Raw genomic sequence first — 72089 nt, forward strand, 5'->3', positions numbered from 1 at the left:
CTCGTGGTCCGAAGTTTTTCCTTTGGCATCGATCATAGCAGTGCCTAGGTTATCTTCTGACCACACACTAATTTTGTTGAGTACTAAAAAAGTCTCTAATGGGCCTGTACCTTTTAGGTTGGAGATTGGGTGGCTACAAGACAGAGAAATTTATGACCTCATAAACAGTACTTGTGAAAATACTATCATTATAGGGTCTTTGGATTTCAGTTATATAAGAAGTTGCTAAATGTGAGGCATAAGTTGATTGTGTGGAAGAGGAATAATATAGCTTCTATTAGGGGCAAAATTGAGGAGATCCTTTACAATATTTAGGAGGTCGATGGTATGATTGAAAGTTCTAATGCTTTCTCAGATGACCTATTGCTTCAACGGTCTCAATGTATAAAGGAGCTAGAGGAACTTAGGAGGCTGGAAGAAATTTATTGGAAACAACGTTCGTAGGTTAAGTGGCTTAAAGAAGGTGACTTGAATACAAAATTCTTCCATTCTATGGCCAATGCCCGAACTCGCCAAAATGACATTTCAGGCTTGGTTATTTATGGTATTTACCCCGAAAATAATGAGGAGATGACTAAGGCTATTATTAGTCATTTTCAGAAGGCTTTCACTTCGGAGATTTGCTTTACTCCTCGGCTTGATAGGGTGGGTTTCAAAGTTCTTCCTCCAAATCTGGTTACGCTGTTGGAGAGGAATGTTTCTATGAAAGAACACAAAAATGCGGTGTTCTCTTTGCATGGGAATAAGGCCCTAAGGCCATATGGTTTCCATTGGTGTTCTTCCATACCTTTTGGAATTTGGTTTCTGGTGAACTATTGGAGATGGTGAGAGGTTTTTTTAGGAATGGGAAGATCTTTAAAGGTATCAACTCAACCTTTATAGCTCTGATTCCTAAAAAATCTAGCATTGAAAGCTTGGGGGATATTAGACCTATTAGTTTGCTTTATAGTTTGTATAAAATAATAGCTAAGGTGTTGGTTAAGAGGCTTAAGATGGTGTTGCCTTTCATTGTCTCGGGTCCTCAGTCAGCATTCATTCAAGACAGTCTTATAACTGATAGTGTCATGGTGGCTCAGGAATGTAAACATTCTTGAGTGTTTGAATGAATTCCAAGTTTAGTCATTAAACTGGATATGGAAAAGGCCTATGATAGGGTGATATGGAGTGTGCCTATGGAAATTATGAAGAATGTGGGGTTTGGGGAGAAATGGAGAAGTTGGATTTATGGATGTCTGTCATCTGCCCATTTTTTATATTACTTAGTGGCTGTCCAGCTGGTTTCTTTAGAGCTTCATAGGGCATTTGGCAAGGTGATCATCTCTCGCCTTTTCTCTTAACCATTTATGCTGGATGCTTCAGTTTACTTATCAATAATGTTGCGACATCTGGCCATTTTGAAGGATTTCAGTTGCTTAATAATAGACCTTGTGTTACCAACCTTCAGTATGCTGATAATACGCTCTTATTTTGTCAAGCACGAGGGGATAATGTCTCTAATATTGTTGTATTTCTTAAATGTTGTGAAGTGGCTTTGAGGCTTAAGGTTAATTTTCAGAAAACAAGGGTTGTTGGTATTAATTGTGATGATAGTACTGTGCAGAATTTGGCGGATATTCTTGAGGCTAAAGTAGATGATTTCCCAATGACTTACCTAGGGTTGCCTATTTCAGATGGACGGCTTCCTGTTGCGATATGGGATAAGGTCATCCAGAGAATTCAAACTAAATTGGATTTGTGGAAATTTAAATATTTATCTTTGGGGGGTAGAATTAATTTGATTAAAGCATGCTTATCTAATCTACAAATTTATCAAATGTCTATCCTATAGGTTCCAGCTGCGGTTGCCAAGAAAATAAAGAATCTTATGTGTAACTTTCTATGGGGTTCTTTGGGTGAGTCCAAAAAATTCCATCTGTTACGATGGGATAAGGTTTGTACACCTAAAAAAGTGGGTGGTTTGGGTATCAAGAATATTAGACTTGTCAATCAATCGCTGCTTTGCAAATGGTGGTGAAGGAGCTTAAGGTTCAAAAGATCACCTTTGGTACAAAGTGGTTGCGGCAAAATATGGGGAAGATTGTTTCCATATGTGGGTTGGTGAGCGTGGTAGGAGTAAAGGTTTGTCTCCCAATTGGAAAGCCATCATTTTTTGTAAAGCATTGATTCAGAGGGATATCCGTTGGATGCTTGGTAATGGGCGAAATATCTCTTTCTGGCACCATAAGTGGATTGGCAATGTTCCTTTGAAAATTATATTCCCTTTAGTTTTCCATCGTATGGAAAACAAAAATGCATCTATTTTCTATCTTCTAATCACTAGGGGGGAAAAAAGATTGGGAGATTAATTTCATATATGATAGGGTCTCGATATCTACTCTATCTCAATTTTCAGAGCTACGGGAGCTGTTGAAAGATGTATATATCCCTTGCGATGGTGAGGTCGAGGATGAGGTTATTTGGGATCTTGTTAAAGATGGTCAGTTTTCGATTAAATTGATGTATGACATTCTATTTCATGATAGATGGCAGTGGTCTATGCTGGAGTTAGCACGTGTTTGGAAATAGCCTGTACCTTCTAAAATCCAAGCTTTCCTTTGGTTGGTTATGCAAGATAAGGTTCTCACGACTGATAATCTTATTAATAGAGGTAAGATCTTGCCCAATGTATGTCTTCTATGTACGAATGATGCAAAAACTGGTCCCCATCTGTTCCTACACTAAATATGGTCCTGGTTCTTGCGGCATTTAGGTTCCACTTGGATTATGCCTGGGGATGTGCTGGGTGTTTTATTTGCTCTTGCAATTCCATCTTTGCCCAAGACTGGTACTATCATTTGGGAAATAGCACGAGGGGTTATTCTTTGCGAAATATGGAAGGAACTCAAACGAAGAGTTTTTGAAGGAGATTCCTTGCCTTGGGAAAGAATTCTGGAGAAGATCCTACAGTCAGTATGGATGTACTTGTCAGTTCACAAGACGAGGAAAGACATTGTTGAGATTGATGTTAGATACAATTTATCTACCCTTTTCCAGCTAGGCTGCCGTAAGGTGAGACCCGTTGGTAGATGGTCTTCGCCAAGTTTTGGAGTGTTCATACAGGATTTTGATGGGAGTTCTCTTGGAAACCCAAGGATTGAAGGCTATGGAGGTATTGTTAGGGATTGGGAATGTCATGTTATGTATTCTTATGCTGGGCCTTTAGGGGTAAAGACCTCGAACTTTGCTGAATTTTATACTCTTCTTCAAGGTCTTCAGATTTTTAGAGATAAAAATATTGGGTCGAGATGCATTGTAGAAGGAGGTTCTTTTAATGTTATTAGCTGGTGCAAAAAGGAGAAGAGAGTCCCTTGGGATCTTAGATCTTTATTGCTGGAAACTTTGGATATTTCAAGGTGTTTATCCCTTTCTTTTGTCCACATCTTTAGGGAGGCGAATGATATGGCAAACTCCCTTGCTAAAAAGGGTTCTTCTTTTGACGATTTGAGGGTTTTTGATGTTCTCCTTTCCTAATTTGTTGCATCTCTTTTGTAATTGAATAAAGTTATTGAATTTTCATCAAAAGAAAAATAGATGGAACACCTACTTGCATCCATCTTTACCATGAATACTGTACATTTTCATATGTAGAAATGCATTTCAGCCCGCATGAAACAATTTTTCGGGTTACAATGGCAAGTATTTAGAATGACTTAAAATATGTTTCAAATTCTAAATCCATATTTGATATAGATTTTTGGAAGTTCTTCTTCTGTACTTAAGAAAAATTCGTATAGGCCTTGGTCTTGTCAGAAAAAGTAAAGTCACACATTAGATCTCACAAATATTGCAGTTCCAATGTTTGAGCATTATGGATATAAAAGAAAAAAATAGACAATTTAAAGCTCCAAAAATAATGTATCCTATCATATCATATGGACAGTGAAATTTTAAGTACTCACAGATCAATCAGATTTGCAACATTTTTTTAGTTTCGAATTTCATGATCAAGGGCAAAAATAAAATTTTAAATCAAGGTAAGCATGTTTGGCTGCATTTACTAGAGTTTTAATATCAGACTTTACTTTTTCTCGTAAGGTCTAGGCCTCATGTAAGCCTAGGCAAGGGGTGGCAAAGGGTTGGGCCAACCTTGGCCCAATCCCTATAGGGCCCGCCTGAGCCCGACCAACCCTATTAGGCATTGGTCAGGCTCAACCTAGCCGTGTTAAGGCTAGACCAATCCTGGCTAGGCCATAAAATAAAAGTAAACCAAAGAAAAACAATAAGGAAAACCAGGTTGGGCCCTATCCTGTCGTGGACCTTGCCGAGTCTTCGGGCCACATTTTGTGGCCCAGACCTTTACATTTTATGGTTGGGCTGGCTGGACTGGGCTGAGCCAACCAAGCTATCACCAGCCCTATCGTGGGCATTATTTAGACTACGTCCTTTTCCTTTTGTGGGGTGGGTTTGGTTTAATTCAACCTCTCTCTCTCTCTCTCTCTCTCTCTCTCTCTCTCTCTCTCTCTATATATATATATATATATATATATATATATATATATAGAGAGAGAGAGAGAGAGGCTAGTGAGATTAGAGCTCTTCCCTCCCCCCGAAACAAGAGAGGTTTGAACTTATTGACGAACTCTAATGGTGTTTTAAAAACCAAATCTGCTGGATGAATTAGCCTTTTGTTGAACCGATCTGGATTGATTAGTGTTTTAAAAACCAAATCGGCTAGATGAATCAGCCTCTTGTTGAACCGATTTGGATTGGTGACCTAGATCAATTCCATCAACAAAAAATTGGGAAAACTACTAATGCAAAAACAATTGTGTGATTTTAGGAGGCCATAAAACTCAATTGCCCACCCACCAGATCTAATCAACGATTTCTGATTCAGCTCCGCATTTTAATAACCCCAGGCTCTAGCAAGGTTTAAAAACGCTTGCTAGCACCAACAAATAACTAATATTGTTTTGACTATAACAACCTAAAGCCTGTTATAAAGGGTTCCAAATTTCCAAATTTAAAGCAATAGTGATAAATGAGTATAATGGAATGAATTTGGTTTTTATGAGGACTAGGTCTTAGAAAAGAAAAAAGAAAAAATAAAGCTTCATTTCAGAACCTCGTCAAAAAAATATTTCCAATATGTGAAATCCCCGTGACGGTTCTAAAATCTATTTCCATGTTTTTTATTACACTTGAAGCTCTTAGAAGGTACAGATCCTTCGGGTCTATAAATACTTGAAAACATACAGTTTAGATATTGCATAACAAAATATTGCATTTAAAGCTTAATTTTTTTTTTCCACATCCATAATGGTCAAGATTCAGATAATCAAGTTGATAATTTTTCAACGAGAGAACTACAATTTCCGATGAGATTTGATTGGCAGCTTTACCTTTTCTCACTGTAAGCCTTCTTTTAACCTTTATCCTAACAGAATACAACAACCATGGGGAGAAAAAGAAAAGTGAATATTTATTTGAAATATTTTCTTCTCCATTTTTTCTCTTTTCTCCTTTATTGTTTCCAGCTTTTCCGTTTTTCCTATTTTTTCTGTAAAACATTATTCTTTGCTCCACAGCTAGTCACCTTAACCCTAGAACCATAGAAAAATGGCATAGAAGGTCAGCATTGGATTGGAAACCAAACTCCACTATAAACTGGACCACATTATCTACAAATTCATTCCCTTTAGCCCTGCGTTTTCATTTGTCAAAGGAAAGACCTTAGAGCCCCTTAAGTCTACCCCTTTATTCAATTTTGACTCCTTTTGTCCATGTGCTTGTGGGCCTTAATTTTGACCATGCTTAAAAATTAGAGCCCACCAAACGTGGGATAACAAATTTTTAGTGCATTTCAACCATAAGAACAAAAGAGAAAGGAGAAAGGACATCGAAAATTAAGCTTTTTATTTACTTTCAATATCATTCCTTGTGCATGGAATGGCACCTTTTGAACAGGTCCTTGCTTTGAATTGAACATTTATGTCTCTTTGTTTGGCATGCTTCTTATTCATTTCTTGACACAGCCCATACCCAAGCATAGGCTCAGCCGAGTAGTGGCCTTTATAAGAGCAGAAGATAAGAGGGACCACAGAGTCGCATACATGGCACAGTGCTGTCCGAATTGGATCAGCTATCGAAACGGCGATGAGTCTATTCTTGTTGAATTGGTCAGGTCGTTACCCTAGGCCGTTAGGATTTTTGAAGGGGGAAATGCCAATTAAATGGTCAAACGACACCAGTAAATTAGCCTCTCTTGAGGGTTGGAACCCTGGATAAGCTAGGAGATTTCAATAACTTGGTTCCACATAGATTATCTAAGCTAAATGTCAAATAATATCCCGAGTTGTTCAAGGTTAGCAACATGGTTATCAACTTTTTATTTTTTACCTTTGTTCCATGTCGCTAAAATTGAATAGCTAGGGGTATTATTATTGTTTGGCTCGACCATCTATAGGGCCCCAGATTTTTTTAAAAAAATTCTGTTTGTTCAAGGTTCCAATCATAAATAGGGGCAATTTGATCTTTTTTATTTAGGTTTTGAGAACATGCGCAAGTGAAATGAAACTTAAAAGAATAAGCATCATAATTTTACACTATTTTAATGGTTTTTGCAAAAGGTAGCTTGACCATTTAATTGAAATTTTTTAAAAAAAATAAAAAATAAAGAAAATAATATAGAAGTATGTAATATATTACAAAACCTTTGTTTTACCTTGTTTAGCTCATATACCTTGTCAAAATCAATTGATCATACCCATCAAAATTAATCAAATATTGTTTTGGGCAGGTTTTTTATTATCTAATTTTTGCTTTGGACAAAACTAGTCAAGACGCTAATTAGCAATTTGATAAGTGGGAACAGCCTATCTAGTTCGCTTTTGATAACATACAATGGTTGCAGCCCGTATTATTCTTTTTCTTTTTTTTTCGGTCTGTTTTTGCTAAGCAACATATATGATTCTTGTTTGTTGCAGGCTACCAATTATAGCAAATTTTAAGGAGATCTCAAACATTTTGCGAGTTAGAAGCGCCTTTCAACTGAATCAACCATAATACTTTAGGATTTTATTAATTATTTGCTTTTTAAAAAGCAGATCGGTGACCCGAATCGGGCACCTCAAAAACCGATCCGGATTGGCGATTTGGATCGGGAATCGGCTGAATTGGTCGGATTAAAGCTTCAAAAAAATCCAAAAAAATTATTAAAATTCATTATAAATGTTGTTTTTTAGGAATCTAATAAAAAATGAGGGTACTACATTATTAACTTTCATTTTTTTTATCAATTTGTGAATATTGAGAAGCTCTTTTCCTGTATAAACTTATTTTAACTATTAAATTTACATCACATAAAAGATAAATCATAGAATTATCATGAATAAAATATATAATTATATATGGACTATTATAAAGAGTAGACTAATCAATGAAAGAATGGCCATTAAAATCTCATTTTGGCTAAAAACCCTAATCCGCTAAAAAAACCCAAACTATTACAGCGTAACTAACTATAATCCAAAATTATTACAACCTCACTAATTATAATATTATATACTGAAATTATAATTATTAGTTTATATTTTATAATTATTTTATTAGACAAATAATAACAAATTAAAAATATTTTATAATATTATCTAATTTAAAATGTATTATTGACGACTGTAAGAAAAATAGTACATTACATGATTTATAATGTAAAAATTCATAAATAAAATAAAAGATTTGGTTATCAATGTAAAAATTAATAAAATGCGTACAAATTTTGGAAATAACACTTCAATTTTTTAAAAATTTATTTTTTTAGGTTTCTATAATGAATTTAGTAAAAGAGATTGTTAGTAGAAAGATGGAGATTTCAAATAGAATAAACTTTTTTTTTTTATTTTTTTTATACCTTTCATATTATTTACAAAAATAATTATACTACTATATACAACAAAAATTAACTGTTATATAAAAAATTAAATTTTTTTATTTTTCATTTTTTTATGCCTTTTATATTATTTACAAAAATATTTATATTTATACCAACCACTATATACACAACAAAAATATTTATATTTATACCAACCACTATATACACAGCAAAAATGCAACACATGCCCAAGGGATTCGAATGCAACACATGCCCAAGGGGATTCGACCTTGGGAGGTTAAGTAAAAAAACAAAAGTCATAACCACCAAGCCATTTAACTACATGTGATTGTAAATTGCTGATTAATAGACTATATTTACATTTCGTTTTCATTTAATGATGTTTGGGAATTATCCAACATCGAAAGATGGGTATTCAATTTTGGTATATAAATACCTATGTAATATGAACTATAACATGTGTACAAATATATTAGGGTAACCTCACACGTGCGTTTGGATACACGTGTGCCCACGTGAGTGTACGTGGGACATGCTCGCACGTGCGCTTGGACACACGTGTGCACGTGTGCTTGGACACACGTGTGCACGTGTGAGTGTGCGTGGGGCACGCTCGCATGTGCGCTTGGACACACGTGTGCACGTGTGAGTGTGCGTGGGGCACGCTCGCACGTGTGTGTCATGTATTACGTGTGTGAACCGGGTTGAACCGGATGGGAACGTAGTTTAGAAGTTGTAATAATTCTTCTTTTATTAGACAAATAAACTTATTGAGAGAGAGAGTGAGAGATGTTTACGTATTCTGAAAGGGGTGGCAATGGCCCGGGAGGGTGGCCCAGCCCTAAAAGAACTATGGCTTGGGCCACAAAATGCCTGAGGGCCGGGCCTAGGCCAAGGCAAGAGAGATCCATCTCGGCCCAACCCAGCCCGACCCTTATTTTATATATATTTTCCTTTTGTTTCTTCTTTTTGTTCTACCTGGCGAGGCCCAGCCTAGCCCGACCCTGATGGGCCAGGGCCGGTCCTCAAGGGAACAAGGCCAGCCCCCAAGGAAACAGGGCCTAACTAGGGCCAAGGCTGGCCCGTTGCCAGCCGTACTTATTCATATTGGTGGGAAAAGATAATGCATGGGGTCGCAATCTTCATTTTAAGCAGGAAGAAGATCCTTGCTGCAACTTATTTGTGTTGGCAAGTGGATGATAGAATCTTTTCCATAGGTGCTTCTATATGCAGTATCGAAGTAACCGTCCTCCACCATTAAGTGTCGTTTGGCGACTGAAAGTTTGACCTAGAAGTGGGAGTTTTCATTTCTAAAATCTAGCAGCTGGAAATTTGACTATATAGTAATGAAAACTGTTACATTTGGTTAAATTGTATGGAATTATGTGACTATATAGTAATGAAAAATGCTGTCTTCATTGAAGTTTTTATCGATGATAGAGTGATATTTTGTCAATTGAATAAGATTTCGAAATCCTAGGTTATCCATGGTTGACCCAACAAAATGGACGGGCCAGATCACATAAAAACACTGTGATTTACTAGTAAAACACAAAAAGATTGAGTATGACAATGTTGTTTTTTATTATGTATAAATAGATCTTTTATTTTTGGTACAAGGAGTTCACAATCACTTTTGTCCATTAAATTTTAAATTAGATGGTTGTAAGAGCATCATTGACTAGACTTACAGTTCAATTTTTTTTTCTCAAACTTCATAACGTACCTCAAACCATCGAATTTGAGACTAGAAATAATTATGACTTTCTTGTAACAAAGATAAATAATCTTCTAGTATACAATCCCTCTTACTATACATTGTATAGAGCTAAAATTGTGGTCATTTATACTTATCACTCTCATGCACTTGTAGAAGCTGAAAAAAATATACTTCCAAAAAATCGACAAAAGAGTCAAGTATGGAAAGAAAGAAATAGGAGAGTTTTTGAAAAGATGTCTTTGCCCGTGTTAAAGGTCGCTGGGTTCCGTTCGTGGTGGGGGCCTACAAACTTAAGTTTAACGGTAGTTCGGGGAATTCTAGGTTTGGTGGCGAAATCAGGAAGGGGCTGTTATGTTCTCATATGCCGGACCGTTGGGTGTGATGAGTACGAATAAGGCGGAATTCTTGGCTCTTCTTCATGGCCTAAAGTTTTTTGCATCAAGGAATTTAAAGATCTGTTGTGCAATATATAAGGGGACTCCTTGATGTTATAAAATTATGCAAAGGAGAACAAAAGCTACAACTGTTGTTGCATGTGCTGGATTTGGCTCGATCTTTAGCTGCGTTTTTTTTATACGTCTACAGGACTTTACTGTTGCAGGTGCTGGATTTGGCTCGATCTTTAGCTGCGTCTTTTTTAGACATCTACAGGGAAGCCAATGATTTGGCTGCTGCCTTGGCAAAGGGAGAGCTCTTTTACCGAAGACCATGGTATGAGACGATGTAACTTCATTCTAGTAGATTTTAATAAAATTTTATAACAGTTATCCAAAAAAGAAAAAAACCTGAACTCTATAAAACTTGAGGAGTATTTCAGCCATTTTATTTTATCTGATTTTATTTTATTTTTGCTTCTAATAGATGCACCCAATGAGGTGCACACATCTTCCAAAGATCGATGAAGACATGGCAATTTTATCAAAATGAAACGTTCCATTTTGACTAGATGGTTGAAAACATAAATTTCAATTTTATGTTTTTCTATGTATTAGATTGGGCTAAAATTTTGGATGGTCTATACTTTTCACTTTTACACATTCGTAAAAAATAAGAGAAATTAAAAAATAAAATAATCAAAATACCCTTTAAAAAAAAGCTTATAGATAATATTTTGCTTACTTTATTTTATTCAAATTATTTTTTGTATTTTTTACGCTTACAACTCAGTAAGGTGCATACCCTTAAAACTTGTAGAGAGTATTTTGCTTAGTTTCATCTCAATATGATTTTGGAAAAGGAAAAATGAAGATAATGCCAACATTCTCAAAATGACAAAATAGTACATAAAGAGAACTCCACTCTTCGCTTTTTTTGTAGATTTGTTGCTCCATGGGAGAAGTGGAGGGTAGAATTCCACAATTTTCAAAAATGAAAATTGCTGATTTCCAATTTTGAGTTTTCACTCTTGCGATCCTCATCCCAAACTACAAATTGCTACATGGGGTATTTGAGAACTGGAAGTTGGAACTCTCATTGGAATTTCCAATTCTAATATTTGGATGACGGAGACTTTGGTATCCGGTAATGAAAAAGTTATTTTATTTGGCAACTTGTCTTGAAATTTTTATTTGGTTAAACTTGGAATTTTTAAACCTGAAGATCTAGAATTTAGTCAGCTTTAACTATTCGTTGTAGTTTTTATTGATGAGAGGATGATATATGTTAAATGAAGTAAATCCCTATCGACTAAAACATTAAATCTTGATTGGATAGTTTGGTGCGTGTATAGAGATTTTAACTTTGTTTGTTTTTATATTGATTGAATTGTGCTAAAATTTTGGCCATACATATATCTCTCATCCTCACACAATAGTAAAAAATATTAAAAATGTACTTCTAAAAATAAAATAACTGAAAAACCCTTGAAACTTTTAGAAGGATTTTGGCCATTATGTTATTTTTGGATTATTTTTATATTTGTAATAGATGTGCACAATTTCAAGTTTGGGCTTCAAGTTAATGTAATCTAGTTGTTTACAGCATAAAATCAGAAAAATCTTCAAGTGAAGATCCATTGGATCTGACAACACAAACTTGTTATTTTAGAATGATAGAGAAATGTGATCAATCAAATTATGATCTAAAGGTTGATTTATTCAAAAGTTGATAAATCCCTCTTTAGATTTTCGGCAGAACCAGCATTGGTCTTTGCACAAAATACTTGAACAAAAGGCTAAACTAATTTAAATCTAAAGCAAAAAAACTAAAAGAGATAGAAATAGAGACTTACCTAGCCGGACTAGTTGGCCCCGGACATTTGAAGCTGTAGAGCTTCGTTGTATCAAGACCGCGGCTGAGTTTACACCGTTCATCCTCATTTTCCTCTTCAGAACTGACAAAACTTATAGCTTGGTTAAAATGGGGGTTATGAGTTACTTACCTAAAAGTTGAAGGTTGTTTTTAGGGTTTCTCAAATGCGTGATCCTTGAAACCTAAGGATTTATTTACACTCAAAGACTTGATTGACTAACTCTAAAGACGTCGGATTCAGGTCTTTTATAAACCTCTAAGGGGTTGAAATCAGTTTCCAATGCTTATCTAGTCGTTTAGGGTTCAAAATCTGAAAATCTAATGGTTAAAGCTTAGGCAACACAAATTGTGTCTCTCTGACCAGTCGACACACATTGTGCCACATGAGCAAATAATGACCAAATTCATTGATCTGACACAAGATAGCCTGGCGACACGCGGTGTGCTGCATGAGCAAATTCAATGAATCGACACAAAGTGGCTTGTCGCGCTCATCAAAGTGTCACTGATTTGTGGAATTTTGATTCTCAACAACTCTCACGTGTTGTTGTATACTTATCATCTTGTTTTTGAAACTAAATGTGATATTTATCCTATTTTTAGATCATTTTCAAAGGATAAGAGACCATGGTGTTGTGTCGCCCAAAGGTGCTCTGGAACAGTGTGGTTCTAAAGGTTGTCTAAGTGTTTCTAGTATTGGAAAAATAATAAAATTTGTCAAATTCAAAATGGGGTGCCTACGATACTAAAACTTTTTATTTATGTTGCTCATTTGAAAATTTCGAGTTTTGGCAACTAAAATTATAGTCGTCGAACTCCTAAGATTTTTGGGTTTGTCGAGTAACCTCCTCTCTCCATAAGGTCGAATCTGCTCCAAGAATAAATCACAAGAGTGCATGACATATTTGGCACTAAAAAGCAAGGGCATGAGCCACAAAATCGGCCATGACAGTAATTGATTTTTTTCAAATGATAAATTGCCAGGCCTAGGCCAAGGCTTTTTCGGCCTCGTCCGAGCTTGTTTGCGTCCTACAAGGACCCCGCTTAGGCTGGACCGGCCCAGGCTTGACCCATGGCTAGCCCCAGACGGAAACTACAATATCAAGTGCAGTATTTCCCATCAAGCAAATGGAATGTGTCACACCAAAGAATTCACTTTCTCCAAAGTCCAAACCAAACAATAAACAAGTCTACCAGTACCTCCTGTATTAAACCAACAGTAACTTACTGGAAGGCAAGTAAATAATAATAAAAGTAGGGCATTCCACATGGTGACCTCAGGAGAGGCCATGCCCAGGCACATGAAGCCCCAATTATATGAAAAAATAGAGATGCCACCGACCAAGTGTGAGGTGCTAGGCATGGGTAAGCTCAATTCCACGCAAAACTCACAACGAGGTACCAGCCCATTCGAACTTTATCAGAAACTTCAACTAAGCTATCGTTCCAAAGATACAATCAATCTCTCTCTCATTTTTTTATTCCAACTTTAAGGTGAGTCTGACAAGTAATAGTTTTTGGTAGTGGAATTCATGGGGTTTTCCAAAAATGAATTTATTTTAACACTAAAAAATAGCTGTGTGGAAGGCTGCCTTTCCACTTTACAACTTCCACACAGTACTATCAAACATAGAAGTAGAAAATTTAACTCCCGTTTCCAAAACCTCCTACTTATCAAACACGCCCTAATAGTGAGAACGGAGGCTGGGGTTATGTTGAAAAGCATGAGCCCCTGGCCCACCAATGCCCCAACCCCATTTCATCAAAATTTATCGCTCTAAACTTTTTCAGCAACATCAACTGAGGTACCAACTTTCTCTATACAGCAACACCAACTCAAATCTCTCTCTTGAAACCATTTTTAGCAACATCAAATAAGATATCTTTCGACAACTGCAGTCTCTGTTTCTTTTAATAGTTTCAGCTACATCAACTAAAGGCAAAATTGCGTATGGATCAGAATTTTTTCCTACATATTACGATTTGATCTATATTTTACCCAAATTTGCTCTGAAACCACCCCCAGATAACCTATTTTGAAAACTACCTCCATACACCCTAATTTGGTATATCTTTTCCTTGTATACTCTCAAATTTGAGGTGTATCATGTGGCATTAACTTTTAAAAGCTTATCCTTTAACTAATGTTGTCAATTTTGCTTCGGAGTCTGGTGAGAAAAATGAAGCAATTCAATGTTTCGGCCGATCCAGAGGAAGACTTCGAGCTTTTTTTAAAAAAATTTAATACAAATAATTTAGATATAAAATTAATGAAAAACCAAAAATAAAAATTTCAAAAAAATAAAAAAATACTGTTAACGTAGTATATACTTATTTGCTTAAGCCAAAGAGGCCGAAACTTTGGCTGAATCTCCTAAATAGACCCGAATCTGACCGAAGCGGTTTAAATATGACCCAAGCGATAGCACTAAGCTTCACTTTGCTTCAGTCTAAGCCTAAAATTTGAACGCTTCTGCCGAATGGGGGTGGTTGGGGGCAGTGGCCTTAGGATTGATGAGCTGCGGATTGGGGTCCCTTCTTCATTCTCTCTCTTCTCCCTCGCTTTCTGTCACCACTTTGCTTTTTCTCTTGGGGTTTCAGTGTATTTCTCTCTTTTTTCTCACTCTTCTATTTTTGAAGTTGTGTTTCTCTTGTGTGGGTCTATGTTTTTCTCACTCTTTTGTTGTTGGGTGCTTCTTTCTCTCTCCTATGAAGCCTGGGATTTCTCTCTCCTATCTATCTTGCTTTATTATGTGGATTTTTACTTTTTCGAGTTGTTGGGTTGGGCTCTCTTTCTCTTGTGGGGTTTCAGTTGTTGGAGTCAATTCTCTCTCTCATGCTAGTTTCCAATGAATCTCCCTCCTGTTGGTTTTCAATGAATCACTATCTCTCCATCTGTCTATCCTCCCCTCTTTTTTGACCTTTGTGATCACTCTCTCTCATCGGACTTTCTATCGTTATTGCTTCTCTCTTTTATACTCTCTCAAGATAAGCCCTACTACTATGCTATGCAGTCTACATCTCTCCTCACTCTTCTCTGGTTTCATCCTCCCTTCCACCTGTCTTTGGGATTTTTCTCCCCACTCTCTCTCTCTAGCACCTTTCTGGTATATTTTTTTCTTTTGCTTTTTCTCACTACCATTCTCTTTCCAAGAAGAGAGTTAATTATTGAGCGCACTTGGCGGTGGTGGAGATCATAGGGTAGAGAGAGAAAGAGTTTAGGGGGAGAGAGTGCTTGGGAGAGAGAAGTTTTAGGGAGAGAGGGTGTGTGAGAGAGGAGTGGCGCAGAAAGAGAGTGCGTGAGAGAGGAGTGGCCCATTTGTTTGATCTAAATTTTGAAATATACGCTCTTTTCGTTCAAATGAACAATCATAAAGAAAGAAAAAATTGAAAACACTACTCAGAAAGTATTTGTTTAGCCCAATTAACATAGGCCGTTCATTCTGGTGATATGCTTAGATTTAAGCTTTTGAAAGATTTTTTTATTTCCAATTTTTTTGGATGGCTTTATTATCATTAGATGGACAATGTTAAAAAAGAAAAAAAAATGATTTTGAATTTATAAAGGTTAAGATCTTGAAATTCACAAAATGAATGGTTTAGATTCGTTTTTGAAGGAGACTCATTTTAAACATATTTAGGATTCAAATTGAACTTTTTTTTTTGGAGGATTGATTATTGAGATGAAGAGAGTGTGTGTGCAAAATTTGAGGTCATATAAATACTACAAACATGATTTTTTAGAAATGTCGTTGCATTATACTATGATACAACTGTTGCATTGGCTCAAACCTAATAGTCAAGAGGGTGGAAGATAGGTTTTCTGAAAAATTTATGCCATGAGACAGACTTCAGATTTGAAGGTCTGGAAAGTGTACCCCAAATTAGCGTGTACACAAATATTTCCCTTTTTTTCTAACATATCTTTCTCCCCATATTCCAACATAAGAAACGTGGGACATTCACCCTCCTTTTTTTCTCCCCACATTTCTAGCATACGATAGGTGGGACATTCACACTAGTGTAAGAAAAATTGAATTGGAATGGTTAACTAGACATGAGGCCAATAGCGATTACTCGGTATTAACCAGTAAACCGGCCGCAGTTCAATTGGCCTAAATGGGCAGTCTAGATGGTAAACAAAGTTTAAACAAATACAAAAAAAGTTTAAAAAACGATCAAATAAAACACATCCAAATGAAGTTAAAAATTGATGAAAAAAATATATTTTAAAGAATCGATTTGTGCCTAAGGTATTTTAAAATTTTCTAAAAAAGATGGAAAAATGTAAAAATAATAGCCAAAACAATTTCCAATCATTGTCAGAATGTTGATTTTTTATTTTTTTTACATTACAAACAAAATTCCTTATTTTTTGATTTTTTATTTTTTTGTAAATTTTTTTTAAATACCCGGTCGTTTCACCAAAACCGACCGAAACTAGAACCAGCCAGTTCCGGTCTAACCAAGTGGTTCTGATTTGAACTGCCCAACTGTTCCTACATTGATTCACCCTCCTGCTCAATATTTCCAACGTAGGATAAGTGCGAAATTTACCGTTTTTTTCTTTTAGTTTAAAAATGTTATTTTTTATTTATTTATTTTTCATCAAAAAATTATTTTGGAAATTTTAAAATGCATGATGGCAAAATATTAAAAATAATAAGAAAATTAATTTTAAAATTTTTAAAAATAAATAAATTATTTATTTATTTATTTTAATATTTTGCATCATTCTTTTTTAAAAAATAAAGAACTTTTAGAAATGAAATAGAAAAACAAAAACTAGAATTTTCTAAACTCAATAGAAAAAAAAAACAATTGAGAAATTTCCCACATGTCCCATATTGAAAATGTTGAACAAGGGGTGAATTTCTCAATACCTTAGGTTGGAAATTCAACAAGAGGGAAAAAAAAAAAAAAAAGAAAAAAAAAAAAAAAAAAAGAAAGAAAGAAAGAAAGAAAGAAAGAAAGAAAGAAAGATCCAGGGGGTGGCCTCTGTGTAAATTTGAATAAAATATGAATCCAAACCATAATATTAAAAGGGAAATCTGGTCCGTGCACAAATTTGGCTTCTGCTAAACTTTGTTTTCATGAAGCGTAAATTGGGATAATATATGGATCAAACTGTAATATTAAGAGGGAAATATGGCCAATACGTAATTTTGCCTCTCCTCTATGCACCTTGTTCTCTCATGTTAATAGATAAGGGAAAAAGTTTATATCAGGTTGAATCCTTAAAATGTAGAATTATGGATGCACTTGAAAAATCCATCGGAAAAAATTATTTTAGTGTTAAAATACCCAATAATTGATCATCTCGACAATAAGATGTAAAAATATGAAAAAGAAAAAAAAAAAAAAAGATTTAGAGTCTTGCAACACATTATCTATACCGTCAATTTTCAAGATTTTCATATTTTGTAGATCTACTTGATTTTAACCATTTTTTTAGCTCAAAATTTTATAATTATATATGAAAATAGATTTGGAGATAATCTTAAAAATTTTCATACCAAAATTATCTGTAATAATAAAATTTAGAGGTGCACCTTATCTGGATTATTTAAGATTGCAACCTTATAGAAACCATACGCATAGATAAGTGGTACAAACCCATGTACTCTTCAGGGCAGTGTAATAAGTGCTACAACCCCATGTACTCTTCGGGGCAGTGTAATAAGTGGTGGAAACCCATGTACTCTTCGGGGTAGTGTAATAAGTGGTGCAAACCCATGTACTCTTTGGGGCAGTGTAGCTCAACTCGCGAAATAACTAAAGAAGTCGTTAAAAACAAAAAATATTTCGCAATATATTTTTATATGATTTTGATGATTTTTAAAATTATCTATTTTTTTTTTTCTTTTATTCTTTTTTATTTCCTAAAATATTCATGGTATAAATCGAGTTTTTTTAATAATATATCCATCTTTAAGTTATGTTAGGGTGCTTACACAATAGAGTAATTTATTATTTTACTCATCAAATTTGGGACACTTCTGTCTTTGGTATATACATGGAGTATTTTTTTAATAAAAGTATATTTGGTTATTAGGATGGAGGTTACGTAATTCACATAGGGTATAACATTACCTACTTCCAAATAACAAAAAATAATCTTATTAAAAAAAACTACATATACAAAATAAGGGTATATAAATGTATAAGTGTCCAAATACAATGATAAATTACCCCATAGTGTGAACACCCTAACATAACCCCATCATGATCGGCATTATTGGAGTCAGCCTGTTCAGATTATTTATTTTTGGATAAATAGTTTACTCGGACTTGCTAGAGTTCGCCTCATATCAGTGGCGAGTTCTTGCCTCACGCGATACTGAAGACATTATTTTGGAAGCATGTATGTAGGCATTGCCTTCACCCTTTACCCTGACTATTTTGGACGCATCTTATAATACAAAAAGATCTATGAGCTCTCTCTCTCTCACTAGTAAAGTGATATATTTTCTCTTTTTTTTTCTTTTAATGTTGACAGGTAAAAATGAACTCAAAGACGTTTCATTGTGGCATTCTGCCCATAGGTATCAAGACTGAATTGAACCAGTGGTTGGATTACTAACCGGTACCTTAATTGATCTAATCCAAAGTAAAAATCGAGTTTGATAAAAAATTAATCAAAATCAATATTTGACCAATTAAACCGATATGTATATACTTTGCTCTTGGTTAAAGGATATACTTTTTCTTTTAATACTATGAACTGGTCTCGGTAAAAAGAATTATGAGAAGACAAAAATTATGGCAATTAATCGTTGCGATGAGTTGGTAAACAAGTGGCAAGAGTGTGGTCCTAACACATTGCCTCACATATGGTAGATTGCCTAAATCTTATGGTACCCAATTGGAAAATACTTATCATTCGTGGGACGTAATACCCGCATAAATCCCAACCTTTCTTACCTGGCTAGGCTTATCTGTTCAAGAGGCCTCAAGCCAAAATGAGAAATTTCATATGGAGTGGAAAATAAGAAATTTAATCTCAACAAATGGAATGTCATCTTTCTTTAAAAAATGGAGGGAGGCCTACGAGTTCACAAATAACAAGCTACTAATGAGTCTCTCCTAACAAAAATGGAGGTCGAGGCTAAGTAGTAAAGGTTACTCAAGAGAAGAGATTCTTCTCAAATAAGCTACTAAAAGGATCCTCCGTTTCAACCGTCTAGAAAGGGATTAAATCAGCGAGGGGCTTGTTCTTAGCTTACGTTAGAAACTCGGTAAGTGATGGTAGTAACGCTAAGTTTTGGTCTTTCAAATGAACATTAATGGTACATTTGGTTCGCGTGACATGAAAAAATTCTCTCATATGGTCGAATATGGGAATATTTTTACATCAATTAGTTTCTGACACAGTATAAAATTTATCGGCGGACAACATTGACAAAAATTAACCGCGTTGTAGAGAGAAATAAAAAAAAGAAAGGAATCACAAAAAAAAATAAAAATTAAACTTGCGGATACAAGTATTCGGGCGTGAACCAATTTCAAGAGAAAAAACAACTCTCACAAAGAGCCTCTCTTTCTCTACGATCTAAAAGATCAACTGTTTTCATTAACAAAATTCAAATCTCCCATTACAATTCGCATGCTTTTTTTATAGGAGTTTACATTCACCATCCTAAAGATACCTACTAAAATAGCATAACTAATAAAATATTATGGGTGCGGTTTGCATAGAGCCTAGGCTCTAAACAATCAAATTAGAGCCTACCTTCAAATAGTGTTGAGAAATGTGGTTTCAATACTGGAAATCTTTTTGATAGCCTTCAAATGAGTAATGACACTATAAGACCCTCCCAGACCCATGTGAGTAGGACCCTAAAGATCACCATTAAATTTTGACACAGATCTCTATAAAAGTTATCACATGCGTATGGGACTTGGGTAAATGAGTTTATTGATAACTTTTTTAGAGATCTATGTCAAAATTTAATAGTGATCCTTTGGGGTCCTACTCACATGCGTGTGGAGGGTCTCATAGTATCATTACTCCCTTCAAATATATTTTCATCTTTATTTATAAAGTTTAAAGCTTAAAAAATAGTATAGATCGAGAGATCTATGAAAATTTGAAAATTTTAAAAATTAATGGCCCAAAAATGTGCTACAAAATACACTATTTCAAAAACTTGAAGTCTATTTTTTTCTTATGTCCATGAATCTTGATGTTGAGATGATCAATTTGAGGATATTTGGGCATCAAAACCATATCTTCTTGTGAAATTTTTGAGGTAGGTTCTAATTTGATTGTTTAGAGCTTTAGATCTATATAAACTTTTCCCAAATATTATGGACTCCATTCTTACCAACGCCTTGCACGTCCTATTCCAAAAAAACATAATAAACCTTCTTAATCTAACTTTATCTTTTATTAACAACCTAATCTACTCCCATGAAATGAAGAAATAACCTCTTTATAAAAAAAAAACTACCAATTATAACCAAAATACTTATCTTACCAAAACTATACCCTTATCTCTTATTCTCACGCACTAACACATACCCACATTAATCTTAGGAAGGTAACTCTATCAACTAATCACGCACCAACAATTACCATTGTACTTGCAACTAATAACTTATCCATTCCATAAAGGATAACTCCTATTTAAAACCCATAAAAATTACTAAAGATGACCTTCCTTTCTTACACGTCCAAACCCACCAGATAACTTTGCTAAAATTTATCTAAAGATAACCATAAAAAAAGTCCTAGTAAAAATTGATCCTAATAAAATAAATAAAAAGTCTACTTAATATGTAAAAAAAAAATTAACAAAATTAACTCTAAAAATATAAATTAATAAAATTTAAATTTTGAACAACCAAATCTTGATCCGCTTTTTGATCTGCATCAGTTTCCAATTGATGTGAAAAAATGCACGACAACCAATATGAAAATATTCCCACACTTGATTGCATGAGAGGATTTTTTCATGTGAAAAAATATTTTTACGCGAACCAAACATGTCATAAAACTCCAATTTCTAGAGTTATAAAAGAGATCTACACAGGAAAACTCTTCTATTATAACATTTATATCTGTTAAAATTCTGAATCCTCCAGAAAAATCTGTGTATTGATTAATGATCAAGAATATACAGAGTCCCCTATACATATAGGACTAATCAGTTATTGATAACAATGAACTAATCTAGTCTTATCAAGAGAGTGCTAATCAGTTGTTGATAATAATGAACTAATCTAGGCTTATCAAAAGAGATATCTACATCAAATATAAGATAAACTTAAAATTTAAAAAAATTATCTTCAACTATCTATATCTCCTCGACTATCTCTACTATCTCTATCTCTACACTCCCCCGCAAACTGAGGTTGGGTGAACATCATCAGTTTGTCAACGAGATAGTCATGACGAGCACGGGTCATTGCCTTGGTAACGATATCGGCAAGTTGTTGGGAGGTAATATATGGGAGTGTAACTTCTCCGGCCAGAAACTTATCACGAATGAAATGACAATCAACCTCTATATGCTTTGTGCGGTCATGAAATACTGGATTTGACGCAATACATGTGACACTCATATTATTAGCATACAATAGTGTAGGAGTTCGATGAAGAATATTTAGGTCCTGTAAAATGCCTCTTAACCAAGTAATTTCACTGTAAGTTGAGGACATTGATCGGTATTCTGCTTCTGCAGAAGATTTAGACACAGTTTGTTTTTTTTTACATTTCCATGAGATGAGATAATCTCCAAGAAAAATACACCACCCAGTGGTTGAACGTCTAGAATTGGGGCATCCTGCCCAATCCGCATCGGCATAGGCTCGTAACTAGAGAGAAGAGTTAAAAGAGAATAAAAGACCTCTATGATATGTACCCTGTAGATAACGAATAATACGATGGACAACAGAGATGTAGATGCGACGAGGATCAACAACAAATTGGCTAACGACCTGAACAACATGAGAAATATCTAGACAAGTCACAGTGAGATAAAGTAGACTCCAACCGATTGTCTATAAAGAGTAGGATCCAGAAGTTTGTCGCCATCATCCTTTCTATATTTTACATTCAGCTCCATTGGTGTATCTACTCGTTTCTCATAAGATAAGTTGGCCAGTTTGATCAAGTCTTTGATGTACTTATTCTGATTAATTATGTATCCATTAAGAGAATAATGAATCCTCAGCCCAAAAAAATAAGTTAACGGACCCAAATATTTCATTTTGAATGATTGACTGAGAAGCTCTTTCAAGTGTCTAATATTATCCAGGTTGTCCCTTAGGATGAGAATATCATCAACATATAAGACAAAAATTGTTATTCCTGAAGAACAATGATGAGTAAATAGCGAATAGTCATGAGCACTTTGTTTCATCCCAGAATGAAGAACGACCTGTCAAAATTGTTCAAACCAAGCTCTTGGAGCTTGTTTTAAACCATATAAGGACTTTTTCAAATGATATACCATAGATTTATCATTGAAATAACCAAGAGGAGGTCGCATATATACTGTCTCTTTCTAATGTCCATGAAGAAATGCATTTTTCACATCCATTTGAGATATAATCCACTAACGAATAGCAGAGAGGGCAATTACGGTTTCTGCAGTAGTCATTTTAGCAACAGGAATAAACGTTTCATCATAGTCTATGCCATACGCCTGTTTGTAACCTTGAGAAACTAATCAGGCTTTATATCACTCGATTTGTTCATCAGATTTAAGCTTCACAGAAAAGACCCATTTACTGTCAATAATAGATGTGTGAGGACAAGAAACAAGATCCTAAGTATCGTTTGCTAACAAGGCACTGATTTTGCATCCATTGCCTCTTTCCAACAACGCATAGTCAAGGCTTGCTGATAAGAGGAATGAATATCCACCGATTCTAAAAGGGCAAATAATGATCTAGGGAGTAAACAGAGATCTATGTCTTTAAAGGGGACTTCAATCATATCAAGAGAAGTAAACAAGGCTCTAAGTTGTAGTGAAAAGTCAAAATCATCAAGGGAGAAACATGCAAGAGGTACACATGAAGAACGTCGTAATAAAAGAATCACTTACAGGTAGGGTGGATGTTTGATCTTGTTCTGGTGAGAAGGAGTGTGCGTGGATTGGTGTTGTTGTCCTTGTTGTTGAGGTACTAAAAGGTGTGATGGTTTATCAATAGAGAAATCTGGAAAGAAAGGAGCAGATTATCCTGATGATTTTGCTATTGAAGAGTAATAAAAGATGCTTTCCAAAAAGATAACATGACGAGAAATACGTATACGATGAGCTGTTGGATCATAACATGGAAACCCCTTTTGGTTGGGACAATAACTCACAAAAACACAAATGACTGCTTGAATAAAAAGTTTTGTTCGTTCATGCAGTGGAAGATGAACGAAACATACACACTCAAAAACATGCAAGAGTGAATAATCAGGATGAACATGAAATAATGAATAATATGGAGATTGTTTATACAAAACTAAGGATGTGAGGCGATTTATGAGATAAACAGCTGTTGATGCAGCTTCAACCCAAAAACTATGAGGAATACGAAAGTCATGCATAAGGGTCCTCACAACATCTAAGATATGGCGGTTTTTCCTTTCAGCCATGCCATTCTGTTGTGGAGTATATGGACAAGTTTTATGTGATTGAATACCCTATGTTTTCAAAAATTCTTGAAAATCATTTGATAAATATTCCCCCCCGGAGTCTGACCGTAAGATTTTTACTTTGATATTAAACTGAGTTGCAATCATGGATAAAAACGTTTTAAAATGGGATAACACTTCTGATTTATGGCGCATAAAGTATATCCAGGTATAGCGTGTACAATCATCAATAAACAAAACAAAATACTTATATCCCATTCTAGATAAAGTTCGAACAGTACCCCACACATCACTATGAATGAGATGAAAATGTGCAGTTGTTGTATCTACTAGAGTCTGAAAAGGCAAACTGATGCTTTTATTGAAAGAACAATTAATACAAGATTTATTGATAGAATTCAAATCAAGTGCTTTATTTGACAATGAACCAGAAAGAAACAAAGGATCTAATTTATTTACATCCGGATGACCAAGTCTCCGATGTCACATATGCCATTGTTTATTGGAAATAGAAAAATTAGAATTCGATGGAGAAAAGAAAGAAGTATCATGATTTGGTTTCTCAAACTCCAAGGCAAACAAACGACCAATTTTACGCCCCTTCCCTGTCACTCTTCTAGTGTGTTGGTCCTGTATTAGACGACCATCACGAAAAAATTGAACATTGTAACCATCATCAACTAGTTAGCCCACAGATATTAGATTAGCAGTTAATTTAGGAACGAAGAGGATATTACGTAAATGAAAAAGTATTCCACAGGAGATAGAAAGTGAAAGATTATTAGTACCAATAATATTCAGTTTCTCCCCATTAGCGGTGAGAATCTGACTATTACAGTGGTATGGTTTAGTAGATATTGGACTTGTGTGCACTCCAGTCATATGATTAGAGGCACCTGAGTTAATAAACCAAAGGGGATTTATACTAGGGGATATGTGAGAGTTCATACCAGACAAGCCCATAGCAGAGAAAGCAGAAGAGATAGCCGTAGAGACAGAGTTTTGTACCAACTGTCGAATATCATCTGATGTCTGGGACATTGTCATATTTGGGTCATAAATAGTGCTGAATGGAGGGGTCTCTACTTTTAGTCCATTGGAAGCATCATTACCAGCTTGGTATGCCATATACAAAGGTCTTCATGTATTGAATGCCCGGTTGCCTCACCGAGAAGGATTTCGACATTCCGTGATAATATGTCTAGCACATTTACAATAAGTATAAAAAAATTTCTTCTTATACTGGGATGCTATATGACCATATTCTTTACACTCATAACATTATAGCAAATAGGGATCTTTTTGTGATGGTGTTCCTCTAGCCCGTTGAGCTACAAGTACCGACTCTATATCCTTTTTTCCCTCAATGGTAGCTTGGGTCATGATTCTTGTTTTCTCACAAAGTAATTCACCGAGAATAGCATCCATATTTGCTATTTTTTTGCGATTCAAATTATTGGCTCAAGCAATTTCATAGTCTGGGGGCAACTTCATCAAAAACTACATCACTTTCCTATCACCATTTATCTCCATTAAGCTCTGAATGTAACAAGCACTAGTGATAGCCTTCAAGTTTACATATTCATATTCTGTCGATAAGTTCATTAAACCAACATAATATTCCTGAATGGTTTTCTCCCCTTGACTATAGGAAAGCATATCATACTCGATTTGGAAGCGTCTTGCAAGATTTGATAGCTGATAAACTTTTTCCAAATATTCCCACATTTCTTTCGCAGTATGGAAGCCTCTTATTGGACTTCCAATAACCAAATCTATAGAGCCGATGATCCATGAGATAATTTTTGTATTGTTGATCTTCCATTGTTAGGTATCTTTAGTATTTATTGGGTGCAACCGGTTCAGGTTCAGTACCATCAACATACTTCACAAACATTTCCCTTCAATAAAGAATTGAAAATGGAACTGCCAATCGGGATAATTTTTCCCATCAAGTTTTATAGCCAATACATCTCCTTTTTCAGAAGCCATGTGTAAGTTGTATCAGAACTCACAGACGTGATCAAGAATTTGGATCTAGTAACTAATTCATGAACATAAAAAGGAGTTTTGATATAATATGGTCCCTATGGACCACCTCCCTCTTTTTTTTTTTTAAAAGGAACCTCAAACTTGTAAATTTACGACGAACAGAAATATTAATCACAAAACAAACACAAGATCCCCAGCACAACTTAAAGTTTCCCGAAGAGTCTCAGTTATAAAAAAAATAGAAAGCTTATCCCAAAAAGTTTATCTGATTGGATTAAAAAACTAATCTCTGAAAAAACAAGAAGAAAGAGACTAAACCATCGTCTATTCGTCTTCTTGGTTGCGCAACCTCGCCAACTTGTTAGTAACTACAATGTCAAGCCGAGCAGCCCTCTCCACAATGGATTTCCTCTTCAAAGTGGACACATTGTGCCTCTTCAAAGTGGACACATTATGAGCAATCTCCGCACAGAAAGTCTTGTTATGCATCAACAGGAGGTTGAGTTCATTGGCATTGTGCACCACAAATTTCTTGAAACCATTGGGAAGGTAATGTCTTGTCTTTTTGTTTGAGTTGTATCCAATGTTCAGCATTAATGTGACTCCCTTGAACTTACTCTTGACACGAGAGTCTATACCCTTAGGCCTTCGCCAGTTTTTTTTGACAGAGATCTTGCAGTCGCTCTAGGGCCTCTTAAACTTCTTGACCCTCTTCTTCACGATTCGGGCAGCAACGGATTGCTAGCGGTAGATTAGATATCATAATGGCCGGGCAACAACGGATCGCTAGTGATAGATCAGCCAGGCTCTGATACCATGTTAAAATTCTGAATCCTCCAGAAAAATATCTATGTATTGATTAATGATCAAGAATATACAGAGTCCCCTATACATATAGGGCTAAACAGTTATTGATAACTACGAACTAATCTAGTCTTATCAAGATAGTGCTAATCAGTTGTTGATAATAATGAGCTAATCTAGGCTTATCAAGAGAGATATCTACATCAAATACAAGATAAACTTAAAATTAAAAAAAACTAACTTCAACTATCTATATCTCCTCAACCATCTCTACTATCTCTATCTCTACAGTATTTGGAGAGGCAAACTAGGCAGTATGGGGCATTAGACTTGATGTGCGCATGGTGAATCAAACAATTGAAAAACAGCACACCATCTTGATGAAAGAATTATATTGCTATTTCTACTATCCTTGAAAACAAGATGGATTGGTATGGGAACTAGATACTGGGGGGCTTTTATGTTCAAGTCTCTTTATGCCCATTTAAAAAAGGATAGGCATGTACATATTAACATAGCTGCTAACAAGGTTTAGTCATGCAAGGTGCCACATAGGGTGAAAGCTTTTATGTGGTTGTTAAGCAATGATAGAACTCTATCCATCGAGTAGATACTGATGATAACAAATAGATATTTGCTTTGTAAGAGGGATACTAAAACAGATGTTCATTTTTTCAAACGTTGCTTGTTGGCGAGATCAATGTGGGAGTGGATCATAGACAAAGCACAGTGGAGTTGGGTCTTGCCACAAAAGATCTTGTTCACCAGTAATGGAATCAGCCTGTGGATGATAACAATGGCTACAATGCATTTGCTTATGGAAAGAAATGAACTTTAGAGCATTCCAGGGCATAGCATTTGTGCACTATTATTTTATCCTCTCTCACCTCTTGGGCACAAGCTTTACCTATTTTCAAAGATGTCCCAAAAGAATTATTTGTCAGCAAATTCAGAGAATTATTGTCCTATAAGAAGATGGCGAAGATGGCCCCTCATAGTGGACTCCCCCATCTGAAGCATGTGCCAAACTCAACTTCAACGGTAGTGTGAGGAGTTCTGGACAGACAACGGGGTATGGAGATCTGCTTAGAGACAGTAATGGAAACACCATATGAACCTATCAATGGCATGTACATCCATGCATCATTAATGAAGGTGAGCTATGGGCACTGAAGTTTGGAGTTAGCAAATTGAGCGCTCATCAGACCGAGTGATTGAGGAGGGAGATTCAGCCAATGTCATGAATTGGTTCAAATCCCCGAAAGATACACCCCGGGCCTGAAATCAGATTATAGATGAGATCCTACATGTACGTGAAGTAGTAGCCAATCATATTAACAGGGAGATAAAGGGCTGCATATGCTCTGGCTAGGAAGTTACTGGGCCTTTAATGTAATCGTTATCGTATTGCTTCCTTTTTCCTTTTCTTCTTTGTTTGTTTTCCTTCTTTGCTTTGACTCATGCAAACTTTCATCTTCTCAATGAAGTGGCACATAAGAAAAATATGACCCCCTTTATCTTCATCTTTTTTGCCTATCGAATCCAAAGAAAAGCCCTTTTACAAAGAAGCCATAGAGATTTAACCGAAAAAACCCCATCCGTCGAACACTTCCAAATGATCTCATCCCCAACATCCATGGAGAGCTTATCTGATATCCAAAATACGAGTTTATGCAAGATGTATGATATCTTATAATTAATACTATTTTAGCTTAATAAGAATAAAATAATATACAAATAAATTGTAGGGCCGACAATTGGCTAGGCCAAGGCTTGCCCAGGTCCTTAGAAACCTAACTCAAGCTCAGCCCAGGCCTGAGCCCTAGCTAGGTGGCCAGAGTGGGGTCTAGCTTAATGAAGTCAAGAGGGAAAAAACTAGGGCCGGTGAAGGCCTTAACCCAAGACTTAGCCCTCGCGCCAAAATTTCAGGCCCGATGTTTTATGGGCTCCGCCTCCTGGACCCTTTCCAATAGCATATGTAATAACCAGGATTATCTTGGATTTATATAATAAAAGAATAAAAAAATGATGATTAAGGGCATAACCCCAAGTTTTCCCCCATTTACATGGGAATTGCGGTATCACATGAGGACTTACATGTAACATGGTACTTTGGTGCTCCTTGTACGGGGTGCCTCAAATAATGCAATATTTTGTTTTTGTTTTTCACTTGTATCGTAGAAACTACGGTTTTAAAAAATGTCGACCTGGCCGGAATCATTTGATCTAGATTGGGAATCGGTGGGACCAGTCTGGTTCTCACTATATATCGAGAATTGGTCGGTTCTCGAATAGAACTGATCAGTTTTATTAGAGAACCTGTTGTTCCAGCCGCATATTTTATTTCATTTTTTTGTTTAAATGTTTTATCTTTTCTTCATTTTATGTTTTACTGGCATGTTCGCTTGGCCGGATCTCAAATCCAAATTGCCAATCTAGCCAGGTTTCCATAGGCGACTTAGGACTGATCCATATTTTTAAGCACTATTATAAATCATCATTTTAAATAACTAATCGGGTTTTAATATTTGATGGCGGTGTAGATCTCGCATGATATTACATTATGGCACTTATGGAGTTTATGTAAGGGCATTAAAGTGATTATGCCCATCTGAAGCATAAAGTAGGAAAATGCTACTTTTTACTCATTAATTAAAGAATCCAACAAATTTTGTTTCCCTCAATTTTTTCACCAGGAAAAAGTACTTAGTCAAATTTATTGTGTTCAATAATACATCAAATTCATCTGGACAGGCGTATTTGTACTTAGTTTCAATTTTATTAGTCAAAAGATTTCATGCTCGCATGAGCAATATTGTTCATTTACTCCCTCAGGTAAAACCCAATCTAAGAGTAATTTTAGGACCCACATTTCAGCGATGCGAACTCTTCAACCCATAGACTAATCTAAAATAAACCAAAAAATAAAAAAATGGACCCGGTTTCTATGCGGGGCAAGCCCGCCTATGTAGAGATACAGGCCTCTTGATAAAATATATTTTTGAGATGGATTTGAAGACTTAATTTTCAAAGACATGTAATCTCTAACATGGGGACCATGACTATGAAAAAATAAATGCATTTTAAAAATTAAAAATGATAATTCTAGTAAGAAAACATTTGGGCCGTTAGTTTCTATTGTTTTTAGAAGGAACATCTGCTTGCGTCTATCTTTAAGATGGATGATTTGCACTTTCTGGACCGCATATGTAGAAATGCAGTCCAGCTCGTATGAAACAATTTTCCTAAAAAAGTTTCAAACAAAAAAATTCCAAATTGAACACCCTATACACCCTAAAAAAAATTAAAGGTGTGGTTTTTATAAGCTTCCAACTTTAAACAAACCAATTAAGGCATGCCTCCAAATTTGATCATAACTAGGATTATTTGAAAATCTATTTTCACATCTAATTATAAAATTTTAAACTCCAAGAATGGGTAAAATCAAGCAGATCTATAAACATATGAAAATATTGAAATGGACAGTCTAATAATATGTTGTAAGATGCACTATTTCTGAGACTCAAAATCCTTTTTTTTTTTTCGTAGTCATACATCTCAATATCAAGATGATCAATTAGAGAGTTTTCAACATTAAAAGAACATTTTCTGATAGATTTTTGAAGTGCATCTTTAATTCTTTTAAGGTTGCTACCCCATATAAACTTTTTCCAAACATTATTACCTCAAGATTTAATAAAGACCATCAAATATTTGGAAGGTGAGATCCAAGTCCTAGAAATCTCAAAATTCAATTTTTCTTTTAATACCATCCAATAATTCTTAGGTACTTCCCAAATTTTTAGATTGAAAAGTCCTCCCAAGTTAAGTCTTCTACCCGTGGGAGTGAGCATACAATATGCTCCTACAAGAGCATAATACACACACTGATTTTATTATCCTCAATAAATACATCACATTCATCAGGAAAGGAGTACAGTGGAACTAAATTTGAGTCCACTAAAATTTAAGCCTAGACAGCAAAGTCCCGTGGACAAGCATAGGACCTATCAAAATTTGGTACTCCTGATTTGAGTGAGTCACGTGACCTGGCCGGTACTTGACCTCGGCAATCATGCGTCTTTAGACGTACGCTAGGTGTTCATATTGTCATATGAACCATATTGCCATAGGGTTGCAATAGATCTGACTATACCTAGGACCCAACGGATCTGGATATGGGTCCAAATTTTGGACCCAAACGATATTCGAATTTGGGTTTGGGTCCGGGTCAGGCAGACCCGACTCGTACCCTACCCGTTGCCACCCCTAATTAGAAAGATTATTTATTTGGAGCAAAAAATCAATAGGCACATGCTTAATGGAAAGAATATCATTTCTAGTTTATTTATTCCACAATCTTAGTTGGAAAATTGTTTGTGCGTCCAAGTCCGCACCTGTTATTATGCGGGCTTGGAGATCTACACCATCCACCAAAACCGGATCCCATAAATAATAGTCCTCCAAAGAAAAAGTAAAATCAACGGTTCAAGTATTTTCTCTAAAAAATATCATTTCTAGTTTTTAAAATTTATTTATTTTTATAGATTAATAATCTTTTTTTTGAGTAAGTGAGATTAATAATCTCCATGTTAAAAATTATATATTCCCTAAAAATTAATATCAAATTCTATTTCAAAAATAAATTATTAAGGGACTCGAATTTCTACATGCTTGTCCGTGGACTCATAGAAACCATGTCCATCATAGTTTGCCAGCAAAGTAATAGGGCTCATGGGCTAATATGTTATTTGTGAGAATAAATAAGAGTGTAAATTTTGATAATTTTTGTTGGAAAAGTATACAATGAGGCCATTTACCTTTGCTACAAGGTGGTCACAATTAATCTTGATCATTGGATGTGAAATTGAGTGGTTGTATTTACTCTATTGACCAAGCTCAAACTTCAAAAGAAATTTTTTTGAACTTTGTGACACACTCAAACTATCAAATTTCACATCGGATGGTTAGGTAATTGTGACCACCTTGTATCAAAGTTAAATGGTCTCATAGTATACAATCCCATTTTTTTTAACTATATTGTGTCTTCTAATTTTTTATTGGATTGTATACAATGAGACCATTTACCTTTGATACAAGGTAGTCACAATTACTTACAACCATGTGATGTGAAATTTGATTGCTTGGGTGTGTTACAAAGTTCGAAAAAATTTCTTTTGAAGTTTGAACTTAGTCAATGAAATAATTACAGCCATCCAATGTCACATCCAATGGTCAAGATTATGTGACCACCTTGTACCAAAGGTAAATGATCTTATTTTATACTTTCCTATTTTTTATACTCTTTCTAAGATTATGAGTACCTTTAGAATGAGAGTATGAAGTCCGAATTTTTTTTTTCTTGACTATATTTTTTTCTTCTAAATTTTTATAATCTTTCTAGGATCATGAGTAACTTTAGAATTCCTAGATGCTCTCTCTCCTCACATTTCACTCCTAAGTGTTCTCTATGTCTAAAGCATATCCAATAATCCATATCTAACTCGAACTCCAATCTAGAGAAGTAGGACTCTATCTAAAATCTTTCCTAAATCTCAAATCTCTTATTTTAATTGAAAATAATTGTCTCTAAAACAGAGAATGATTCATGCGTTGAATTGTTAAAGACTGTCATAATTTTACATATAAGATATTTTTGGAGTAGTTGAAATTCTAATTGTTTTTATCATGGAATCAGTTGAGATATCTCAATTGAAAATTAAAAAAATCACAGTGTGATGAAAAAACAGGATAAATTTTGCGAATTAGAATTCCTCCAATGCACGTGATATTAGCTACTTGTATTCAATCAACTATTCTTTCAGATTTTGAAGCTGAAGAACCAGAAGAAATATTTATAACTTGAATTATTGAAGACATTGTCATGATTTTGCAAATAAGATATTTTTGGAGTAGCTAAAATTTTAATTGTTTTATCATAGAATCAGTTGAGATAAATTGAAAAATAAAAAGTCCATAAAGTATTATGAAAAAACAGGATAAATTTTGTGAATTAGAATTCGTCCAATGCTCGTAATATTGGCTACTTGTATTTAGTCAACTATTCTTTCAGAGTTTCAATACCCCCTCCACCAAACCACACCCCCCACTACCAAAAAACAGAGAAAAAGAAAAAAGAAAGGTTATTGTTTAGAACTCCACTAAGTTAACCATATTTTAATAAAATTTATTTATTTATTTATTTTGGATAATTTTTGGAATCGACTTTAAAATGAGATTGCGAAGATCACAAATCTTGAGTGCCTAATAGAAGCTCAAGTTTAATGAGTTAAATCTGCTAGTAGAGATGTATAGAGTAATGCTTGTGCTACTACTTGACTTTGGGCTTTGGTTTCAAATTATTTTCTTAATAAACCAAAGCCTAGACACATTTGATCATAGATGAAAATTTAGGCCGAGCCCAATCATAATCGTAGAAATGAACCCATAGATGAATTATTTAACATTTTACCCTTTAGCAAATATTCCAACTCAATTAGATGAATTATTAAACATTTTATCCTTGAGCAACTATTCTAACTCATAATCATGCATCTTTTTATCAGTATCTTGAAATTAAATCAAAAGATGTCGGTAAAGTGTTAAATTGTTCATCTCTCATGAGTAATTTAATAGATTTCCCTTTGAATAATTGAAGTAGTGTGGGAGACTAAGTATGATTGCAAAGTAGGACCTCTCAATGGTTTATACTATATCGTATTTTTTGATCAAACATTTTATATTTGCTATCGATGATTTTCACTAAGTTGCATTGCAGGTGAACTGAAGTTAAAAAGTTTTGAACATGAATAACTAAGAACTTTATATCTTCACCATGGCCAAAACCTAAATTTACTTTCTCTTGCATCAGTACTGTTAGTGGTCTTTCTCAATTCATTTCTTACTTATAAGCCTTAACCTAGAAGCAGCTGACTCTATAGCCTTTTCAAGGTTGATCTTATTTGTCTATGGCATGATTAAACCTAGGACCTCTGTATTCCCAGACATTTTAGTCCCAGAGCTCAATAAATGTAATGAACTCTTCGAGTTTTAGTACAACAATTTAACCTATGTATTCATGAAATCATTTAAACAGGTTTTGGAAATATGCTAGAAGTTATTTTGGAGTAATCAGTAAATAAGAAATAACAAATATTTTTCGAAGTCGAATATTAATTTTTCTCAAACTAAGTATGTAAGTCATCTGAAGGTTTTTTTTCTGGTGTCTTTAGCGGTAAGATTTCGACTTGGGGTGTAATAATGCAATTCTACACATATAAACACCTTAACCAATCAAGCCCAACCCGTACTTCCAATTAAATACTATCATTATTGTCACAACCTTTTGGCAACTAAATGGCGTCGGCTACATGAATCATGGTCCGCCATTCTGCTCTATTAAGGATGGCATAAGTCCCTATATCTGTTTGCACTATTTTTAATCATGTCCTTTGGTGTTTGCCCTTTTTGAGCCTTCTACTTGAATTAACTCGCATCTCCTAACAAATGCAAGTTAGTTTAAGTTGGTACTTGGCACCAAAATTTGATGTTTTACTCAATATTTAACACTAATGCTAGTGCTTTTCATCTTACACCCAGATCACCTATACCTTAAGTCCATCCCTTAAGAAAAGGTAGGTCCGTTATTTGGTTTTTTGGACAACTTCATGGGCTTGATCCCTGATCTCATCACTATTTGGTTTTTGGGACAAACTTCATGGGCTTGAACCCTTGATCTCATCACCCAAATAGTTGTGCCTAGGAATGGCAATGGGTAGTTGTGCCTAGGAATGGCAATGGGTCAAGTAGTATGTCCCGAACCTAAAAAAATAGGGCATGGGCCACAAAACTTGTCCTAATGATAGAATTAAGAATATTGCAGATAACTTTTTCAATACTAATTTTATAAAGAACATAGAAGACCCTGTATAAATATACGGCCAATAACAGTTAAAAATAAATACTAACGGTGTCACGCCCTAAGAATTTACAATACTGATATTCCTGAGATGTGACAGTCAAAACATATATACATCTCTTTTCAGGACAAATTTACAATGGCGAATTCTTACAAAGTAACAAAAGAAAGTTTAAGCACAACTACAATATCTTCCAGAGTTGATCTTGACGAGCACTTAATATGAAACCGCAGTTATCCTGAAAAAAATGTTTACCATAATTTGATGAGTTTGGCTACTCAGTAAGTGATTATCATAATCTTAAAAATAATCATGGTTGAAAGATATCAATATTTTCAAAAAGGAGATCTATTAACAGAAATGCATTAACAGTTTCACTTTCAAAATGCATAATTAAGTATAATCCGAATAATTGAAATGCATATAACATTTTAACGGCAGTGCATAATTCAAAGGATTTCACAAATTACCCTACTGGCGTCCCAAGTAGGTCACCTATATACCCCATCAACGTCCTGATGGGTCCACTTAATCCCTATTGGCATCCCAGATAGGTCCATTTAATCCCTGCAGGTCCACTTATACCTCATCGGCGTACCGGATGAATCCACTTAATCCCTACTGGTGTACCAGATAGGTCCACTTATACTTCAATCGGATGAGTCCACTTGCATACTTAAGGTATTTCTAAATTTATTTAAACATTCGAAAGCAGCAATATCATGTACTCAACATATCACTGAAATTATTAATATGAATTTCACTGAAACCATTAATAACAATTACTTTCAATAACATTTCAAAAATAACCAGTCAAATATTTTGGGCTCAAATTTAGAAAGGTAGCAGTTCGTAAAGACATTCTAGCATAATTGCTAATCTAATATGTATAGAAAAACTCTTATAGAAATTCAATAATACGGAATTATCACAATTTATGGGATGTCAATTTGCAAATAAACATTTCATAGACAATGCTATAATCAAATGTAAAAATATCATTTTTCAAATAATAAGTCAGTGATTTGTACATGAAACTTACAATGTCTAAATCTTCAAAAACAGTAGAAAGAAATCTCACAATTTTACTAAAAGCAGAAATATCACCTTTATTTCTAATAATTTTATAGTATCTATTTTTTTTTTAATAATAGACAAGAAAAATAAATAAATTCATTTCTAAGAATTTACAGCATTTAAAATTTCTAACATAGATAAAATATTGCAATTTTATTAAAAAGATTATTTTTCAAAATAATGAGGTCGCTTGCGCATAAAATTTATCGCGCCTAAAATTCATGATAATAAGCAGAAGTAATTATTTCATTTCATTTTTTAAAAAGAACGGATTATTTTTCAAGATAATGAAGTCACTTACCTAAAATATTTGAGAAGGAGCTTTCGATAAAAATTCGGCTAGAGGGAGGAGGTCACTGTGTTTGTAAGAGGGAGAGCGAAAAAGGAGTTGTTAGGCTACGTCTTACCTTTCGTCCTAATTAATTTCTTTAAAACGCCTCTATCATGTGTATGAGGTGTCGCATAATTAACCACTTTTAACACCTGAAAACCATGTCCACTAAAGGACGCGACAAGGTAGCAAAAGCTTTTGAAAGTAGTGATGGTCCCTAAGGATCATCATGCTCATATGGACCATCACTTATTAAAAGTTTATTTTCGTTTCTTTTTTTTTGAAATTTTAGGATTATTACATTCTTCCCCTTTTAAAGAAATTTAGTCCTCTAAATTTGTGTACCTGATTACTGAAAAAGATAGGGATATTTTTCTCTGATATCGTCTTCTCGTTCCCATGTCGACTCCTCTCTTGAATGGTACTGCCATAATATATGGACCAAAGGAATCTTCTCGTTGCGCAACACTTGTACCTTTCTATCCAGTATTAAAATTGGCTGCTCAATGAAGGATAGGTCCTTCCTGATCGGTAAAGGTTCATATTTCAAGATATGGGATGGGTCGGGCTGATATTTTCGTAGTGATGATACATGGAAGACATTATGGACGTTTGCCAATTCGAGTGGTAAGGCAAGTCTATACGCGACACTTTCGATTCTTTCCTGGATGTCAAATGGTCCGATGTAACGTGGGCTCAGCTTTTTTTTCTTGCCAAATCTCATAATGCCTTTTATTGGTAAGATCTTTAGGAAAACTCGATCACCTTTCTAAAATTTAAGATCTCTCCTTCGGTTATCAGCATAACTCTTTGCTGACTTTGAGCTGTCCTGAGCCTTTCTCGAATTAATGCTATCTTATATGTGGCTACCTGGACAATTTTTGACCCCAAAAGCTTTCTTTCACCAACCTCGTCACAACAGATGGGTGACCTGCATTTTCTTCCATACAGGGCTTCATATGGTGTTATCTGAATACTGGCTTGGAAGATATTATTATAAGCAAACTCAATTAGTGGTAAATGGTCATCCCAGCTTCCTATAAAGTCAATCACATAGGCCCTCAGCATATCTTTCAGGGTTTGGATGGTCCTCTCCAATTGTCCATCAGTTTGGGGGTGGCAGTGCTAAAGGTGAGTCTCGTCCCCATAGCTAACTGTAGCCTAGCCCAAAATTTAGAAGTAAACCGAGTATCTCTATCCGATACAATACTGACCGGAACTCCATGCAACCGCACTATTTTCTTAATGTACAACTGGGCCAGCCAATCCAAAGTGTACATCGCGCGAATCGACAGAAAGTGGGCAGCTTTGGTCAGTCGGTCCACAATGACCCAAATGCTATCATGTCCTGGATTTGTTCTAGGCAAGCTAGAGACAAAATCCATAGAGATGTGCTCCCACTTCCACTCTAGCACAGGTAAAGGTTGCAACAACCCAGCGGGCCTTTGATGCTTAGCTTTTACTTGCTGGTATGTTAGGCACTTAAACACAAATAATGCTACCTCTTTTTCATAATATTCCACTAAAAGGTTTTCTTCAGGTCCTTATACATTTTAATACTTCCGGGATGTATCGTATAACGAGAGTGATGTGCTTCTTCCAAGATAACTTTTTTCACACTCTCATCATTCAAGACACAAACTTGACATTTGAATCTTAGCAAATCCTCACTACATACAGAGAATTCTTCTCTATTTCCCAGCTTCACCTCTTCCACAATTGTTATAAACTGAAGGTCTTTCTTTTGTGCCGACCAAATCTGTTGGATTAATTGAGGTTCTTCCTTAATGTTGGCAATCATACTTATCACACCATTAATGGACGGAGTCGGATGCCAATCCACTATTTCCTCTAACAATCTCATTTCTTGGATCATTAGATGAGCTAAGACTCCGTAGATTTTCTACTTAGAGTGTCGGCCACAGTGTTAGCTTTTCCTGAATGATAATGGATTGTACAATTATAATCTTTTAAGAAATCCATCCATCTTATCTGCTGCATATTTAAATCCTTCTGAAAGAAGAGGTATTTCAAGCTCTTATGATCCGTGTATATTTCGAATTGCTCACCATATAGATAATGTCTCCACATTTTTAAAGCGAATACTATTGCAGCCAGCTCCAAGTTATGAATTTGATAGTTTTTCTCATATTATTTCAACTGTCTGGATGCATATGCCACTACTTTCTCATATTGCATTAATACGCAACCCAAGCCTTTATGTAAAGCATCACTATAAATTACAAATCCCCCACTCCCCTAAGGAATTGTTAAAATAGGTGCTGAAGTTACTCGAATTTTTAGTTCTTGAAAACTCTCATCACATTCACTTGTCCACTCAAATTTGATATTTTTCTGTGTTAATCAAGTCAATGGGGTTGTGATTCGAGAGAATCCTTCTACAAATTTTCTGTAATATTCTGCCAATCCCAAAAAGCTTCGAATTTTAGTCACATTACTTGGTTGTTTCCCATTAACAAAGGCTTCAACCTTTGAAGGATCAACTGATAGACCTTCATTTGATATAACACGCCTTAAAAATGTCACTTGTGCAAGCCAAAATTCACATTTACTAAGTTTGGCATATAATTTCTTTTCTCTTAATATTTGCAATACCATTCTTACATGCTGCTCATGTTCCTTCTTATTCTTGGAATAAATTAAAATATCATCGATGAATACCACAATAAATTTATCTAAAAAAAGCTTAAAGACCCGATTCATCAAATCCATAAATGCAGCCGGTGCATTGGTTAATCCAAAAGGCATGACTAAAAATTCATAATGGTCATACCTTGTTCTGAAAGCTGTATTGGGAACATCTTCACTTTTAATCTTAAGCTGATGGTATCCAGATCTAAGATCAATTTTTTAAAACACTTGTAATCCTTGTAATTGATCAAATAAATCATTAATTTTAGGTAATTGATACTTATTTTTCTGTCACTTGATTCAACTGTCTATAATCGATACACGATCATAGGGTCCCATCTTTCTTTTTAACAAACAGTACCGGAGCACCCCAAGGTGACACACTGGGCTTGATAAAACCTTTATCTAATAATTCTTCCAATTGTTGTTTAAGTTCCTTAAGTTCTGCAGGAGCCATTCTGTAAGGTGCCTTAGAAATTGGGGCTACCCTTGGCAATAATTCAATAGAGAATTCAATTTCCCTGTCAGGCGATAATCCTGGCAATTCTTCAAGGAAAACGTCGAGAAATTCTCGAATAACCAGAGTGGTATCCAAATTTATCTCTTCCTTCCTATCTTCTTTGATGTAGGCAAGAAAGCCTTGACGCCCTTTTCGAAGGAGGCGATTAGCTCGAATACAGGAGATTAAATATGATGGGGAGTCTTCTTTGATACCATTGAAGTAAAATACTGGTTGATCTGAAATACTAAAGGTAACTATTTTTTTGTAACAATCAATACTTGCATGGTATGCAGAAAGCCAATCCATGCCTAAGATTACATCAAAATCTTGACTTCTAAGAGTATTAAATCAACCAACAATTCCTTTTCTTCTATCTTTATTACACAGGATTTGTACACTATACTGGTGTCACTTGAATTTCCTATCAATGTGGCTACCTCTATAATGTATTCTAATTGTTCTGGTTCTACCTTTAAGTGGCATGCAAAGTGTGGTGACACAAATGAATGAGTAGATCCAGGATCAATCAAAACATGAGCTACTTTTTGGAAGATGGTAAAAATACCTTGAATCACTAATTTTGAGGCCTGAGCGTCTTGCTGGGTGATCGCGTATACTCTTCCTTTCATTTGAGGCTTTTGAGCTATCTCTCTCTGCTTTGAAAGCTATTGCATCTGTAGGCTAGGACATTCTCTAATCTGGTGCTCCAATTTTCTACATTTAAAATAGGATCTAGTATTCCACTAACAAGGGCTCGATCCATGCTTTTTCCCACATTTTTTACATGGTTCTATTGGGCTTTGAAGTAGCAAGAGCCTTGGCTTCTTGTTTGCCCTTTCAAGCTGTTGTCGATTAGATGATGTGGGTCTACCAGACTTTTTTGATTTTTCATCTTTTGGTAATCTTCGAAATCTTTTTTGACAATTTGGGCTCGATCTACTATTTCAGCATAAGTTCTCAATTTTAAGGCTGATATTCTGTTTCTAATAGCTGGTCTGAGACCCCTTTCAAATTTTTGCACCTTTCTTGCCTCATTGTTAATCATATGTGGTGCAAACTTGGCCAATTCAGTAAACTTGACCTCGTACTGCGCTACTGTCCGGTTTCCTTGGATTAATTCCAGAAATTCCATTTCTTTTTGGTCTCGAGTAAAATCTAGAAAATACTTTTCATTAAATGTCTCTAGAAATACTTCCCAAGTCAAGAGTTTATTTTCTTTGACCAATACTCCTTTTGCCATTCGCCACCAATGTTGTGCTTCACCTTCTAACATAAAAACTGCCAAGGCCACCTTCTTATCATCAGGACATTTTATTACCTCGAATATTTTTTTCAATTGCATAATCCATCCCTCGGCTTCCAATGGGTTTACAGCATCCTTAAAAGAAGGTGTGTTCAATTTATTAAATTGTTCGATATTACTCCCACCATTTCCCGTAACTAGCTGCCTGGGTGAATTGTTGTTTTCCATCTGACGTTGCATTAGAGCAACCATATTTTACAAGACTTTGTGAATTCCTTCCATATTAGCTTCAGCTATTCTGGATCTTGACTTCGTCCTCGTCAATAAACACAATAAATGTGATTTTAAGTACATTCTTTTAAAATTTCCTAAGAATCTTAAACCTGGCTCTGATACCATAATTGTCACGCCCCAAGAATTTACAATACTAATATTCCTAAGATGTGACAGTCAAAACATATATACATCTCTTTTCAAGACAAATTTACAATGGCGAATTCTTACAAAGTAACAAAAGAAAGTTTAAGCACAACTACAATATCTTCCAGAGTTGATATTGACGAGCACTCAAAATGAAACCGCAGTTATCCTGAAAAAAATGTTTACCATAATTTGATGAGTTTGGCTACTCAGTAAGTGATTATCATAATCCTAAAAATAATCATGGTTGAAAGATATCAATATTTTCAAAAAGGAGATCTATTAACAGAAATGCATTAACAGTTTCATTTTCAAAATGCATAATTAAGTATAATCCGAATAATTGAAATGCATATAACATTTTAACGGCAGTGCATAATTCAAAGGATTTCACAAATTACCCTATTGGCGTCCCAAGTAGGTCACCTATGTACCCCATTAGCGTCTTGATGGGTCCACTTAATCCCTATTGGCGTCTTAGATAGGTCCACTTAATCCCTGCAGGTCCACTTATACCTCACCGTCGTACCAGATGAGTCCACTTAATCCCTACCAGCGTACCGGATACGTCCACTTATACTTCACCGGCAAACCGGATGACTCCACTTGCTTACTTAAAGTATTTCTAAATTTCTTTAAACATTCGAAAGCAGCAATGTCATGTACTCAACATATCATTGAAATTATTAATATGAATTTCACTAAAACCATTAATAACAATCACTTTTAATAACATTTTAAAAATAACCAGTCAAATATTTTGGGCTCAAATTTAGAAAGGTAGCAGTTCGTAAAGACATTCTAGCATAATTGCCAATCTAATATGTATAGAAAAACTCTTATAGAAATTCAAGAATACGGAATTATCACAATTTATGAGATGTCAATTTGCAAATAAACATTTCACAGACAATGCTATAATCAAATGCAAAAATATCAGTTTTCAAATAATAAGGCAGTCATTTGCACATGAAATTTACAATGTCTTAATCTTCAAAAATAGTAGAAAGAAATCTCACAATTTTACTAAAAGCAGAAATATCACCTTTATTTCTAATAATTTTACAGTATCTAAAATTTCCTAACAATAGACAAGAAAAATAAATAAATTTATTTCTAAGAATTTACAGCATTTAAAATTTCTAACATAGATAAAATATCACAATTTTATTAAAAATATTATTTTTCAAAATAATGAGGTCGCTTGCTTATAAAATTTATCGCGCCTAAAATTCATGATAATAAGCAGAAGTAATTATTTCATTTCATTTTTTAAAAAGAACGGATTATTTTTCAAGATAATGAAGTCACTTACCTAAAATATTTGAGAAGGAGTTTCCGATAAAAATTCGACTAGAGGGGGGAGCTCACTGTGTTTGTAAAAGGGAGAGCGAGAAAGGAGTTGTTAGGCGATGTCTTACCTTTCGTCCTAATTAATTTCTTTATAACACATCTATCATGTGTATGAGGTGTCGCATAATTAACCACTTTTAACACCTGAAACCACGTCCACTAAAGGACGTTGCGAGGCAACAAAAGCTTAAGGTAAAAAGCTTTTGAAAGTAGTGATGGTCCTTAAGGACCATCATGCTCATATGGACCATCACTTATTAAAAGTTTTTTTTTTTTTTTTTTTTGAAATTTTAGGATTATTACAAACGGTTATTGATAAACACTGCCTAATCTTATCAAGAGTTATTTATGTATGATATGCATCCATATCTATAAGTTAACAACTATCCCTGTGGCCCAAGGGTTTTGTGGGGCCAGGGTAAGGGCCGGGCTAGGGCCATGACAAGACCAGCCCTATAGAGACTAGGGCCAGGTGTCCCGTCCTGGATCCGGCCTGTTCCCAGCCCTAGTTGTGTCTCCCACTAAGCTGACCTTGGCGGATTTCACCCACTTCTCTTCTACCATAGTAAAGAGAATCTTTTCTATCGAATGTCAAGCCATTGCTTACTGCAAAGCACAACAAATGCTTTCTTTTGTTTTCTCCAATTAGGACGCCTTTATTAGGAAATATTTGTCACATGGCAACAATTATATCCATGGCTTCCAGCTAAAAGTAAAGCTTACTAGAGTTGAAGCCATGAAGCCAATCCCCAACACTACTATAATAGCTTATTAGGATAAGCTCAAAGATAACTCTACATCAGGTTTAATGTTAAGAGATAGGAAGATAATTATTTGCTAACCTAAAGCACCATAATTGGGCATTGAGATACGCTCCAAAATGATTCTTAAGAAGATAACTAACCTAAAGCACCATAATTGGGCATTGAGATAAGCTCCAAAATGATTCAAATAAAGAAAAAGATAACTATCAACCCAAAAAGAAAGAAAAGATAACCTGCTCCTTAATTTTAACAAAGAGATAAGAATATAATTAATCGCTGTTCAGTATGGGAAATAAATAAAAACCACTTGATAGTTCTTTCTATAAATTGCTGTTGAGGATAAGAAGATAATTAATTATGAGAAAATACGTAATTATCTTCTTATCTTAGAACCAAAAACATTAAGAACTCATGAATAAAAAAACGCTCGAATTAGGCGATTATTAGATCTAGAAATAAATCAGTAAACTGTTTTTATATATATCGTGACAACCCAAAAGCGTTTCTTTCGATAAATTACTGTAATTTTTTATTAGGAAAAAGAAATATAGCCACCAAAACCGCCATGATGCCTAAACCACTTTTATTTGAACAAAAGAAACCACTTTTTTCCCTTTAAAATCCCTCATTCAAAACCGCTTTTCCCACCAAACCGTTATTTTCATCACTGAAAACGCTCTCAATCCCTAAAAAACGGCGGAATTAACGCTTCCTAGCTATTGATAATACTAAAAAATCAGCTCCCCAAAAAAGGGCTTAGATGTAATTAAGCTTTCCTATTATTGTAATCCGCTGATGTGGCACCGGACACGAAGAATCAGGTGGGCCCACCTTGCCGGATTTGGACAAAATTGCCCTGCAATAAAGCGGGCCCCCAACTGGCCGTGATTCCCATTTATCAGAGACCGCCGCTTTTTTCCTCGCCGGGTTTCTAATTTCTTCCCCCGCCTAGGGAAAATGAATTTTTAATTATTTATTGGATGGAAAATGACCAGAATAACCTCGTGCCTTCTGATAATGACGAAAATAACCCAACTTTGTTTGGATGTACGGAACTGCCCCTTGTCACTGGTGAGGAGATCAGAACTCCAGAAGCGTTTGTGGGGTCCCGAGTGGTCAATTTTGTCTAAGCAAATGGAACCTTTGAAAAAGACAAGAATAGCCCCCTTGTCATACATTGGTGAAATGTCACCTCAAATCTTTGGTGGGGACAACTTTGTAAAAAGGTGCTACAGGGATGTACACTCTCTTTCAGGTCGTATGCATGCTTTTAAGCTCACCCAAACTTCAAACCTTAGAAGATTACTTGCTCCTGCAGGACCATAGAGTCCATTAACTCCCTAAGGTAAACATTTTCTGGGAGTAGCTTTAGGACTCGAAAAATTGGATGTAACCCCTCCAACATAGTGGCTAGTTAAACCCCCCCCCCCCCCCCCAAAAAAAAAGAAAAAAAAGAAAAAAAAAAGAAAGGAACTTTTATGTATTTTATATATGACAATATAATAGTGAACTTAGATAATAATTTTTGGACGGTTAGACGTCAGTTTTTGTAGATTGAAAAATAATTTTTTAAAAAAACAAAATATTTTCTTGGTTATTTGAAAGTGTTTTCAAAATTTTAGATTGAAAAGGTCTTCCTAGGCAGCTACTACATTTTAGATTGAAAAATTCTTCCGAAGTTGGTCTTACGTACAGGGGAGTAAGTATATTGTGTGCTCCAGTGCGAGTGTAGTAGATGTGATGGGGCTCAAGTAAAGATTTAAATTTTTATGAATTTATATCTAAAACCAGGGGTGACCGCAAGGTTTCGATGATGATGATAATAAAAATTTTTGGTATTAAAAAGAGACTAACGAGGATATAGGAATTGATGTTGTGAAAGGTTACTAAGATATGATTCTAGTTATAAATTATCATAAAGAAAAAGTTTATATAATTATGAGGCTCTAAACAATCAAATTAGGTTGTACCTCAAAAATTTCACTAGAAGAGGTTGTTTTGATGCCCAAATGTCCTCAAATCAATCATCTCTACCTCAAGATGCATGGACATGAGAAAAAAATGGATTTCCAGTTTTGGAAATAGTACATCTTGTTTGGACTGTCAATTTTCAAGATTTTGAAGTTTTCATAGATATGCTCAATCTAGACTATCTTTGAAGCTTTAGATTTTTATAATTATAGATGAAAATATATTTTAAGTCTATCACAAAGATTTCCAGTATTGAAACCACATTTCTCGATACTATTTGAAGGTACACTTTAATTTGATTGCTTATAGCCTCGGCTCTATACAAACCGCACCTTTATTATAATCTAGTGTTTTAAAACCTAATTGGTGCGATTGATTGTTCATTCACATAACCATTTTCGGATTGTTAGATCAAGGATTCAAATTAGATTTGGGTTGGTTCAAATCACTGATCCAAAAAAAAAGATTAAAATAAAAATTAAATTAGGATTTATGGGGTTGGGGTTCAAGAAGACTTAAGAAAAGATTAGATAAACTTAATGTGTTCATATGTAAGTGTATAAAGGGGGCCTTTGGGGGGACCGGGCCCGGATCGATACCATTCTAGAAACGGTTCGCTCCCTAATGGATTTCCATCTGGATTAGTGATTAGGATCAAAAAATCGCTAGGCTTTAAACACTGTTATAATCAAATGATAAATACTAGTGTTTTATTAAAAATTTAAAACAATTGTCCCTCGAAATGATCCACAATTCAATGTCGGTGGGCATTGGAGAAGATTATTATTATACAACTCTATCCAGATGCTCAATCCAAGATTCTAAATCCTTGAATTACTAAATCTACAATTTGAATCAAAGCCAAAATTTATACCTCCACAATGCCAAATGAGCCTTAATGGGTTAAAATGGCTTTTTATCATGCGTTTTCTAGAGGGTGATAAAATCATATGGTTTGAATTTTTTGTGTTAAAATAGGGACAATAAACTTTATAGAACCAAGATAAAAGTTGCCTCGTAATTGCTTTCCAACTATTAGTTTTGATCACTCCAACACCATCGTGCCAAAAAATCTGTATGTATAAATAAACGACTTAAAATAATGGAAACCGTCTGTTTTGTACTTTAAAATCTTCAAATATGAAACACATATCGCTCGGATCTTTTTCATGTCACTGGCGAATGCGGCTTTAGTAGTTGTAGTTATTTGCGCACATTGAGAGTGCTCCCGCCAGAGCATATTGTATATTTACTCCCTCGAGTAAAAGAGCTGCTTAGAAGTAATTCCCCCTCAATCTAGAATTTCGAGATCTACTTTACATTCATCAGATGAATAATTTCAATGAACTGGATTCTGGATATCTAAACATTTAGATCTATAGTAAAAAAATTCGAGGGTTTGCTTATTAATTTTTAGGTAAATATAAAATATGTGTACATTTTTTCTTTAGTGGGTGGTTAGGCTGCCTGCCAACTTTGACTCCCTCGAGTAAAAGGGCTGCTTAGAAGAAATTCCTCCTCAATCTAGAATTTCGAGACCTACTTTTCATTCATCAGATGAATAATTTAAATGAATTGGATTCTGGATAACTAAACGTTTAGATCTGTAGTCAAAAAATTGGACGGTCTACTTATTAATTTTGGAAAATTGTTTCACATGGCGTGGACCGCATTTCTACATTTGCGATCCCTGAGGTATAAAGCATACATCTTAAAAGATGTATGCAAATTGACGGTCGGTCTAAAAATAATTGAAACTAACTGTCTAAATGTTTTTTTAATAGAATTATCATCTTTAATTTTTAAAATTTATTTATTTTTTCATATTCATGATCTCCATGTTAGAGATTATATTTCCTTAAAAATTAGGTCAAAAAATCCATCTCAGAAATAGATTTTGAAGTGGTGACTCATTTCTACATGGACCCATAGAAATCGTGTTCATTAATTTTTCAGGTAAATATAAAATATATATACATTTTTTCTTTAGTGGGTAGTTGGGTAGAGGAGGCTACATCCCCAAAATCTTAAAAATACTCTGAACTGGTGTCTTATCTGAGGGAGAATATACCTCAAGGAGCATATAGCCTGCTCCACTTTAGACATACTCCGCAGCCCTTTGGCCCTAACCACTATGGACCAAAACCCACTAATGACAAATATCATCAACTAGGAAAAGCATTAGTCGAAAGTGACAAGTCAAAAAATGTTGCATGTTTTTTCTTGGTCACCATAGTCAAGGTTATCTTCAGCTCACCTAACCCTAATTCTATTGAGGCAGGTCGAGAACGTGGTGGTGAGACCACTAAGATAAATTTAATAATTTTTAATTACATTCAAAAAAATTAATCATATTTAATTAAGTTGTTAATACTTTCAAAGACTAAAGCGGGGATATCTTTGGATTATGACCCCCTAAGAGACGTTTCAAACCAGATTTACATGAGAAAAGAAAGTCTTACTCATGGTCACTCTCTATGAATTCCAGTTGTCTTGAATGAAAGTGGCCGTCGGCTAAATGTCTTATTATACATATCATTTAAATAATGGTGCTTATTTTAAATTACATATGGGACAATAATAAAATTCTTTTTGTTTTCATGATCTTCTCTAATCATTTGTCCGTATTTAAAATATGCCCTTTCCCAACAAATCTTAGGGATAAAGAACTTAATTTAATAAATGGAATTGCAAAATAGAGTCACATGGAGCATTTTGTATTATGCTCCCTACTGGGCTACAGTTGTCCACCAATGTAGGGCGGTGGAGATGACATAAAGGGCGTGTGTATGGTATGTTCCCGCAGGAGCGTACTGTACAACAATTCTTTCGATCATAATAGATACTTGGGAGGAGTTTTTTTTTTTGTTTTCAAAAATTTGGGATCTCTCCAAGTATCACTAGATTATTATTTATAAGAAAAAAAAAATGGATTTAGAGTTCTTGATCACCTAAATCTCTCTCTAAAAATTGGACAATTGTTGTTCAATCTTGTGACATCTCTTTATTTGGACGCACTGTTTTTTTTTTTTTCCCTTGGAGATTGGTCCTTGTGCTCTAAAGATCATATTGGAAGAACTTGGGATGCAAAAAATATTCCAAGCATGAGTTTTGCATGAGGGAGCAAACGAAGAGTATGCTCCCATGGGAGTATGAAATCTTTTCAATTACATAAAAATTCAATAAAGATTCAAAATGTTGGACTGTGAAAATTTGACCAGGTATGGCACATGTTTATCACCTATGCTCGAGTGTGCATGGTACACTGAAAAGAAAACTAGTTAATTACGGGTGTTTTTTTTATTTGGGATTGTATAGAATGAGACTATTTACCTTTGATATGAGGCAGTTACAATTTTTCACAAATATTAGATGTGAAATTTTATAGTTTGGATGTGCCACGAAGTTCGAAAAAATTTCTTTTGAAGTTGGAGCTTGGTCAATGTAATAATTACAACCACTCAACTTCACATCCAATAATTAATATTATTGTGACCATCTTGTATCAAAAGTAAATGACCTCATTCTATACTTTCGCCCTTTTTTTTAATAGGATTCTATATTACAAGGCCATGTATTAAAAATGAGGTCATAATTATTTTTAGCCTTTAGATATGAAATTGAATAGATTGAATTGTCTTACAACAGTCGAGAAATTTTATTTTAGACTTTGTGCCCAATTAATGAAACACTTTCAACCACCCGATTTCACATCCAATGGTCTCATTTTATCAAAAAGTTATTGTAAATATTGTTTTAGGTGCGTCCCATCGAAAAGATGACATGCACTAAATTTCATATTCATACAATTTATAAAAAAATACTCTAAGGTATCGAATCTAAATTAAATGATCAGTAGTTCACTTGATCTAAATTGAATGATTGGATGGAGGGAGAAGTATATATCTTTTATGATGTAGGAAGATGTAGGAAAGTATAAAAAGCTTTCCCAAAAAAAAAAAAGACTAATTTCCCTTCGAAGGACGAAAACCTAGATCATGTCGTGGTTGGCCGAAATTGACTAAAAGTTAAACTCGTAGAATCAAAATACATGTCAAAATAATGTTGGGAACTACCCCAAATTGAGCAAGAGTTAAAATAATAGGATAAAAATGTGAGCATCATCGAGCTGGACTTATTTGACTCCTCTCTCAACCATGAGGGGCATCTCTCTCTCTGTCTCACACACACAAAAAAATACTTGCTTTCGAGCATGTCTACATCTCTCACAAACAAACAGAGAATTTGTGTCACGCTCGCACGACTTTACTGCCTAGTGCAAACTTTTGGCATCTAAGTTGTGCACATTTTTTTCTTATTTTTGTCTCGAGCCGTGCTCTGTTACCACCTAATTTCTAATTTTGTCGGTAATATTCGAGTCGAGTCGCATATATGCCTTTTATTTAGCATGCGATTCTCGAAATGAAAAACACATCAAGAATTGCATGCCCGCAAATTCCATGGGCTCCGGGGTGTGTCCTCGTTTCCTTGATTCTCTCATCCGTGCCTAATAAGGGTATTGTGGTCATTTTCCTCCAGCCGGCCTTCCTCGTCATCTACCATTTCCTCAGATCAGGAAAACCAAAATTTCTATTGTCTGAAACAACGTCCCATGATTTTCAATCCCATCCCATAAAAGGACATTTTCGTCTTTCTCCAAGAATTAGGGATACACTTGTCATAAAAGAAATTGTTAGGGATAAATTAAGTCAATGCACAAATCCATATAATTTTTAAGATATTTAAATTGAAAATACGATTTCTTCCTCCACGCTCCTCTCAATGGGGAGAACAACTGGGCGAGCTTTCCGTCGCCGTATTTCCACGTCAGCAAATTCCGTCCAGTGGGTCCCACGCCAAAGATTCACGATCAATTGAAGCCTCTAAAATTAGTGAATTTTTTTAATTTCGAGGCGCACGACTCTGAGCCTGTGTCTTATCCCCTAAGACGTGGACGACAGTTGGAGAGCAATCGTGTCGTAGGGTCGGATTAGACAGCTAGGTTCGGACAATAGGTTCGGGAGGTTCTAGGGTTTCTCGAAAGCTATAAATAGCGGGCTATGGGGTCGTCTCACCCCAAGCGAGCCAGATGCGCAACGATTGATAGGGGCGGCGCCGCGTGGACTCCCCGTTCCTCCACATATATATCTTCCTCTCTCTAGTTTCCTCTCTCTGGACTTTTCTCTCTCTCTCTCTTTTTGTTTCTCAACCTTTTACTCTTTTTCGGTTCTGGCCCTTGATTTCGCTATAAATCTGGGAGTCCTGGTCCCGTTTCACCATCGCTGAGTTTAGAAAATCCTCTGGTTCTCGTCCCTTGTCTGAGTTTAAAGGAGTTTCGATAAGTTTGCGGCACTCTCTCTTCTGTTTGCCTGCATTGGAAGAGTTCTACTGAGAAAACCTGAGTTCTCAAGAATCAAGAATCAAGAATCGATTGGTGAGTTCTTCCTCTATTCCTTTATTTTCTTTGAATCATTGTTCTTCCTCTACTCTTTTCATTTTATAGGGTTCAGTTTTGGTTTCAAATCTGTTGCTTATAGCTGTCTTTTGATATTAAGTGTTTTCTTTATGCAAAGTCTGTTGTAAGGTTAGGATTTAGGGTTTATTTCGGCTTTGGAATGTACTTTTTTGTCTATGAATCCGCTTTTCAATGTATATTACGAGGATCCAGGGTTTTTTATGGCTGTAAAAAACCTTGCGTGATTTTTAGTTATTTCTTCTCTCTCAGATTTTTCAGGTTCTTTTATTCACAAATCTGTTGAATATGTGTTTCATAAAATAACTAGTTTGGAAATTTCTTTCAAATAGTCTTTTATTGATCGTTTATATTTAAACATTGATATTGATGTTATATCAGCTGTGCTTCTTGCTAGAAAAACCTATGATTTTTATCGATCTAGAGTCTTGTTATTTGTGTGGCTTGTGGCTCAGCAGATTTGATGTTCTTTTTCGGTTTCTTTGTATGTCCATTAATGATCATTTTTATTTTTCTAAATAATGGATTTCTTATTCAGATTTCTTGTGATCTATCTCCGTGAAGTTTACTGTTATTTATGCTTCTTAAGAAACATTATCAGTGACGAATCCGAGGTTTTTTTTAGAAGAAACTCGAATTTGCCGCAACAAGTGGCTCTGGAGATATCGTCAACTGTGTATAGTTTTTATTTGATAAGAAGATTTTCTCGGTCATATTTATTGCATCCGTTAACATTAGTCATCATCATCATAAAGATGATCCACAACTGTTTTTGATCTGTCCAAAACAATCCTTCCGAAATTGCTTTTTTCCATTTTTCATCCCTGAAAAGTTTCCCAAAAAGCACGTGCAAACTGTTCAAAACTTTTTTCCCTGGGATTTTCTAGTAATAATGGTTTTGGTGCTTGTCGGTTCCATCTTATTCAAAAGGATGAAGTTTCTATAAGGCCTAGGCTTTATCAAAACAAATAATGCCTCACCTCAAATCCTCAATACTTTAGGCACCAGAAGTCTGATGACTCTAAAATCAATTTCCATTGATGATAAAATTTGAAATTTAAAAAATAATACAGATTTTGCATATTGAACATTTTTTTTTAAAGGAAAAATGAATGGTCTAGATTATTTGTTATAGTATACACTATTTTTAGAGTTTGAAATCCTAATTATTTTCACAACCCTAGTGTTAATGCCTAATGATGTAATGGTTTTTCAAAACTTGAATTGCAATTTTTTATTTATTTATGAGGTGAGGCTTTACTTATTATTTTGATAGGGCTGCAGCCCTATCAAACCATTTTTCTTTTCAAAATAATTTATCATAAATAAAACTAGTGAATTTGTTATTATTAAGTCATATTCCGTACCTTTCTTTTTGGAATAGGGGAATACTTTTCTTAGTTTTTAGTAAAGCATATTTAAAGCTAAAGCAAATCTTTCCGCCACCACAAAAAAAGGAATACTTGATTTTCTTAAGAAATTTATCAAAATGCAGTACACGAACTATTTAACATTTAATCCATTTTTATTTAATTTTAAGTGGTCATCAAAATATAGATGATAATGACTTGGAATATAGTTGCAGGAGGGTAAAATGTTAAATAGTTGACAAGGTAGTTATATTCTGATAACTTTTCTGTTTTTTAATATATTATTATGCCTTGTAGGACTCTAGTGGTGAAATTACAATTTCCTACTCTGAATGTTTAGTTATTCCCTTAATCTTTAACTGTGAACTTACAATTCTCTACTATTGAATGGTTGATTATTTTTACTTTTGTTTATTTGTAGTGAGGGGTTTATTTTTCTGGAGGTTCGATTGGGCGCTTAGTTGGGTGTACAGTGATGTTTGGGATTTGACACTGTTGGGTTGTGTTTGTGTATTGTTTTTGCAGAGGAGTCTGAATGTTGTAATGGAGTCTAAAGGTGGCCTGAAGAAGAAGTCTAGTAGTAATTCTCGTTTCTACGAAGCTCCCCTCGGTTACAGTATTGAAGATGTTCGCCCTCACGGTGGAATAGAGAAGTTCCGCACTGCTGCCTACTCCAACGTAATACCTCTCTCTCTCTCTCTCTCTCTCTCTCCATTCAAACGCTTCTTCACTCCCTCATTTTCTCTATTCTCTCTTCTCTATTCAACGGGCTTTGTTTCTCTGCCATTCATCTCTCTCACTCACACGGTCTCTATTTCATGTTTGTCTCTATTTCAGTTTTCTTGACATGTCAGTCTCCTGCCATTTATTTATCTGTCTCTCTCTGCTATCTTCGACCTCGTATCTTTCTGTCCATTTACATCTCTCGCTCACACACAGATATACACATTTTCTTGAGACTGTTAAGTTGCTGATGCTTTTGATTTGCTTTAAAATGCAGTGCGTGAGGAAGCCATCCTGATACACCCTAACGTGACCAGCACCCATGGTAGAGTAGGAACCAGTAACAATAGCCATAGCTTATAGATTTTGCTTTCCAGTAATAAGAGACTCCCATACTGTGTTTTACTTCTTTGTTGCTATAACACCAAAGGCCTGCAACTCGTCCTGCCTTAAGCCACTGCTAGAATGGCTCTCAACACTTCCCCCATTGGCTTTGAGGGGTTTGAGAAGCGACTTGAGATCATATTCTCGGAGCCCCCTGTCTTTGCCGACCCCAAAGGTCTTGGCCTTCGCGCCCTATCTCGTGCACAAATCGACGAGATTCTCGACTCTGCACGGTGCACAATTGTCGACTCTCTTTCTAATGAATTCCTCGATTCCTATGTCCTCTCAGAATCAAGCTTCTTTGTTTACCCCGACAAAGTCATACTCAAAACTTGCGGGACAACCAAGCTTCTTCTATCGATCCCTTTGATTGTAAAGCATGCGGGCTCATTGTCCTTGACGCCAATTTTTGTCAAATATTCACGAGGCTCCTTTATTTTTCCTGGCGTTCAGCCTGCCCCTCACCGAAGCTTTTCAGAGGAGATTTCGATGCTTGATGGCCATTTCAGTCCTTTGTTGAAGAGCGAAGCTTATGTAATTGGTGATCCTTCGAAGCCTGCACGCAATTGGCATGTTTATGTTGCATCAGCGCCACACATCCCACCTCAAGTTTGTACACTGGAGATGTGTATGACCGGGCTTGACCATAAACAAGCCTCTGTCTTTTATAAATCTGATATCAACTCGGCCTCATCCATGACTCGTGACTCAGGAATTAAGGACATACTCCCGAGCTTCAAGATCAATGACTTTATGTTCGATCCTTGTGGTTACTCTATGAATGCAATTGATGAAAAGGTGGTGTCGACCATACATGTCACCCCTGAAGATGGATTCAGCTACGCTAGCTTTGAAGCAGTGGGGCTCGACCCGAACCGGGTGCGGCTCAATGAGTTGGTGAGCCGAGTCTTTGCTTGCTTTGGACCTACCGAGTTCACCATCGCTGTGCATTGTGGTGGCTCCAGCATGGGCTCATGGGCCGAGCTCACCGGCTCAGTGGATGGGTACCGGTGTGAGCGTGCAATCGAGCAGGACCTGCCCGGAGGTGGGTTCATTGTGTATCAGAGCTTTATGAAGGTGCGTTCGAGCTCCAGCATTTTCTCTCCTAAGTTGGTGCTCGGTTCCTGGATCAACGAAGAAAAGACTGAGAAGGAGGCTGATGAGTATGGATTTGAGAGTGAGGATGGAGAGGAGGGCAAAGTCATGGGGTGCAAGGAGGAAGAAGGTGGGCATCAGCATGGCTTCGAGGAGGAGCAGCGGAAGGTTCTTTTGGTGGTCTAGAGGAATTGATTCAAGTAGTTTGCATGCTTTCAGTTTATGGAATAAGTTACAGTGCTTTGGAAGTAGTTGTGCTTGTGGTTTGAGTCAGCGTTTTTAGATCAGGGAATAAATTACAGTGCTTTTTGGGCATGGGTAAGAGGTGGGTGGGGACTTGGTGGTGTTTTGAGTGTGGGGGTCTATGCTTTCATATTTTATGACTTTTTCGAGTGTTTGAATTTGAATAAAGGCTATACTTGGTGAATATGTGTATTTTTGGTTGCGTTGGAATAATTTTGGTTTAGTGATATCTTATTGTTATATTCAATACTATGGCAATCTGAATTTATTGTGCTGTACCGTTGGCCAGTGGGGTGGCCCTCGACCGGCTCAATATTTCCTCTTAGAGTTTTTTCACCCTACTCAGTCTCTGAACGTCTACACTGTCTAAATGCCCTACTCAAAAAATAACCTAATCGTCAATTCTGATAAATGTACACTAACCTAAGCCTCTTACGTAATTGTGATAAATCGACATTTATTTAAGGGTGTGGTTTGGTATAGACCCGCGGCTCTTAAATAATTAAAGTAAAGTGTACTTTCAAATGGTGTTGAGAAATATTGTTTTAATATTAAAAATCTTTGTGATAGTCTTAATGTATTTTTAATTTTTTAAAAAAAGTGTAGATCGACCAATGTTATTTTTTAAATTTGAAATCTATTTGTCTATGTTTTAAATTTGAAATCTATTTGTCCATGCATGCATCTTGATCGAGATGATCAATTTGAAGATATTTGAGTATTGCAATGATTTTTTTTAATAAAATTTTTGATTTTTGAAGTGGGCTTCTAATTGAGGTGGGCTCTAATTTGATTGTTTAGAACTACAGCTCTATATAAGTTTTTTTTTTTCCTTTATTGTAATATCGTTACAGCCTTCTTTTTAATAACCTTTCCCTTGGTTCACATTTTATAATCTGCAAGGTGTTAACATGTTTCCATGTCATTTATGAATAAAAAATGTTGTAGGGTTGTGAGTTATTGTTGGGCTTGTTATTGAAATGAGATGTTGGAGATGAGTGGGGCCTATGGCTTGTTGTCCCTTAGGGGATTGCCTAGCTGCATTGATACTTTAGTGAGAATTGACAGAGGGCTTGATTGCGTGCATGTAATGCCAAAGAGGACCGCACGCCTCTGCTTTGTCTCTATTCGAGGGCAAACTTTAGGAAAGAATTTGTCTTGTGCTTTCATTTTTATACAAGAAATGGTGAACTCCATAACTAAAAAAATAGGAGAAAACCACTTCTTACCACAATTTTCCCAAAGGGGGAAAACATACGAATATATTCTTTCATGTTTTCATGCTTTTCCCCCATTTCTTAATAAAATGGGAAAAAAGCTCAGGCTTGAGCTTTTTCCGCCATTTGGAATTTTTTCTCAAGACTTCCGGTTTATCAGAGAAATTGCTTTCTTAGATACCAAATAGGGCCCTCCAAACTCCCTATTTACATTAACCAGTGCTTTATAAGCCAGAATTGGATTCTGGGTTTTGAATCAGGCCTTCCTTGAATTAATCCGGATAGGTTGAATCAGGCAATTTAGAATGGCCGAATCCAGATTGGTGATGATTATAATAATACAAATTGAAATGGATGGAAATCATGTGATTATTCTACGAGGCAAGAATGTAGATCCGCCCACCTACTAAACCCCATCTAGATCAGGCAATACTAATTTAGATCTTCATTAATCATCTAGCAACAACACGACACAAACATTAGAAGGCACCACACGAGCATTCAGATGGCATCTTCCTTTGAATCTCTCCCTCATCATCATCTCATAATGAGTTACTATCTCTCAAGAAGTGGTCAGGGTAATGAGTCAACAACATGACACGTGGAGTTCCATTATCAAAGATCTTAAGTTAACATTCATAAAAAGAAAAAGAAAAAAAAAAGAAAAAGAAAAAAAAAAGAAAAAGAAAAAAGAGTCGCACTCCCTTTCCATTGTCTGTCTTGCATGGAATTCCCATGCTCGTATACTTCTACCCTCTATTCCCCCCCTTGTATTCCCGTTTACCACGTTTCCATGAAAGCAAGCTCCATTCCTAAAGTGAAAGAACCTGGCTGCATCTTCTGCACACAATCTCTCCCCAAAACTATCCTCTCCGTCAGCCTTTTCACTCTCCATTCCCAAAAAAGAACCCATCTCAAACTGGTGGAACATAAGGGCATCTCTCATCGCAATCTCTCTCCCCAACTTTCTTACAATTCATTTTGATCTACCAGTAGTCTCCACAAAAGCAGATCCCATCTCTAAAGTGGAGGAACATATTTGCGTCTCGCAACACAATTTCTCTCTCCCACCACCGCAAACAGCTTAATAGCCGCATGGCGGTCTCCATGCACTGTCAGGTTCTTCATAATCCTATTCCTGATCCAGGTCCTACATGTATAGCAGCCAAATCCACCGCTAACTTCTCTCTTTGACACCTTATTTCTGTCTGTCTTCTCCTCATCTATATTTTGCATCACAGACATAACCATCCCTCTACCTCTAATTTTCTTCCAATAAGCTCCTCGAGCTTGTCATGTATCTCTCTAGCTTAATGAACACTTCCTTTAAGCTTCTATATGGCTTTGGCCAGGCACCTCCCAAAGGCCGTTCTCTACTCTCTTCCTTTTGATTTCAGCATGGTCCCACTATTTGCAACAGAAGCACCTAGTTTACTTTATATAGAGAGCTTATATAGAGAGAGACTGATCCAACACAAACACGTGATTATGGCCTCACTGAGGGTATGCCCCTTAATAGAGCAGAATGACAGACCAGGATTCGTGTAGCAAATCCCAATTAGTTGGAAAAAAGCTTTGACGACAATGATGATGATGATAAAGAAATACTTAAGACTCAGCAGTTTACTTCCACACTATACACATTAGACATTACATAGAACATGGTGTCCTTGAGGAGCTCCATCTGTGAATCTGGTCATTCATCAGCAGGTTCTGTAGCTCAGTTGCGCCAAGTGTCTTGAAGGTTTCCCCAAACTGGTTATTAGCTTGCAAACATTAGTAGGTACCTGTTCCCCTGAGGGAGAGCTGCTGCATAGACAATTGATATTGTTATGGAATTAGTCACCACATTTATTACTTTGTGTCTGACCAAGGGCAGTCACCATGTTTGTGTAATCCATATCGCTAGGCATAAAGAGAGGAAAAAGAGCATTATTACTCCTCAGTACTTTGATCTTTCTATCCAAGATCTGTCTATCCAATTGATTCTATACTTCGAACTTGCACCAAGAAATTTTGTAAACACTATAGACTTGTCATTTTGTGAAATACATAGAACCAATATCAAGAGCAATCATAAAGTATTCACTACCCCCACTAGACTTTGGAAGCTGCCAACATGTATCAACATTCACAATTGCCAATAGTTCAGATGCACGCACACTAGTCTTCAAAGGGATTTTAGAAAACTTATCAGTAATGCAAGTGGTCACACAATGGAATGCTATCCAACACACGTCTCACTCGAAATCTTTTGTGCTAAGAGCCTTGCAGTGTCATAATTAATGTGGCCTAACGTCTTGTGTCAAACAACAAAATCCTCTACTAGATACATCTCATAGCCAACAAATTTTTCATTTAATTGATATACATTTTTTATATGGGATCCTGATGAAACAATCTCTCTGTTTTTCATCAAAACCGGCTTTCCAGCACGGAAGAGTAACTCAAAACCTGATTGTGACTCAAAACCTGATTTCTCTAGTAATGCTAGAGAAATCAGATTCCTATCGATCTGCCCTCACGGCCACCTGAGAAGAGTTGTTGTCTCCCATCCACACCACAGAACATTAGTCTCCCTGTTGGGAGTCAACAACTAGTGACTGTAGTAGAAATGTTTCTTGGCTCCTCAGTCATGTACTAGCTAGCCTTCATTTCGATGTTTAGGGATTCCATGACCACTCGAAAAAGTGAACCACTTCCCCGGCATTAGTTCTTGAAGTGACTAAGTTTCCCACAGTGTGCAACCTAACAGTCCTCTTGAAGGTGGACCATTTGCCCTTGAAGAAGCCTTTGCTCTTTGGGAGACGCGAGGCCTCCCTCTCTTATCTTTCTTGTCTTCTAGAGCCATATGAGAAGTATGGGCCTCTTCGATCAATAATGAACTGTAGAGCTCGTTAGCAATGTAGGATACATTCATGGAAGTGAGTATGAACTTGAGCTTCACTATCATATAGATAACTCCATACTAACTTTTCCAATTTCATCACTTCCCTTTTGAAGTACCTCCTCCATCTTGCAACTAATTAGACTAGATACCAACCTTAGGAGTGTTGTTCAGATTTTGAGTACTGAAGTATTGTTTAGATTTTGAGTACAAACCCTCAAACTATATTATCATCATCATCATCATTAGAACCTTTTTCCAACTATTTGGGGATCACTACACGAAGCCTGATCCACCATTTTGCTCTATCAAGGGCCATACCTTCAGTGAGGCCATAAGACCCCGTATTTTTCTCACTACTTCCAACCATGTCCTTTTGGGCCCACACTTTGCCCTTTTTGCGCCTTCTACTGGAACCAACTCATACCTCCAAACAAGTGGGTCTGCACTGCACATGGTCAGCCCACCTAAGTCTACTTTCTCTCATCTTATAGCGTAGCGGAGCCACACCTAAGTTCTCCCAAATGTATTCATTTTGAATTCTATCCCTTTTTGTCTTGCTACTCATCCAACTCAACATCATTATCTCAGCTACAATCATCCCATAGATATGTTGTTTCTTGACCGCCCAACATTCCGCCCCATAAAGCAAAGCCGGTCTTATAGTTGTCCTATAGAACTTCCCCTTCAGCTTCATTGGTGTGCGGTGGTCACACAAAACTCTTGTTGCATATCTCCACTTCGCCCACCTAGCTCTAATAATATTTTAATCTAAAATTTCTTAAGCATAAAGTAGACTCAAATAACTTTCAAATGAGTGTGGTATTGCTTACTGAAATTATTCATTGATCTAAGGTTTACCACGCCACAACTGTTTAAACTTATGAACAATGTGCAGAATTGAGATACAACTCCACTAATTTTCTATCTGCAACTTACATAGGACAGTTTTTAGTGAAGCTTTGAAAGTAGACTTGACCTTTCAATGAGCCAAAAATCGCAGAAATCCAATACTCTAATGTCTGAGAACTTATGGCTTGAAACTGCTATTTTCTGCTACCTGTAATTTTCGGCAAGTTGTAGAATACAATCCCCACCCTAGAGAGAGAAACTGGCTAGAATTGCAATGGATAATGCAGGCTGATCGTTTGGGACTTAGATCCACAAAGAGGGAGATTCACTTAACTTGTCAGGACTTAAGGTCAGTACTTGCTCTCCACCTGATGAAAAACCAAGTATAGTGAATGGAGGTTCTAGGAGTAGACCCCAAGATACAACCCTCCTAGATTTATTTATTTATTTATTTAATTTATTTTTGTGTTACAACCCTCCTAGATTAGGAGGTTCTAGGAGTAGACCCCAAATAGTGTATGGGTAAGCCTAGGCCCTAAAATTAGTCCAGTATTTATAGTTTTAAGAGGTCCCTGCATATTGCTGAATCCATAAGAGAAACAATCTCTAAATTTTTTGCATTTTATATTGATGGAAAAGTATACAAAGAGACGATTTACTTTCAGTATAAGAAGGTCACAATCATTCTTGTCAGCCAGATTTTAAATAGGGAGGTTATAAGTGTGTCATTGACTAGACACAAAATTCATAAAAAATTTCTCAAACTTGTGACATACCCCAAGCCATCCAATTTGATATCTAATAGCTAAGAGTGATTGTGCATTCCGTGTAACCATGGCAATTGGTCTCCTAGTATACAACGCCTTTATTGACTCATCCATGTTCACAAACATGACTCTTTGAGATCCACCAAAGATTGTTCGCTTTCTAAATACAAAGAAGTGTATGATCATTTCAAACTCCATTAAATACTTTTTAAGTATATACGTTACATAAAATAAATATTCTTTTACATATATCTAAAAATATTTCTGTGTCTGTGCAGGGCCCAAAACTAAAACTTTGGGCCCAGGCATACCATACACCGTTTCTTGCCTGGGCTGGAATTGGGCCCGAAACTTAATTTCAGGGCCTAGACCAACCATACACTATTTTAGGAGGCTTGAGCTTCGGTTTGACACCCAAACCTGGGCCGTTGACAGCCCCAATCCCTCAATGATTGCTTGCCTTCTGAATGAAGAGTCCAGGCTTAACTGTTCATCTACTGAATATGAAAGAGTCCCGGCGTTGACTGTTCATCCTCTGAATACGAAGACCCCAGGATCGACTATTTATCTTCTTGTCCAATATTCTAAGAGGCCAAGGTCGGGTTGGAATGATGAACATCTTCCATGCTATTCTGTTTCGGGCGTGGAATCTCAAGGAGAATCTATAAGCAACCCAAAAGAATGACATTCGTTTTATTAAGGCCTTATGAACTTATTGCGTTAAGGAATGCTGCCTTAAACTGGAAAAAGGGTGTGCTTTTTTTAAGGATCTTACACCAAGGGCATGCAAGGATCTTGTTTTTAGCTAAGACCTCTCAAGGGCTTATCTAAGGCATCTCTCAGGCTGCACCTGACAGTTAAGGCCAGAGACCAACCTATCTTGGCTATAGGTGATTGCCTTTCCGTGTTCTAAGACATGAGGACTCATAGATCCTTTCCCAGCCGAGGCAAGTTATTAAGGACATTCATGTCCACCCTTAATATTGACTGATATCTATTTTATGGAGCCACTGGACTCTCTCCTGATCAGATATATCCAATCATGCAGGGACAATTCACCAGAATTCAAACAGTAAGAAAGTAGTTCTTTTACTGTCTTCACATGATGATGGAAAGAATATAGATGAGAGCAGAAGATACCAAGAAGAATACAAAGACGAAATAAGGAAAGGACAAAGATAAGAAAAGGAAAATAAAAGACTAAAAATGATGAATAAATAGTGTTGAGAGAGAGAGAGAGAGAGGAGAGAGAGAGAGAGGAAGGGAGACTAAATGGACTTTTGAAAGAGAAAGAAAAATGGTTTTGGGTATATTACCTGACTAAAAATGATGAATAAGTAGTGTTGAGAGAGAGAGAGAGAGAGAGAGAGAGAGAGAGAGAGAGGGGGAGGGAGACTAAATGGACTTTTGAAAGAGAAAGAAAAATGGTTTTGGGTATATTACCTTGAGAAGTGTACCACAATTCCAATGGTTGTGAAGATGAATGGACAATAGCCAAATAATAGGAGATTGGATCTATCACTCAGCTAGAGAGAGAGCAAGGATCAGGTTGCCTATAGCTCTGAAGCCATGAGAGCTAGAGGCAATTGACAGAATTAGGATAAAAGGAAGTGTCTCTTTTTATTCAAATGGCACTCTTTTAGATGGTGATTGATAGTAATATCTTTGAATTTCAGTCAATCTGTTCCCTCCATATCTCATCCCTTTTTCATTAGGATCTTTTAATCATCCTCGTCACGTATCTTAGCCCTTTTTTGTTTGAGTTTCTGAATCATCCTCTTCACATATCATATTCCTTTTTGGTTAGGGCTCTGAATCATCCTTATCATTCTCTCTTCTCCATCCCTAAAAGAAAGCCTCAGATCCCAAATTGCTGAAACTTGTGTGCATCTTAATCACAATGTGTCTCCCTATATCCCCTTCATCATTCATTATTGTTATTTCCAACTACCAATAGTCTCCACAAGAGCAAATTCCATCCCTAAAGTGGTGGAACCTATTTGCATCTCTCATCACAATTTCTCTCTCTACTGCCACCGCAATCAACTTAAAAGCAGCATGGCAATCTCCACAAACCCTTAGGTTCTTCATAATACGAATCACCGATCCAGGCCCTGTCTGCATAACCCCAAAAGCCACTGCCAACTTCTCACTATGATACTTGATTTCTCTTTCTTTCTCCTCCTCATCCAAATTTTGCATCACAAATGTAGTATCAGGAACATAACCCATCGCTCTAATCCGCTCAATAAGTTCCTTGAGCTTCTCATATACCTCTCTAGCTTGTGGGTGAGATCGGTCGTCCGCACAAAACACATGAACACTTCCTTGTGCTTCTATCCAGCTTTGGCCTGGCACCTTTCGAAGGCCTTTCTTTCTCATCCTTCTCTTGATTTCAGCATGGTCTTCCCATCTTCCAAAACTTGAATATATATTTGAGAGCAAAATGTATGTTGCGTGCTCCTTAGGCTCCAATTCGAGCATGAATTTTGCAGCAACATTTGCCAGATCCATGTTTTTATGGACTCGACAAGCTCCTAGCAGTGTTTTCCATATTGTGGCATCCGGCTCAAATGGCATGGAATCAATTAGGGCTTTGGCCTCACTGAGAAGGCCTGAACGACCAAACATATCAACCCCACATGCGTAGTGCTCCATTCTGGGCTCAATGCCATGAAGAGTGGTCATTGTCTCCAAGTACCGAGAGCCTTCTCTCACTAGACCTGCAGAAGGATCAAACTTTCAAAAGACCTGCAGCATAAGATTTCCTCTTTCACTATACTTTATCTCCCTAGAACTAACTGATAAAAATTTTTAGTTCTTTACTTTTTAGGTTCTATGAAATTACAGGTTCTGGTTTTGAGATGGACTAACTGATAAAAAATTTTAGTTCTTTACTTTTTAGGTTCTATGAAATTACAGGTTCTGGTTTTGAGATGGGCCCGTCCAACCGCAGACATGCAAAATGTTCAAGATTTTACTAGAGCAACATAGGGCCCACCTCTCACTGGAACTTCTTACAGTAAACATCCTTAAAAATGTAGGTTTGAGTTTTGATTTGAACACAGGAGGGGCAGTGCAACTGAAAGTTGGATATTAGACTAGAGTTCAGTCTTTGAAAAAAAAAGAATCCATATGAGTAACAGACAAAAACAGAAGATTTTCCAAATCTCTAACAAATCTTTGTTGAATTTCAAGTTTGAAATTACAACAACAGACAGATTCCAAATTTCAGTTTAAACAAAAAGAAACTGCTACAAATTAATAAACAACAGAATACAAGAATTTCAAAGTTCAAAGACGTCTAGGCTGAATTTGAAATGCAAATTGGAAAGCCACCCAATCTTTCTGCCAAACATAATAAAAAGAAAAAAGAAGACTTCAGCCAAAATTATGCAGAATATAATCCAAATTTCTCACAATTTCACCCAAATCTCATGAAAATTTTCTCAAAAAGAAAAACTTACCTGCATGACTACAAGCCGAGAGAACCCCTACAAAAGTCACATGGTCAGGTTGAATCCCTTCCTCTTTCATCTCCTCAAAGAGTTGGATGGCATAATCAGCTTGCCCATGTTGTGCACAACCAAATACGATCGCATTCCAAATTACAGTACTGCATCTTGACCCCTCCTCAAATGCGTATTCTGCCCCTTCGAGTGACCCACATTTCCCATACATGAAGATCAATGAACTCCCCACAAATGGGTCCTGCGTAAAACCAAGCTTTGTGATCAAACCATGGACTTGCTCACCTAACTGTAGACTAGCGAGATCAGCGCATGATCTCAGAACACTAGAGAAAGTATAGTGGTCGACACCAGTCACGCTCATGAGAGAAGACGACCCACCAGAGAGAGAGCAATGGCCGCTCGATTTGCGCATGAGTGAGAAAATCCTCAAGGCTTCCTCCCCCATGTTGCCTTGAGCATAGCCAGCTATCATAGAATTCCATGAAACAATGTCTTTGAACTCCATGTTCTCGAATTGTTTATGAGCAAGGGCCACAAGGCTATGCTTAAGGTACATGGCGATGAGAGAGTTTGAGACTTCGAGTGCTTCTCCGACGCCGGCTTTTATGGCCATGCCATGGATGGTTGCCCCATGCTCTTCTCCACATGCACTTATGATGCTAGAATATGCAAATTTATCAGGTTTCTTGCCATAATTAAGCATCATAAGGAAGAGCCCAATGGCCTTATGGCCATGGCCATGTGATCCATAAGCCGAAAGCATCGAATTAAAGCTCACGGAGTCCTTAACTTCCATGGTAAAGAATGCTTTCTCGGAACTTCCGATCAACCCACATTTTGCATAAGCCGATATCAATGCATTACCAACTACAACATCAGAGTGCAGGCCATGCTTGAAAATTTTACCATGGATTTGTCGTGAGATTTCGACTTGGTCCAATGAATCTAATACTGAAAGGACACTAGCAACAGTGGACTGGTCAGGGGCAAATTTTTCTCTCTCTAAAAAGTTAAGTGCTAGAATCCCTGACCCGAGCTCTCGACCACTCGCATAGCCTGCTATCAATGCATTCCATGTGACCATGTTTCTCTCTCTCATGCCATCAAAAACTATCTCGGCATCACCCATGCATCGACAGTTTGCATACATATCAAGAATTGCAGTGCCCGTAAACACATTATGCTCGAAACCCAATTTGATCACCAAAGTATGGATTTGGAGGCCAAGCGTGAGAGCCTGCAAGGCTCCTATGGTTCTCAAAAGGCTACCAAAAGTATAATTGTCAGGCCTTGGTCCATGCCCATGCATGGCCATGAACATGGCGCATGCCTTTTCGTGGTAGCCATGCTCAGTGTAAGCAGAGATCATGGAGTTCCAAGCCACTGCATCTCTTTGAGGCATTTCATCAAACACTTGTTTAGCAGAGGATAGATCATTACATTTTGCATAGAGTGTGAGGATATGGTTGCTGGTGTGGGGGTCACAGTGGTGTAGGGTTTTGATGATGTGGGCGTGAAGGCTTGTGCCCGAGGAGAGTGAAGAGGTTTTGATGCAATCACGGAGGAGGGAGCGGTAGAGAGAGAAAGAGTATGAGACTTTGGTTAGGGTGGGTTTTAGAGAGAGGTCCAACACTTCTCGAGCTTGCGCAAACGTGAGTGTTGGGGGTTTAAACATGGCCTATGGAATGGTTGTAGGGCCTCGTGCAATATATTCATGGTATTTAGGATGGCAAAACCTTCATTCATGTGCACGATTTAGTCTCCATTCCATCTCTAAACTATCAGAGAAGTTGCAGCTTCATATTTTGGGGTGGACCCGATCTGGTCATGGACCTGGACCTGGACCTGGACCTGAATAGTATTCGCTTTTGAAATTTGAACCGTATCCAAATCCGAAGTGGGGTCTACCTATGGGTCCCGAGTCTAATTGGGATCAATTACCACCCCTTTTCCATATTTTGATGTACCGTGGGGAATCTTGCTTTAAAATACGACTTTTTATAAATTTATTTATGCTTTTAATTAAAAAATTTAAAGTTTTAAAAATAATGTAGATCGAACACATTTATAAATACTTAACTTTGAAAGGTTATAGATAACAAGATTTACTATTTTTAGTATTTTGAACTATTTTTTCCTTTATATTTATATAAATAGACGTCCCGATGATCAATAAGGGGGTTTTCTAGTGCTAGAACAAGAAGTAGGTTTTTAAGGTATAAATCACTTGTATAGCATAGTTCGACACCTTGTATAAACTTTTCTTGTTTAAGTAATCAAAGCCAAATAATAGAGGCATTGGATGTACTCATTAATTCATTGTTAGTGATAATACCATTATAAAGTCATCTAGAATAAATTTAAAGGCAAATTTTGTATATAAGTTTAAACCTTTCGAAAAGTTGTTCTTACTTTATTCAAAGCAATTTCCCCTCAGCAAATCATGTTTTTAGATAAGATATAGATGAAAATGGACAAAAAGTTTAAATAATTAAATAATATTATAGATAATATCATAATACAAAATACATACTACTCAGCCAACAAGATAGTATTATCCATAGTACGTTATGGTATTTATAGTATTATCCATAGTACGTTATGGTATTTTATAATTGAGTTTCATTTTTTTGAGAACATAAACTATATTTCAATTTCATCTATTTTTATATACATTGGATTGAGCTCAAATGCGGTACGTCTAGATTACCGTTATTCAAGGTTAAAAATTATGAACAACCAAAGGCTCGGTAATTTGGCCCATTTAAGTTGATCGAGCCAAATTACAAAATGATTTTTCAACGTTGCAAACATTAAACAATTAAATGATGAAAATACCCCCGATTCTGTATTGCTAACGAAGAACGAGCAGTGCTTTTGTCATTTGATAGTTTCATATTCTTAAACCTAAATAACTAAGGGTGCGGTTTCTATAAGGTTGCAACCTTAAACAATCCAATTAAGATGCACCTTCAAATTTTGTAATTTTGATGTAAAACATTCTTAGGATTATCTAAAAATAGTTTTTATATCTAATTATAAAATTTTAAACTCACAAAATGGTCAAAATCAAGTAGATCTATAAATATATGAAAATCTTAAAAATGGATGGTCTAGATAATGCGTTGCAAGATGCACTATTTCTGGGACTCAAAATCTTCTTCTTTTTTTTAATTTTCATACATCTCCATGTCGAGATGATCAATTAGAGGGTTTTTCAACATTAAAACAACATTTTCCGATAGATTTTCTAGGTGCATCTGTAATTTTATATTTTAAGGTTGCAACCTTATATAAATTTTTTCCAATAACTAATGGTATTTTCATTCACCCAAAACACCAAAGGTCACCCAAAACACCAAAGGTATTTTGGTTGTTCATATTTTCAGGATAAAGCCACTTAAGTGGCTCAAGTTATCTTCCCTTGGTTGTTAAGGAATCCCACCCTAAACATGGGTAAATTAGAAATTTTAAAAACAAATTTTTGAGGAGATACCTTATGAAATGAAATTTATAAAATACGATAAATATACAATAAGACCATTTACCTTTCATACAAGGAGGTCGCAGTTACTGTTGAACATTAGATGTGAAAGTGGGGTGTTGAGGGTGTTTAATTAGACTAGGCACAAATTCCAAAATGAAATTTGTTGAACCTTGTGGCATACCCCACCAAGCCATTCGATTTCATATTCAATGGCTACAGATAATTGTGACCTCTTTGTACAAACAATTAATAATCTTATATTATACTATCCTAAAAAATAAACTCTGATATGGGAAAATATGATTTCTTTTTTTTAACATGTCCATTGGACATACGATATTTTGAGTTAAATGATTTTGTAAGATAATTAAACTTTTTAATGATATTTTTCTTTAAAAATATGTGATTGGCTTTTCAATATCCTGCGAGTGGTTGGTAGCAATCACTCATGACTGTAGCAAAAAAAATTAAGGGAAAGGTTTCTATACTTCCCCTACAACACAGAAGATCTATGCTTTCCCTACCATCCAGCCGTCCAATTTTGATAAAAAATAAAATACGTCTCAAAGCATTTTATTTTTAGTTTTTTAATATAAATTGTATGAATTTTAAATTTGGTATGTGCCATATTCTCATTGGGGCTCACCTATAAAAAAAATATTAAAAATAATTTTTACATAAAATATAATGACTAAAATATCCATTGAATTTTTCAGAGGTATTTTGGTCATTTTATTTTATTTAAAATATTTTTTTTATATTTTTCTCTAGTGCAAGATTAATAGAAGATTGGACATCCAAAATTTGGTATTAAAAAAGTTTATATAAAATAAATTAAAAATAATATAGTGTAGAGACGTGATATTGTGATTGGGGCAATCTTAGCCCTCCATTCAGAATGGACGGTTGGATAAGGGGAAATATATAAGTTTTATGTTATAAGATAAGCATAAAAAGCTTGCCCAAAAAATAAAAAACAAACACATTACTAGTTATTCGCTAGCCGCCGTGAAAATTGAGACCCTACATTTTTCTCCCGATTTCCCTCTTTAAAAGATCTACTAGAATCTCCTCGTGTTTTTTCTCATATTTACTTTAGTACCCATTCCTTTCTCTCCCTATAAACAAGAGATCAGCAAATTCCCCTTCTCCTTGTGAAATTTAAAACTAAAAAAATAGTGCAAATCGAGTAAACCCACAAACACTTGAAAATCTTGAAAATATATGGTTTAGATAAGGGATTGCATACAATGAGACTATTTACATGGTGGTCACAATTACTCGTAACAATATGATGTGAAATTTGCCCTTAGATACCCATTCCTTTTTCTCTCTATAAACAAGAGATCCGCAAATTCCCCTTTTCCTTGTGAAATTTAAAACTAAAAAATAGTGCAAATCGAACAAACCCACAAACACTTGAAAATCTTGAAAATAAATATTTTAGATAAGGGATTGTATACAATGAGATTATTTACAAGGTGATCACAATTTTTCAAGATTTTCAAGTACAAATCACTTGAAAATACAATGAAAAAGAGAGATATTTGCAGTGGAGAGGAAGAGAAGCTTAATTGAGGAACTTCTGGCTAGGACGAGCGGATGAGACCCAGTTGTGTTTCTCTTTAATTTGGCAAATATTCTTTTATTGACATCACCTTGTATATTATTTGTTTTTTTGTTTTATATTTAACTTTAATACAAATGCTCTATATTTATCCATTTCGATGTTCGGTGTTTTATCATAAATGATGTTTCTATTGGAATATGGTATTACCAATCAAAAAACTACTCTACATATATTTTTATTTTAATCCTGATTTTTTTTTTGAGAACTTTAATGAGTATTCTCTTAAGTTCCATCCTTCTCTCCAGTATCATAATTACTGTTTGATCCCAGTATCTCATATTTTCTATCAATCCCAATATATCATAATTTCGGTTGATCCTAATATCTCATAATTTCTATCCATCTTAATATGATCCCCTTCTGAATATATCATAATTTCTATCCATTCCAATATCCTTTCTCATTAATATTTAATTGGTGGATTTTTAACACTAAATTCAAATTCATATCCACATCACTAAATTCCAGAATTCTATAATTTCTATCAATTCCAATTTCCTTTAGTTAATACTTAAGTGTTGTATTTTTTAACACTAAATTCAAACCCATATCCACAACACTAAATTCCAGAATTCCATCCATCCATGATGGCACATATGGTGAATTGTGAAGAGATTAATCTCCAAGCAAAATAAATATTTCTCAGTATGAGCGGCAATGGATGATGAATTGTGAAGAGCCTGCTACAACGGGCCGAATCTCCATGCAAACTAAATATTTCTCAAGATGAGCGGCAATTGATGAGTGGCGGCACTAATATCACGTCGGATAGTCAGCACTAAGATCATGTGGAATATGACAAAGGAATGTTGAACTCTATCCTTCAATATCTGAGTAGCATAGGATAGACAACACTATGATAATGTAGGATATGACTATGATCATGTGGATATGGCTACGATCATGTGAGATAGTCAAGATATGGCGAGTTTGGATGGATGCTGTAGCATTTCTGGACTTATCTGCATAGACTTTTGTCAAAAACAATGAAAAAATAAATAAAACATTATTAAAACAATATGTGAAACTTATTTCCAAAAACGAATCAAATATCTAAATAAAATCCCACCATATTATAAATTTCCCAAATTTCCTAAATTCATAAAATTCTACAATAGGTTTTAGCTTTTGTAAGCACATTCTTTATAGAGGGTTTTGGTTTACATTTTTTTTTTTTTTCTCGTTCCATACACTGGCATGCATATAAATTTATTATAAAAATACTACACAAATAATTCAATTAAAAAAGCAACCAATTTGAAATTGACATAAAAAATTACAAATTTTTTTTTTTTTTGAGTGAGATAACTTGGTACTCTAAAAACATTCAGTTAAGAATCAAATCTTCTTGTTTACTTTTTAATGATTGTTAATTTGGATAGTACCTTAGTTTCTTAATTATATATCCATTAATTTCTACTTTTGTAGAGTATAATAATATGTAATCTATTTTTGAAATATGACAAACGCATCACAAAAACACTACTTAACAAAGTGCAAATACAACTACACTAAACAAACCAGTACATTATCATAAAAGATAAAATACAATAAATACACTAAACAAACTTAATCACATATAAACTATAATATGATAATATTTTTACCTTATATTGTTTTAGTCTCCTCCAATGGCCCAAGTTAAAAATGGTGAGCAAAATTTCCAATTCTTAAATCCATTAAAACCCTCCCGGAAAAGATGGTTACATAAGTAAGGAGAGGCTTATTCAAAACTCATGAAAGCCAAAATCATGGAATAGGCATGGGCACATGCAAGGAGGGAAATAAAAAACATGGGAAATGCATTTTTTTTCACAATAAAAAAATGTTTTTCAAGTTCATGTAAAAGCATATGTTACATAAGAGTCGGGATTGGGTCCAATTTCAAACCCCCGGCCTGGCACCGACCTGACCCATTCCCATCCTGACATCTATACTCAATGGACCCATAATTATGTAAAAGGACAAGAATAGGTATTTATTATGCATGCCAATCCGCATTCACAGCCAATATGCACATTGAGGAGACTATTTATCATGCATGTTGATGTGGGTTCATATACAAGAAGAGCCCCTAGGGCTGGTATTCCCCACTAAATTACTCAAAAAAAAAAAGAAAAAGAAAAAAAAGAAAAAAAAAAGAAAAAAAAAAAAAAAGAGAAGGGCCTGCAAGTAAAGTACACCACTGCAGTTTTTTAATGGCAAAAGTTGATGGATAGTGTGTTATTCTTCTACTCATTATGTTCCATTTTTTTCCATTTCCTTTCCCTTTTATCATACTTTCAATAGATTAACAATAGCTGGCAAAAGCTGATGGATAGTGTGTTATTCCTCTACTCATTATGTTCCATTTTTTTTCATTTCTTTCCCTTTTATCATACTTTCAACATATTAACAATAATTGTTGGGAAGCAATGTCATTCCCTTCTATGTGTGAATCAAAGGTAAAAACATATCCCACAATGTATGTTTTACAAAAACTGAAAATAGGCAATTTGCTAAGTGCCAAAAAAAATTGAAATCATAAATCACAAAAAATGAAAAGGAAAGTTCCACCAATTACAATCATAACATAAGATTTAACGTGGAAAACCCTTCAATGTGAAGGGAAAAACTACGTGGCAAATCCGAGAGTGGAATCCACTAAAAACAACTAAGGGTTACAATATAGTTTCTTCTTAAGTTTTTTGTCCAAAACTTGAGGCTTACAATCAAATGAGAGAACAACAATAACTTGGAGAAAATATAAGGTCACCTCACAAGCATCAACATGATAATCTCTTTCCCACCTCAGAAAACCCCAAAGATGGTCTTTCAATGGTTTGGAGAAGCAGCCGCAGAGCACACACAAACTGTTCCTGTTTTCAGCTGAGTGTAGAGTCTAGGAAATAGCAAAACATAGCAACTGTTCATGTTTTCAGCTGAGTGTAGAGTGTGGGAAATAGCAAAATATGACATCTGGAATGGCCTATCGAGATGCTCACCAATGGACGAAGGGTACTCAACGGTGGAGGGTGCTCGCTATTGGAGACGGTCGCTCATAGAGGTCATCGCTGGTGGATAGAAAGTGTTGCCGTCTCCCCGTTCTCTCTCTGCGGTAGTAAAATTTGGGTTTTGTCTTTTAAACACCCATATATTTTCTCTCTCTCTAACCTTTTATTTTATTTTATTGAGTCTTTTTGTTTTCACTCCTTATGGGGCTGGATCCCACAAGGTAATCACCTAACGAACTCCCCTTTCAGACTCATGAGGAGGGCTCCCCCATACTGGATGCTCACATGGCACCCATGCTTGCCAAAGCTCTACATAACTCATGCTTCTCATTTGGCACTGTCTTCATCATCATGTCTGACGGATTCCGATCGGTATGGATTTTCCAAATCTTCATCAACCTATTTTCTAAGACATCTTGAATCTAATGGTACCGTACCTCAATGTCCTTGGTTCTAGAGTGGAATGTAACATTCTTGCTCAGATCAATGACGCTTTGACTGTCACATCTAACTACATACTCATTTTGTTTCAAACCCAACTCCATAAGAAAACGTTTTAACCATAGCATCTCCTTATAGGCTTCTATGGCAGCAATATACGTTGCCTCTGTAGTCAAAAGTGCGACACATTTTTGCAACTTTGATTGCCAAGAAATGACTCATCTTGCAAAAGTAAACAAGTAACCCGAAGTAGACTTTCTTTTATCAAGATCTCATGTCATATCCGCATATGTATAGCTTTCCACTATAGGTGATGAGTTTTCAAAACATAGACAAACTTTAGCTGTGCCTCATAGATACATTAGAATCCAATTTACAGCTTCCCAATGTTGCTTGCCTAGATTTGTCAAGTATCTGCTAAGTACACCGATGACATGTACTATGTCCATAGCGTACATCAAACTTCCTACGGCTGAAGCATACGGGATATTCTCCATTTCCTTCTTCTCTTCACTACTGGTTGGAGAAAACTTGACACTCAACTTGAAGTGACTAGTTAATGGTATACTGACAGGTTTGGTATTCTTCAT

At 35.7% G+C, this 72089-nt stretch overlaps 1 protein-coding gene, 1 long non-coding RNA gene, 1 other non-coding gene and 1 pseudogene across 6 annotated transcripts; 1 reads left to right on the forward strand and 3 right to left on the reverse strand.

Annotated features, from left to right (window-relative positions):
- Positions 1 to 25752: 25752 nt before the first annotated feature.
- Positions 25753 to 26128, reverse strand: LOC105420751 (large ribosomal subunit protein eL32z pseudogene; annotated as a pseudogene).
- Positions 26129 to 49542: 23414 nt separating this feature from the next.
- LOC18435332 (S-adenosylmethionine decarboxylase proenzyme) lies at positions 49543 to 53936 on the forward strand. Its single transcript, XR_016045921.1, has 3 exons — positions 49543 to 49898; positions 51833 to 51985; positions 52415 to 53936. It is a non-coding gene; the product is annotated as an S-adenosylmethionine decarboxylase proenzyme (transcript).
- A 5718-nt stretch (positions 53937 to 59654) lies between these two features.
- On the reverse strand, positions 59655 to 64847 carry LOC18435335 (pentatricopeptide repeat-containing protein At4g02750). 4 transcript variants are annotated; one of them, XM_088853853.1, is made up of 3 exons: positions 63855 to 64801; positions 62943 to 63186; positions 59655 to 62198 (listed from the first exon to the last, which is right to left on the reverse strand). In XM_088853853.1, exons 1-3 carry the CDS (start codon positions 63855 to 63857, stop codon positions 61423 to 61425), a joined length of 1023 nt encoding a protein of 340 aa, XP_088709979.1. In that variant the 5' UTR covers positions 63858 to 64801; the 3' UTR covers positions 59655 to 61422. The 4 variants fall into 4 exon arrangements, with proteins under 4 accessions (XP_088709979.1, XP_088709980.1, XP_011623912.2 ...); XM_088853854.1 differs by lacking the exon at positions 63855 to 64801 and adding an exon at positions 63327 to 63435; XM_011625610.3 differs by having other exon boundaries at positions 62943 to 64847.
- Positions 64848 to 68212: 3365 nt separating this feature from the next.
- Positions 68213 to 70133, reverse strand: LOC148779612 (uncharacterized). The gene is made up of 2 exons (XR_016045922.1): positions 69673 to 70133; positions 68213 to 69036 (listed from the first exon to the last, which is right to left on the reverse strand). It is a non-coding gene; the product is annotated as an uncharacterized LOC148779612 (long non-coding RNA).
- Positions 70134 to 72089: the final 1956 nt, after the last annotated feature.

This window comes from Amborella trichopoda, chromosome 12, assembly GCF_054954075.1.
Source record: "Amborella trichopoda isolate Santa Cruz 75 chromosome 12, AtrichopodaSantaCruz75HAP2 v2.0, whole genome shotgun sequence".
In the NCBI taxonomy this organism is placed as follows: domain Eukaryota; kingdom Viridiplantae; phylum Streptophyta; class Magnoliopsida; order Amborellales; family Amborellaceae; genus Amborella; species Amborella trichopoda.

Coding starts and splice junctions, on each gene's coding strand:
- LOC18435335 (XM_011625610.3), bottom strand. CDS start 64,623: ATGTTTAAACCCCCAACACTCACGTTTGCGCAAGCTCGAGAAGTGTTG. Junction 62,199..62,942: donor CTCGGCTTGTAGTCATGCAG/GTAAGTTTTTCT, acceptor ATCCTTCTGCAG/GTCTAGTGAGAGAAGGCTCT.